The sequence below is a fragment of the Salvelinus sp. IW2-2015 genome, unplaced genomic scaffold (genome assembly GCF_002910315.2).
Source record: "Salvelinus sp. IW2-2015 unplaced genomic scaffold, ASM291031v2 Un_scaffold83, whole genome shotgun sequence".
NCBI lineage: Eukaryota > Metazoa > Chordata > Actinopteri > Salmoniformes > Salmonidae > Salvelinus > Salvelinus sp. IW2-2015.
Window position 1 is genome coordinate 2,008,558 of NW_019942514.1, and position 65,165 is coordinate 2,073,722.

Here is a 65,165-nt window from a genome sequence, read left to right on the forward strand (position 1 = left end):
AAATACATTCATTAGGCCTTAATCTATGGATTTCACATGACTGGGAATACAGATATGCATCTGTTGGTCACAGATACCWAAAAAAAAACAAGTAGGGGAGTGGATCAGAAAACCAGTCAGTATCTGGTGTGACCAGATGTTTGCCTCATGCAGCGCAACGATCTCCTTCGCATAAAGTTGATCAGGCTGTTGATTGTGGCCTGTGGAATGTTGTCCCACTCCTCTTCAATGGCTGTGCGAAGTTTCTGGATATTAGCGGGAACTGGAACATGCTGTCATACACATCGATCCAGAGCAACCCAAACATGATCAATGGGTGACATGTATGTTGAGCCTTCAGGCCATGGAAGAACTGGGACATTTTCAGCTTCCAGGAATTGTGTACAGATCCTTGCGACATGGGGCCGTGCATTATCATGCTGAAACATGAGTTGATGGCAGAGGATTTTTAAGCAGCAGCATTTTTTATATATATATTTTTTAACCTTTATTTAACTAGGCAAGTCAGTTAAGAACAAATTCTTATTTTCAATGACAGCCTAGGAACAGTGGGTTAACTGCCTTGTTCAGGGGCAGAATAACAGCTTTTTACCTTGTCAGATCAGGGATTTGATCTTGCAACCTTTCGGTTACAAGTCCAACGCTCTAACCACTAGGATACCTGCCCCCCCATAAATATAGCTGATACTAGCCTCCTTCTGGCTTCAAAAAAACCTTATTCCTAAAATAATTTTGCATTTAGGTTGTATAAAATAAAATAAATAACAATGAAACAAAAAATGCCATATTAGGCTATAGTCATTCTACAGTGCCTTTGAATTCACTTATTAAGGAGATCATGCGGTGAGCATTGCATGCCTAGTTTGTTAATTTAGCCTAGCAGATACTGTTATATTCCCATGCCCAAATCACAGTCAACACAAATCTATTTTGTAACAACAATATCATGGAATAAAAAGTTTCCCAAATATATTTTTTTTACAAGTGCATATAGGCCTACCTGATGATCAACGGCTGCTGTGTTAAAAAATGAATAGCTGTTTTTTTTCTCATTCATTTATGATTAGATACTTCAGTTGTAACTGGTTCTGTTGCGCTCAATTTTTACAGTTGGTAGACAAATTTAGCACTGTTCCTAACTATCCTCTTTTTTACCAATAGCCTGTATGCACCACTCGGGGGTGCTCCTGAGTGGTGCAGCGGTCTAAGGCACAGCATCTCAATGCAAGAAGTGTCACTGCAGTCCTGGTTTGAATCCAGGCTACATCACATTTGGCCATGATTGGGAGTCCCATAGGGCAGCACACAATTGACCCAGCGTTGTCCGGGATTGGCTGGGGTAGGCTGTCGTGTCGTTGTAAATAAGAATTTGTCCTTATTGACTTACCTAGTAAAATATTCAAATCAAAACGTCTCCTGTGCTGCAGCATGCACTCATTTGTTGTCATGCTCTGTTTTGAAAGGTTGATCATGTCTCATCAACACCATCATCCCGGAAACCCTAGACCCACTCMAATTCGCATACCGCCCGAACAGATCCACAGATGACACAATTTCAATTGCACTCCACACTGTCCTTTCCCACCTGGACAAAAGGAACACCTATATGAGAATTATATTATTTGACTACAGCTCAGAGTTCAACACCATAGTACCCTCAAAGCTCATCACCAAGCTAAGGACCCTGGGACTGAACACCTCCCTCCGCAACTGGATCCTGGACTTCCTGACGTGTCGCCCCCCCCCCCCAGGCGGTGAGAGTAGGCAACAACACATCTGCCACGCTGACCATCAACACAGATGCCCCTCAGGGGCGTGTGCTTAGTTTCCTCCTATAGTTCCTGTTCACCCGACTGCGTGGGTTGGCACGACTCCGACGCCATCATCAAGTTAGCTGATGACACTACGGTGGTAGAACTGATCAACGACGACGATGAAGTAGCCTACAGGGAGGAGGTCAGTGACCTGGCAGGAGAACAACCTCAACGTCAGCAAGACAAAGGAGCTGATTGTAGACTACAGGAAACAGAGGGACGAGCGCGCCCTATCCATATCGATAAGGCTGTAGTGGAGCAGGTCCAGAGCTTCAAGTTCCTTAGTGTCCACATCAGGAACTAACATGGTTCACACACACCCACACAGTTGTAAAGAGGGCACAACAACACCTCTTCCCCCTCAGGAGGTGGAAAAAATGTGGCATGGGCCCTCAGATCCTCAAAAAGTTCTACAGCTGCACCATTGAGAGCTGCTTAACTGGCTGCATCACCTCTTGGTACGGCAACTGCAAGGCACCCGACCACATGGCGCTGGGGCCGTGCTCCCTGCCATCCACGACTTCTATACCAGGCGGTGTCAGAGACACACTCATACACACATGCACTCACAAGTTGCTGCTACTGCTCAGTCTATTATCTTTCCTTTGTCTGGTCACTTTACCCCTGCCTATATGTACATAGCTACCTCAATTACCTCGTACCCCTGCAGACTTGTCACCTGACTCCAGCTGTAAATGCAGCATAGGTTGTAATCTTTATGCACCCACACAACTCACATAGCACAGGTGTTCAGTGGTTTAGCAGCAGACTGCTGTGAACGTGTTCGTGGGCCTGCCTGCTTGCCTGTGCGTGCATGCGTGGGTGTGTGCAGTGGTGTAAAATATTTAATATATATATATATATATATATATTTTATATTTACTACTTCTATGTTTCTGACATCTTTTACTTTTACTTCACTACATTCCTATAGGAAATAATGTACTTTTTACTCCATACATTTTTCCTGACACCCAAAAGTACTTGTTACATTTTGAATGTTTAGCAGGACAGGAAAATGTAGAATTCACGCACTTATCAAGAGAACACGTGGTCATCCCTACTGCCTCTGATCTGGCGGACTCACTAAACACAAATGCATTCTTTGTGAATTATGTTGGWGTGTGCCCCTGGCTATCCGTAAATGTTAAAAAACAAGAAAATGGTGCCGTCTGCTTTGCTTAATATAAGGAATTTGAAATTATTTATACTTTTACTTTTACTTTGGATACTTAAGTATAATTCAGCAATTACATTTACTTTTGATACTTAAGTATATTTAAAAAAKAAATACTTTAGACGTAAACTGAAGTGGTATTTTACTGGGTGACTTTCACTTTTAMTTGAGTCATTTTCTATTAAGGTATCTTTACTTTTACTCAAGTTTGACAATTGGGTACTTTTTTCACCACGTGTGTGTGTGTGTGGCGGCTTTACTGTAAGACTGTGGTGGTCTGTCTGTCTGTCTGTCTCACTATCTCATTCAGAAAGTCACTTTATGTGGCTTAGGTGACAGTACACCTCCCCCACAAGCCCTGGGCTCATTTTCAYAACTACAGTATACATTATTCGAAAAGAAATATCAGCAAAATACAGTAAAACACACATACATATACAGTGCATTCGGAAAGTATTCAGACCCCTTGACTTTTTCGACATTTTGTTACGTTACAGCCTTATCTTAAAATTGATTCAATTGTTTTTTTCCCCTCATCAATCGACACACAATACCCCATAACTACAGAGCAAGAACAGGTTTAACTTTTTTTTTGCAAATTGATAAAAAAAAAAAACTGATCACATTTACATAAGTAGTCAGACCCTTTACTCAGTACTTTGTTGAAGCAACTTTGGCAGCAATTACAGCATTGCGTCTTCTTGGGTATGGCGGTACAAGCCATACAAGCCAATTCTTCTCTACAGATCCTCTCAAGCTCTGTTAGGTTCGATGGGGAACGTCACTGCACAGCAATATTCAGGTCTCTCCAGAGATGTTAGATCGGGTTCAAGTCCGGTCCCTGGCTGGGCCACTCAAGGACATTCAGAGACTTGTTCCGAAGYCACTCCTGTGTGGTCTTGGCTGTGTGCTTAGGGTCATTGTCCTTTTGGAAGGTCAACTGTCACTCCAGTCTGAGGTCCTGAGCGCTCTGGAGCAGGATTTCATCAAAGATCTCTCTGTAGAGAGATCCTGACCTCGATCCTGACTTGTCTCCCAGTCCCTGCCACTGAAAAATATCCCCACAGAATGATGTTGGCTTCACCGTAGGGATGGTGCCAGGTTTCCTCCAGACATGGCGCTTGGCATTCAGGCCGAAGAGTTCAATCTTGGTTTCATCAGACCAGATAATGGTCTGAGTGTCTTTAGGTGCCTTTTGGCAAACTCCAAGYGGGCTGTCATGTGCCTTTTACTGAGGGGCTTCCGTCTGGCCACTACCATAAAAGCCTGATTGTTTGAGTGCTGCAGAGATGGTTGTCTTTCTGGAAGGTTCTCCCATCTCCACAGAGGAACTCTAGAGCTCTTTCAGAGTGACCATCGGATTCTTGGTCACCTCTGACCAAGGTCCATCTCCCCCGATTGCTCAGTTTGGCCAGGCGGCCAGCCCAAGGAAGAGTCTTGGTGGTTCAAAACTTCTTCCATTTAAGAATGATGGCGGCCACAGTGTTCTTAGGGACCTTCAATGTTGCAGAAATGTTTTGGTACCCTTCCCCAGATCTGTGCCTCAACACAATCCTTTCTCTGAGCTCTACAGACAATTMATTTGACCTAATGGCTTGGTTTTTGTTCTGACATGCACTGTCAACTRTGGGACCTTATATACTGTAGACAGGTGTGTGCCTTTCCAAATCATGTCCAATCAATTGAATTTACCACAGGTGGACTCCAATCAAGTTGTAGAAACATCTCACGGATGATCAATGCAAACAGGATGCACCTGAACTCAATTTCGAGTCTCATAGCAAAGGGTTTGAATGCTAATGTAAATACGTTTTTTATTTGATATAAATACGCACAAATTTCTCAACCTGTTTTCGCTTTGTCATTATGGGGTAATGTGGGTAGATTGATGAGGAAAAACATTTATTGTATACATTTTAGAATAAGGCTGTAACGTACAGGAACAAAATGTGGAAAAAGTCAAGGGGTCTGAATACTTTCCGAATGCACTGTACCTTACCTTCCTACCAAAATGGATCAGACCGGAAATAAATAAATAAAGGTTTTAATGAGTTCATGCCATTCTGATCACAGTGTTTGGCTTACGTTTTCATTTACATTTTTACTATATTTTATTATCTGGGGCTTTTTGTTTTGACAGGTAAGTCTTGTGACTTGCAAGCACACCCACGTCCACTCCCGTCATGACGACCATTGACCTACAATGGCCATGCAGAAATTCACCATTGGAAAAGTTATGTCAAAAATAGTGACATTTAATCATTGTAGATATGTCACTAATGCTGACATATTAGGTGTCACTGAAGCTGACATATTAGATATATGTCACTTTTGGTAACATACTACTTATGTCACTATCATCATTTATGAATATTTCAACAGCAAATAAGATCAACTCGAAAAATTACACTACGGTTAAGAGACAGGTAAAAGGAGGTAGATGAAAAACATTTGAGAGGGAAAGTCTCCAACCTGAACTTCTAACAGGAAGTTTGTGGGTAGACAGGATGTGCTGCACTGTTGTTGAAAAGAGCAAGCTATCTTTTTGATTAGAGCAGGCAAAAATAGTTAATCGACAGAAGTCGGTTTGTCCCTCAATAGACCTACCTGTGGCTTGAACTCACACAAGATTAGAACGATAGCAGGGTGATGGTGCAGGAGTTCTCTAAAAACTATCTTAGCTAAGGTGTTGCTATTTGATACTGATGGTAATAAATGTACGTTTTCGCTAAAAATACAAAATGTACGGAGCCATGAATAAGAGACATAGAAGTTGCTCTGTTATGGGTAAATGTTTCTGAGAAGTAAATTCTGTCAACAGGCTTTTTGTTCCCATGTGTTTCCAGTGAGATGACCCGAACCTCAAGATGTGTAGCATGCAGTTGACACTCAAACAGCTGTGACGTCACGTGTGTGTGTTCCTCTTATGCCCTCCCAGCTTCCCCTAACACCTGTGGTTACTTGAAGAGAAGGTAAGACGAATTACCATGACTATTACCACAGGACATCTGGACTGGGCACCACAGAAACAATCCAGTAGACATTACAGGAAGATGTGGTAGTGGAGAGCACCACATATACCCATCACACCACCCACTGATAGATGAGAAGCAGGGTAACGAAAACCTTTTTATATATAATGGGTTAGTCATTTCTTGCAAATGGCTGAAAAAGCCGTTGACAGAAACTCTGGACAGAAAATGAAACGCACCCAATTTTGTGTGACTACTAAGTATGGAAACAAACAAACACAAAATCAAACAGACAAACCACACAACGGTAGATGTAGGCTTACATCTGCACCGGAAACAAAGTGGTCGAGTCAATATTGTTTCCATGTTATTCCACCTTTTGTTATTACTGCAATGTAATCATGTTGCATCAAGATAGCTTTTTTTTTATTTAGCAGAAATTAATTGACATACATATGCAGTTCTCATCTTAATTGACCGTAGGTTTAAACCAAACACCGACAAAAACAACATGGTTTCAAGTTGTGGTTGATTGCAAATTGAATTTGCGTTAGTCAATCAATGAGACATTAATGATACTTTGTTTTACTCTGTCACAACATACTGTAAAGATCAATGTGCAATGAAATTGCAGGCTATCCTTCGACAATAAAAAATGTCTGACAAGATGTTTCCTAAAGCAATGACCTGTTTGCCATGCAAATATTCTAGCATGATTTCCCCACACCTGGTTATATCAGTAAATTGACTGGTAAGCATGCTCTGGTCTGTGCAAAGTTTTAGACTGATCCAATGAACCATTGCATTTCGGTATCAACATTTTGTATCAAGACTGCCCAAATGTGCCTAATTTGTTTATTAATAACTTTTCATGTTCAAAATTGTGCACTCTCTTCAAACAATAGCAATGGTATTCTTTCACTGTAATAGCTACTGAAAATTGGACAGTGCATTTAGATTAACAAGAATTTAAGCTTTCTACCAATGTCAGATATGTGTATGTCCTCGGAAATGTTCTTGTTACTTATATCCTCATGCTAATCGCATTAGCCTATGTTAGCTCAACAGTCCCGTGGAAGGGGACACGGATCCCGAAGTTAAGCAGAGGACAGAGTGACAGGCGTCCATCACCAGCCAGTGGCTTCAAGACATCCTACACACAGACACACAGACACACACACACACACACAGGTGAGCAGCCACACAGACACACACACACACACACACACTTCCTGTGGCTGAGATGGGATGAAAAAATTGATTGAAAGATAGACATCGAGATAGAGACAGAGCGAGAGAGAGAGAGAGAAAGACAGAGAGAGGAAGAAAGAGAGAGAGAAACAGAGAAAAGAAAGACTGTATACAGTATGAGAGTGAGATAAAGAGAAACATCTGGTGCATAGCCTCCTGTATGATATCAGTCTCCAAATTCTCAGTAAATCTCTGCTGTCTTTCTCCTCAGAATGAAGTTGTTGGTAGTTGTGGCTGCTGCTCTGGCAGTGGCGAGCGCAGCTAGCCTTTCATTGGAGGACCTGGAGTTCCATGCCTGGAAACTGAAGTTTGGTAAGAGATGCATCTCTAGCCTATTTCATTTCAGCCTCTTATCATTGACAATAATGGAGTGTGTGACTCTCTCCTCTTTTCTTCATGTTTATTATCTGTCAATCTGAACCTCTTCTTTCTCATTGTCCTGTTAAAGATGATGTAGAGCAGGGGTCGCCAACCTTTACTTTCATAAGAGCTACTTCATACAAATAAAACATTTATGGAGCTACTCTGTCACGCCCTGGCCTTAGTTATCTTTGTTTTCTTTATTATTTTAGTTAGGTCAGGGTGTGACATGGGGGATGTTTGTGTGTTTTTGTCTCGTCTAGGGTGTTTGTATTGTCTAGGGGGTGTTTGTAGAGTTCATGGGGTTGTGTTCATTGTAGGTGTTTATGTAAGTCTATGGTTGCCTAGATTGGTTCTCAATTAGAGACAGCTGTCTACTGTTGTCTCTGATTGGGAGCCATATTTAGGCAGCCATAGTCATTAGGTAGGGTGTGGGTGATTGTCTATGTGTAAGTTGCCAGTGGATGCACTTATTGTTTGTATAGCTTCACGTTTGTTGTTTTGTTTAGTTTAGTTTGTATAGTGTCTTTAGTTTCGTGTTCGTCTTCAATAAAAGAAGATGTATCATTATCACGCTGCGCCTTGGTCCTCCTCTCTTTCACCATACGACGATTGTGACATACTCACAGCCTGCATATCTTGTTATTGTAGGCGTATATTTAATAGAGGCACCCAGCGCTTAATTTGTATTATTATTATAGAAAGAGCAGAAATAAGAGCTCTCACCAGTTTAATGAAATTAGTTTTGTTGTTTATTAAACATGCCAATATTGATGTTCCCGAAAAGATTTCAGTTGGTTTTCCATTTTGTGGCTTAAGTGGGCTACTGTCTGTCTATTCTTCAAAGTGCAGATGCATCCTCGCCTGCTCTCTATAGGCCAGCATTCAGGTAAACGTGTCCCAAATGTCGCAAAGCCTATCAAGCGTATCTAGACCTAAGCATAACAGTAACCTACAATTCTATACGGGGAGAAATCTAACAAATGGGCATATTAGATCATTTAAAGTAAATGATGCAGTGCAACACTGGAGAGAGATAGAGAGAGAGTCGCAGGCTTATGTCTATCAGAGCAGAGGTAGGGAGATGGCTAGAAGCACAGTTCTCTCTCTCTGTCACCACAGCAAAGGCCACTTGTTGGTTTCAAAACATAGCCTACAAAGTTGCACAAACATAAGAACAGTCACGGCCCACACAAATCAATTCTGAAAATATCGGCAAGAGAATTAACAAGGAGTCAATCAGTATACTTGTAACAACTTAAGCATTACAGAACTTCTATTCTATCAAATAAACCATATAAGGGCCAATAAACCATTCCATTTTTGAGGGGCTAAATTCGAAACTCCTCGATTGGTGAGCAAAAGAAACTAACACCACCACCTGCTGGAGAAGGCAGAGTTTTGGCCGAGTTGAGTCTCTCGCTTCGCCTCTTCCTCTCTGGCTATATGGACACTGTCGTGGAAATTCAGTGCTGAGAGAGACTTGGTCATTTCCTCAAACAATCATCTCTATTTAATATCGATTAGTTATTGCAATAATGAGGCTGGTAGACCCCCCACCCTTGAGTGTTGGACCAGGTAACCTAACCTTTACATAAATGCAGAGTACTAAAAATAGCTGACACTAACAATGCTCAGCCATGGTTGGTTCAACCCCCTTCATGCAGACCAAGGAGCATCATAAGCCACTCTGGGTTCATCCTGTCGTTGTCTTAACCCCTTTCTGGCTTAGTTTCCCAGATGCAAGGATGATTTAGAGACAGTGAGGAATTCTTCTAAACTCCTCCTGGCTATCTCTATCTCGGTTACACCCACCTCATATTGTCTATGTAATGCAGTCTTTAACTCATTTGTCAGCTCAAGCCATCTCTGGTGACCATACGCCCATATTAGCTGCAGGGAACAAGAGTGGAGCCCATGAAAACACAGACACTAACAGGACAGAAATATCCTCCTATTTGTTCAGTATTAATTGCTAACTATTAATATCAAACAAATCAGGTAAATATGTAATTGTTCTATCACAGCACGCCTGGTGCCCAAATTAATAATGTACACTACATGACCAAAACTATGTGGACAGCTGCTCGTCGAACATCTGATTCCAAAATCTTGGGCATTAATACGGAGTTGGTCCCCCTTTTGCTGCTATAATAGTCTCCACTCTTCTGGGAAGGCCAACTACTAGATGTTGGAACATTGCTGCAGGGACTTGATTCCATTCAGCCACAAGAGCATTAGTGAGGTCGAGCACTGATGTTGGGCGATTAGGCCTGGCCCACAGTCGGCGTTCTAATTCATCCCAAAGGAGTTCGATGTGTTTGAGGTTAGGGCTCTGTCCAGGCCAGTCAAGTTCTTCCACACCGATCTCAACAAACAATTTCTGTATGGACCTCGCTTTGTGCATGGGGACATTGTTATGCTGAAACAGGAAAGGGGCTTCCCCAAACTGTTTCCACAAAGTTGGAAGCACAGAATCGTCTAGAATGTCATTGTATGCTGTAGCGTTAATATTTCCCTTCACTGGAACTATAGAGATTGTCTATGGAGATTGTATGGCTGTGTGCTCGGTTTTATACTCCTGTCAGCTAAGGGTGTGGCTGAAATAGCCAAATCCACTAATTTGAAGGGGTGTCCACATACTTGTGTATATATAGTGTATGTCTCACAGCTAAGCTTCGTTTGGATTAGGTTCAGTCAGTCTTCCTGATGAGCCATTCCCAGCTAAATGATTTATGGGGTAGCTGGCAACAACAGCAGCATGCGTTAGCTAATCATGGACTACAGGAAACGGAGGGCCGAACTCTGTTTGGTAGCCGACCGTAAGGCGCTAGAGGGTAATGCCATCCAGGACCTCTAGACAAGGCGGTGTCAGAGGAAGGCCCTAAAAATGTTCAAAGACTCCAGCCACCCAAGTCATAGACTGTTCTCTCTGCTACCGCACTGCAAGCGGTACAGGAGCGTTAAGTCTGGGACGTAAAGGCTCCTAAACAGCTTCTACCCCCAAGCCATAAGACTGCTAAATAGTTAACCAAATAGTTACTCAGACAATCTAGATTGAACTCTTTTTGACTATGCACACACACTGGACTCTACCCACACACTCACCCATACTTACACTGACACTCCAACACTTCCACACTCATCACATACGCTGCTACTACTGTCTATTATCTATCCTGTTGCCTAGTCACTTTACCCCTACCTATATGTACATACAGTATCTACCTCAATAGTATTGGTCACCATCTGGATGTCACCGTGACATGCCAATTAGCTACCTTAAAGACAAGCTGGTGCATTACCATTGTAACAGTGTTGTATCAAGGTGCCATGTAGTTGATTCTGAACACTCTCCCAAGTCCCAACTTCGGCAGATAAGTTTCAAAGGTTCTAGCCACAACAAGCATAAATTAGCTAGCTGGGAAGCGCTCATCAGGATGACTGACCGAATTGACTGAACCGAATCCGTTTGACTCCACTACACAATCTGCTGTGCACAACATACATCATCAATTTGGGCACCAGGCGTGTCCATATAGCCTCTCCCTCCAAAACTTAGCAGTACCGGATCCTGTTCTGGCAGGATCCTGCTCAAATTAAGAGCTGGAGGCACCATGTGAACGTCTGGTTTTGCTGTTTTCTACTGCTTCCTAACTGAGGGCCCAATTCAGACTTGAGATAAATAGACTTAACATGGACTTAAATCAATAAAATATATATATATATATTTTTACTGAAGTTCATGTTAAAGATAGTTGCTACATCCATTTTTGGACATATAAATGAATTATATATACCTATTGATTATAACTAATAAATGCCTCATAAGCTTAGTTCAACTGTCAAACCCCATCAGAACCTAAAATATAACCTTGTTTTACTCCAATGTTTGTAAACAATGTAAATGTAAACAAACACTGTATTGCCTCATGCATAGTTAAAACAATAATTTTGATATCATGGATGGTCAGTCCTTGCATCCATATGAATTTGAGAGTGGTTACATTTCTCCAGGCCTTATCCCTCAGCTTTTTACCAAAACAGAGGCGGGGAGCCCGCTTTATTACGGTTTCAATTCAGGTCTTTGGTCAACTTTTCTCATGTCTGAATAGAGCCCTGAATAAACTGACTTTGATTCCCTACAGGAAAGTCCTACAGCTCTCCAGTGGAGGAATCTCAGCGCAGGAGTTCCTGGATCTCCAACCGTAAACTGGTGCTGGTCCACAACATGCTGGCTGACCAGGGCATCAAGTCCTATCGCTTGGGCATGACTTACTTCGCTGACATGGTATGGCCCAGACACATGCCATTTTAATAGCACAGTGAAGAATAGTTAACATATGTGTAAAGATAAAGGATTAAATGAAGAATAGAAGGATCTATTTTCCGTCCCCCTTTTCAGAGTTACAGCATTGGTAGAAAATAAACACAATTCAACTTGAAAAACAGTCTGATAGTATGTAGGCTGCTGTACCTGTAGGCTACTGACTCTGTATCCTCTAGTCTACCTGGACTTAATAATTAGATACAACAGAATGATAGATTCCCCCCAAAACAAGGGAAATACATTTAGTCTTTCTGAAATAATTGTTTCCATTGATTATAAATAACAATTAGGTCTATCGAACAATTCAAACATTTAATTAAGCTAATTGCAGAATTTGCTTTGATTAATTACGATTCATCACATTATCCAAATCCTAAAAAAAAGGAATTTAAAGGGAAAATCCACTCAAAAATGATATTCTGGTATTTCTTCCATTAGTCCACTGTTGATACAGTCCAAAAAGGATTTGCATGTCAGCAATCAAGTTTTTTAAATATTGGACTTTCAAGAATCAAAGTGTCCCCAGCCATATCATCAATGTTTGTCTATGGAGATTGCATGGCTGTGTGCTCGATTTTACACACCTGTCAGGAATGGGTGTGGCTGAACTAGCCAAATCCACTAATAAACAAACATTGGCAGTAGAATGGCCTTACTGTAGAGCTCAGTGACCACCATGCGAAATGACAATTGTCTGCTGGAGTGGTGTAAAGCTCACTTCCATTGGACTGGAGCAGTGGAAACGTATTCTCAGAAGTAATGATTCACGCTTCACCATCACCCATCTGGCAGTCTGATGGATGAAACTGGGTTTGGCGGATGTCAGGAGAACCCTACCTGCCCGAATGCATAGTGCTAACTGTAAAGTTTGGTGGAGGAGGAATAATGGTTCGGGTTAGGCCCCTTACTTCCAATGACGGGACATCTTAACGCTACAGCATACAATTACACTAGCATTCAAAGGTTTGGGGTCACTTAGAAATGTCCTTGTTTTTGAAAGAAAAATCACATTTTTGGTCCATTAAAATAACATAAATACAGTGTAGACATTGTTAATGTTGTAAATTACTATTGTAGCTGTAAATGGTTGATTTTTAATGGAATATCTACATAGGCGTACAGAGGCTCATTATCAAATAAAATTGTATTTGTCACATACACATGGTTAGCAGATGTTAATTCGAGCGTAGCGAAATACTTGTGCTTCTAGTTCCGACAATGCAGTAATAACCAACGAGTAATCTAACCTAACAATTTCACAACAACTACCTTATACACACAAGTGTAAAGGGATGAAGAATATGTACATAAAAATATATGAATGAGTGATGGTACAGAACGGCATAGGCAAGATGCAGTAGATGGTATAGAGTACAGTATATACATATGGGATGAGTAATGTAGGGTATGTAAACATTATATTAAGTGGCATTGTTTAAAGTGGCTAGAGATACATTTTTTACATCAATTTTTCCATTATTGAAGAGGCTGGAGTTGAGTCAGTATGTTGGCAGCAGCCACTCAATGTTAGTGATGGCTGTTTAACAGTCTGATGGCCTTGAGATAGAAGCTGTTTTTCAGTCTCTCGGTCCCTGCATTGATGCACCTGTACTGACCTCGCCTTCTGGATGATAGCGGGGTGAACAGGCAGTGGCTCGGGTGGTTGTTGTCCTTGATGATCTTTATGGCCTTCCTGTGACATCGGGTGGAGTAGATCAAATCAAATATATTTATATAGCCCTTCTTACATCAGCTGAAATCTCAAAGTGCTGTACAGAAACCCAACCTAAAACCCCAAACAGCAAGCAACGCAGGTGTAGAAGCACGGTGGCTAGGAAAAACTCCCTAGAAAGGCCAAAACCTAGGAAGAAACCTAGAGAGGAACCAGGCTATGAGGGGTGGCCAGTCCTCTTCTGGCTGTGCCGGGTGGAGATTATAACAGAACATGGCCAAGATGTTCAAATGTTCATAAATGACCAGCATGGTCAAATAATAATAATCACAGTAGTTGAAAACAGTTGAAAACAGCAGGTCTGGGACAGGTAGCACGTCCGGTGAACAGGTCAGGGTTCCATAGCCGCAGGCAGAACAAACTATCTGCCCTCCAGGTGTCCTGGAGGGCAGGTAGTTTGCCCCCGGTGATGCGTTGTGCAGACCTCACTACCCTCTGGAGAGCCTTACGGTTGTGGGCGGAGCAAACATCACTCCTGTGTTCCAATGGCATGTTGTGTTAGCTAATCCAGGTTTATCATTTTCAAAGGCTAATTGATCATTATAAAACCCTTTTGCAATTATGTTAGCACAGCTGAAAACCGTTGTCCTGATTAGAGAAGCAATAAAACTGGCCTTTAGACTAGTTGAGTATCTGGAGCATCAGCATTTGTGGGTTCGATTACAGGCTCAAAATGGCCAGAAATAAATAACTTTCTTCTGAAACTCATCAGTCTATTCTTGTTCTGAGAAATGAAGGCTATTCCATGCGATAAATTGCCAAGAAACTGAAGCTCTCGTACAACGCTGTGTACTACTCCCTTCACAGAACAGAGCACACTGGCTCTAACCAGAATCAAAAGAGGAGTGGGAGGCCCCGGTGCACAACTGAGCAAGAGGACAAGTACATCATAGTGTCTAGTTTGAGAAACAGACGCTTCACGAGTCCTCTGCCTAGAAGGCCAGCATCTCGGAGTCGCCTCTTCACTGTGAGAGTCGCCTCTTCACTCCCTTTTGCCCTCACAACAGCCTCAATTCATTTGGGCATGGACTCTACAAGTTGTCGAAAGCGTTCCACAGGGATGCTGGCCCATGTTGACTCACAAGCTGTCGACAGTTGTGTCAAGGTGGCTGGATGTCTTTTGGGTGGTGGGCCATTCTTGATACACAGGAGAAACAGTTGACTGTGGAAAAACTCACTGGCGTTGCAGTTCTTGACACAAACCGGTGTGCCTGGCACCTACTACCACACCCCGTTCAAAGGCACTTACATCTTTTGTCTTGCCCATTCACCCCCTGAATGGCACACATACACAATCAATGTCTCAATTGTCTTAAGGCTCAAAAATCCTTCTTCAATCTGTCTCCTCCCCTTCATTTACACTGATTGCAGTGGATTAAACAAGTGACATCAATAAGGGATCATAGCATTCACCTGGATTCACCTGGACAGTTTATTTCATGGAAAGAGTAGGTATTACCTCATGTTTTCTACACTCAGTGCATGTCTATTGTTGTGCTACCACAGGAAAACGAGGAGTACAGACGCATCTCCCAGCGCTGCCTGGGCTCCTTCAATGCCTCCAAGCCCCCCGGCGGCTCTACCTTCTTACCCATGCTTGGGGACAATGATCTGCCCACCACCATGGACTGGAGGGACAAGGGCTATGTCACCTCCATCAAGGATCAGAAGGATTGTGGCTCCTGCTGGGCTTTCAGCACGGTAAGGGAGGAAGAGGGTTGGAAGTGTCATGTTTTGTCTTTGATCATGTCTTGTCCCTGTGCTTCCCTCTGCTGGTCTTATTAGGTTCTTTCTCTTTCTCTCTCTCTATCGTTCCGTTCATGCTCCCAGCTGTTTCTCATTCTCCCTACGACCTCATTTACTCTTTCACACCTGTCCCCTATTTTGCCCTCTGATTAGAGTCCCTATTTCTCCCTCTGTTTTCCGCTCCTGTCCTTGTCGGATTCTTGTTTGAGGTTTGCTGTTCCTGTGTCCTTGTTTCCGCCCTGTCGTGTTCTCTGCCTTCTTCAGATGCTGCGTGTGAGCAGGTGTCTATGTCAGCTACGGCCTGTGCCTTCCTGAAGCGACCTGCAGTCTGTGGTCGCGTCTCCAGTCGTTCCTCTCTATTGACGAGAGGATTTCAGTTTCCTGTTTTGGATTACCATTGATTATATCCAGGAGAATCATTATTTGTTTAATACTGGAATAAAGACTCTGTTACTATTACGTCGCTTTTGGGTCCTCATTCATCAGCATAACAGGAAGGGGTTATTAAGAGAGTGAGTTAACTACAGTATAGACTCTGCTCAACTTAGATGTAGAGTAATTGTTTGGCCTGTTCTACTCTTTTACCTTTGTATCATGTGGTGAGAGCGAAACAACAATGAGTGTGTGTTTGGGTGGTGTAACTCATATCGCCAGTCTGTACATGTTAAAATTTTTGTATTCGGCTGTTTTCCAAACATTGTGGGCTGTGGCCCTAAAACTATGCAAAGGTACATATATTTGAAGTAAAAATACTTTAACGTACTACCTCTTTGGGCTAACATTCTGTGAAATTGCAGAGCTCGAAATTCAAAATACAAAATTTGTGATATTAAACATTCATGAAAATATGTCTTACATCGTTGTCTTACATCGTTTAAAAGCTTAACTCCTTCTTAATCCAGATTTGTCAGATTTCAAAAAGGCTTTATGGCGAAAGCTCACCATGTGATTATCTGAGGACAGCAACCCGCGTACAAAAGCATTACAAACAGTTTCCAACCAAGCAGAGGCGTTACGAAAGTCAGAAATTGCGATAAAATAAATCACTTACCTTTGAAGATCTTCCTGCTTGCAATCCAAAGGGTCCCAGCTACATCACAAATGGTCCTTTTGTTCGATAAAGTCCTTCTTTATATCCCCAAAAAGTCAATTTAGTTGGCGCGCTTGACTCAGTAATCCACCGGTTTCCCTCGTTCAAAATGCAAACAAATGAATCCCGAAAGTTACCAATAAACTTCGTCCAAACAAGTCAAACAACGTTTCTAATCAATCCTCAGGTACCCTAATATGTAAATAAACGATAAAATTTAAGACGGAGAATAGTATGTTCATTACCAGAGATAAATAACGAAGTGTGCGCCCTCACCGACGTGCGCCACAACACTACAGCCAAAATGGGAGCCACTTACAAAAACTACAAATTCTAGCTCATTTTTCAAAAAACAAGCCTGAAACTCTTTCTAAAGACTGTTGACATCTGCTGGAAGCCCTAAGAACTGCAATCTGGGAGTTATTCCATTGATTTCCCCATAGACAGGCATTTTAAATGGTGTCACCCCCAAAAATAAATTTGCTATATCAGTTCTGTTATGCTCACAGACATTATTTTAACAGTTTTGGAAAGTTTAACAGTTTTGGAGTGTTTTCTATCCAATACTACCAATTATATGCATATCCTAGCTTCTTGGCCTGAGTAAGAGGCAATTTACTTTGGGCACCTCAATCATCCAAACTTCCAAATACTGCCCCCTATCCCTAAGGAGCTTTAGTCATTTTTTGTGGTATCAGAACTTTACTTTACTATTTATATTTTTTGACAACTTATTTTTACTCCACTACATTCTTAATAAAAAATAATGTACTTTTTTACTCCATACGTTTTCCCTGACACCCAGAAGTACTCGCTATATTTTGAATGCTTAGCAGAACAGGAAAATTGTCAAATTCACGCACTTATCAAGAGAACCGCCCTGGTCATCTCTACTGCCTCTGATCTGGCTTCATTTGTAAAAAATTAAAGAATTTAAAAAAATGTAACAAAATGAAAAATTGTGCCATCTGGTTTGCTTAATATAAGGAATTTGAAAGGATTTATACATTTACTTTAACTTTTGATACTTAATTATATTTGAGCAATTACATTTACTTTTGATACTTAAGTGTCACACCCTGATCTGTTTCACCTGTCAAGTGCTTGTCTCCACCTCCCTCCAGGTGTTGCCCATTTTCCCCATTTATCTCTATGCATTTATACAGTACCTGTGTTTTCTGTTTCTCTGTTGCCAGTTCATCTTGTCTCCTTCAAGCCTACCAGCGTGTTTTTCCTGTACTCCTGTTCTCTCTAGTCCCTGTTTTCTAGTTCTTCCGGCTCCGACCTATTCTGCCTGCCCTGACCCCAAGCCTGCCTGCCGTTCCTGTACCTATCTGACTCTGACCTGGTTTACGAACTTCTGCCTGTCCTGACCCTTAGGCTACCTGCCGCCCTGTACCTATCAGACTCGGACCTGGTTACGAACCTCTGCCTATCCTCGACCTGCCCTTTTCCTGCCTCTTGTGGTTTTAATAAACTTCTCTATATCTTGAACCTTCTGTCTCTCTCCTGTGTCTGCATCTGGGTCTTATACTGAGTCGTGTTAGTACGAACTGGCCATGACTGACCCAGCAGACTCGGACCAGCTCCGCAACGCTGTCTCCTCCCAAGGAGACACGAGGAGTTACTTCGTATATTTGCTGGACCAATCATTGTCTGTTAGGCAGCCAGCCATGACAGTAACCTCCCAGCCCCTCAGTAACCCCGCTTTCAGCAGCGCCTCTCGCCAGGCTACCACGGCTACCCGAGAACCCTGCTTACCGTCTCAGGAACCTGTCGGGAGTTTCTCTCCCAGTGCTCCCTCATCTTTGAGCTGCAGCCCTCGTCCTTTCCCTCGGACCGCTCGAAGATAGCGTACCTTATAACGCTGATGTGGGCTCTCGCCTGGGCTACGGTGGTGTGGGAACAACAAGCCGTGTGCTTCAGTCTGGAGGAGTTCGTGGCTGAGGTGAAAAAGTTTTTGGGAGAGAGGCTGCCCGAAAGGTACTCCATCTTCGTCAAGACTCCCGCAGTGTGGCAGACTATGCGGTTGATTTCCGCACATTGGCTACCGAGAGTGCCTGGAACCCAGAATCCCTATTTGACACGTTCCTTCACGAATTATCGGAGGAAGTAAAAGACGAGCTCGCAGCCCAGGAGCTGCCTACAGATCTTGACTCGCTCGTCGCCTTGACCATCCGGATCAATGGGCGGCTACGGGAAAGTAGGAGGGAGAGGAGGTCTGATTCCGGTCCCACTCCCTCGCCTAAGGATCCCACCGAGGAGTCCCCAGCGTCTACGTTCCCGAGAGAATCCGAGGTTACCCGATTTCCCCTGACAGTCTCCAAGGTCTGCCGACAAGTCTCTTACGGAGCCGATGCAACTCGGCAGAGTTGGTTGTCTCCAGCCGAACGTTTATGCAGACTTAACACTGTTAGGTTCTAACTTTCAGAGTAAATAACTCACGGACATTAGAGAAGCTTAACCAAGTTTAATTCTTCCCAAAGGGTCAATACAGCTGGATTCAGACAAACGACATGTCACACAAGCACTGATATTTAACCCTTTCTCCTAGGCTGAGTGTCCTCCCCCACATCTGAACAGCCAATGCATATCTGTTGCTAGACAGAACCTTAGTTATATCTGTTCTTCCTCTAACCTGACCTCTACTCCAAAGTGCTCACTCCTCCCCAACTCAAGGCTGTCATGGTTATTGATACCAGACGGTGTCTTTTCTCCTCCCAGAGGATCCCTGATGGCTAACAATAACATATCCTGACATAATGTAAACGTTATACATTACTCTCTCTCCCTCAGTGACATTGTTCGTTTCTCAGTGACATTGTCTGTCATGTCATTTTCCAAGGTAGCACTACCCTCTTCCCCGGATTACAATTAATTGGTCACGGCACTTAATACCTTGTATAAGAACCGTTACTATAGCATCTGCGAACCTATTACTGGAGAATACGGATGACTTAATGTCTTATTCCAGTATTTCCTCAAATATCACTATTATTGATAACCCATATTTCCACATAATCTCTCATGGTTCACCACCCCAACAGGGCATAAAACTAACCTCTCTTTCACACACACACTCACACCCTGCGCTCTCACGGCCACTGCAACTGTGCTTCCACCCTTCTTACAGGTCTGGCCAATACACCGTTAGACTAGGGTTTTACCCTCCACAGGACTACCCTGTTCAGGACTTCCCCCCTCTCTATGAGATTTGGCCCTCCACAGGCTTTCTGCTCGGGACTTTATCTATGAGATTTTACCCTCCACAGACCTATTCTGCTCGTGACTTACTCTTGAAATTTTTCCCTCCACAGGAACTCTCCTGCTCGGGACTTATGTGACTTACCCTCAACAGATCTATTCTGCTCAGGACTTACTCCAAATTTATAGCAGTCACATGAACTAACCCAATTGGGATTTACCCCCTAGGACTTACCCTACAGGTACTAGCCTGCTCGAGTTTACCTTCCGGGATTTACTCTATACTTTATAGTACTAGCAGGAACCAACCTACTAGGGATTTACCCCCTAGGACTTACCCTACAGGTACTAACCAGTTTGGGTTTACCTTCCGGGACTTACCATTTCACATTCTCAAAACCCAACAACACCAAGAGTTGTCTGTATTGTGGGACTACCGGTCATTACGTGTCTACCTGTCCATTAAAATACCAGGCTCATCAGTAGGTACAAGTACTCTGGTGGGCCATATGGAGAATTTTCTTTCTCCCCTTACTCGTACCCCTCTCCATGCCATCCTGCTGTGGGGCGAACAGTCAAAATCTCTCCGGGTACTCGTTGACTCTGGGGCCGATGAGAGTTTCATGGACACTACCCTGGTGTCAGAGCTGGGTATCCCCACTCAGCCCCTCTCCATTCCCATGGATGTCAGAGCGCTGGATGGGTGCTCGATAGGCAGAGTCACCCACAATACTACTCCTATCAACCTGCCAGTGTCAGGGAACCAAAATGAGTACATGCAGTTCATGCTCATCAAGTCTCCTCAGGTACCCGTGGTATTGGGGTTTTCATGGCTCCAGTGGCACAATCCTCTTATCGATTGGACTGCTGGTGCTATCATGGGCTGGAGCCCATTCTGCCATGCTCATTGCCTGAAGTCGGCGCAGCCTGCCCCGGGACATCTTCCTGTGGGCTCGGAAGAAACCTCGGACCTCTCCTCTGTTCCCGTGTCGAGTCTACGACTCCGTGATCGACCTTCTCTTCTGCTATGAGACTCAAAATTGACCTCAGGTACATCCTGTTTCTACAACTAGATTGGAGTCCACTTGTGGTAAATTAAGGTCCCCAAGAACACAGTGTCCTCCATCATTCTTGAATGGAATAAGTTTGGACTTGAACCAGATCAAACATCTCTGGAGAGATCAAATCAAAGTTTATTTGTCACGTGCGCCGAATACAACAGGTGTAGTAGACCTTACAGTTAAATGCTTACTTACAGGCTCTAATCAATAGTGCAAAAATGTATTAGGTGAACATTAGGTAGGTAATGAAATAAAAACAACAGTAAAAAAGACAGGCTATATACAGTAGCGAGAGTATAAAAGTAGCGAGGCTACATACAGACACAGGTTAGTCAGGCTGATTGAGGTAGTATGTACATGTAGATATGGTTAAAGTGACTATGCATATATGATGAACAGAGAGTAGCAGTAGCGTAAAAGAGGGGTTGGCGGGTGGCGGGTGGGACACAATGCAGATAGCCCGGTTAGCCAATGTGCGGGAGCAGTGGTTGGTCGGCCCAATTGAGGTAGTATGTACATGAGTGTATAGTTATAGTGACTATGCATATACAGTGGGGAGAACAAGTATTTGATACACTGCCGATTTTGCAGGTTTTCCTACTTACAAAGCATGTAGAGGTCTGTAATTTTTATCATAGGTACACTTCAACTATGAGAGACGGAATCTAAAACAAAAATCCAGAAAATCACATTGTATGATTTTTAAGTAATTAATTTGCATTTTATTGCATGACATAAGTATTTGATCACCTACCGACCAGTAAGAATTCCGGCTCTCACAGACCTGTTAGTTTTTCTTTAAGAAGCCCACCTGTTCTCCACTCATTACCTGTATTAACTGCACCTGTTTGAGCTCGTACCTGTATAAAAGACACCTGTCCACACACTCAATCAAACAGACTCCAACCTCTCCACAATGGCCAAGACCAGAGAGATGTGTAAGGACACAGGGGTAAATTGTAGACCTGCACAAGGCTGGGATGGGCTACAGGACAATAGGCAAGCAGCTTGGTGAGAAGGCAAAACTGTTGCGCAATTATTCGAAAATGGAAGAAGTTCAAGATGACGTCAATCACCCTCGGTCTGGGGCTCCATGCAAGATCTCACCTCGTGGGGCATCAATGATCATGAGGAAGGTGAGGGATCAGCCCAGAACTACACGGCAGGACCTGGTCAATGACCTGAAGAGAGCTGGGATCACAGTCTCAAAGAAAACCATTAGTAACACACTACGCCGTCATGGATTAAAATCCTGCAGTGCACGCAAGGTCCCCTTGCTCAAGCCAGCGCATGTCCAGGCCCGTCTGAAGTTTGCCAATGACCCTCTGGATGATCCAGAGGAGGAGTGGGAGAAGGTCATGTGGTTTGATGAGACAAAAATTGAGCTTTTTGGTCTAAACTCCACTCGCCGTGTTTGGAGGAAGAAGAAGGATGAGTACAACCCAAGAACACCATCCCAACCGTGAAGCATGGAGGTGGAAACATCATTCTTTGAGGATGCTTTTCTGCAAAGGGGACAGGACGACTGCACCGTATTGAGGGGAGGATGTATGGGGCCATGTATCGCGAGATCTTGGCCAACAACCTCCTTCCCTCAGTAAGAGCATTGAAGATGGGTCGTGGCTGGGTCTTCCAGCATGACAACGACCCGAAACACACAGCCAGGGCAACTAAGGAGTGGCTCCGTAAGAAGCATCTCAAGGTCCTGGAGTGGCCTAGCCAGTCTCCAGACCTGAACCCAATAGAAAATCTTTGGAGGGAGCTGAAAGTCCGTATTGCCCAGCAACAGCCCGAAACCTGAAGGATCTGGAGAAGGTCTGTATGGAGGAGTGGGCCAAAATCCCTGCTGCAGTGTGTGCAAAACCTGGTCAAGAACTACAGGAAACGTATGATCTCTGTTAATTGCAAACAAAGTTCTGTACCAAATATTAAGTTCTGCTTTTCTGATGTATCAAATACTTATGTCATGCAATAAAATGCAAATTAATTACTTAAAAATCATACAATGTGATTTTCTGGATTTTTGTTTTAGATTCCGTCTCCCACAGTTGAAGTGTACCTATGATAAAAATTACAGACCTCTACATGCTTTGTAAGTAGGAAAACTTGCAAAATCGGCAGTGTATCAAATACTTGTTCTCCCCACTGTATGATAAACAGAGAGTAGCAGCAGAGTAAAAAGAGGGGTTGCGGGGGGGGGCCTCACAGTGCAAATAGTCCGGGTAGCCATGTGATTACCTGTTCAGGAGTCTTATGGCTTGGGGGTAAAAACTGTTGAGAAGCCTTTTTGTCCTAGACTTGGCACTCCGGTACCGCTTGCCATGCGGTAGTAGAGAGAACAGTCTATGACTGGGGTGGCTGGGGTCTTTGACAATTTTTAGGGCCTTCCTCTGACACCGCTTGGTGTAGAGGTCCTGGATGGCAGGCAGCTTAGCCCCAGTGATGTACTGGGTCGAACGCACTACCCTTTGTAGTGCCTTGCGGTCAGAGGCCAAGCATTTGCCGTACCAGGCAGTGATGCAACCAGTCAGGATGCTCTTGATGTTGCAGCTGTAGAACCTTTTGAACCCATGCCAAATCTTTTTAGTTTCCTGAGGGGGAATAGGCTTTGTCGTGCCCTCTCACGACTGTCTTGGTGTGTTTGGACGATTCTAGTTTGTTGTTGATGTGGACACCAAAGAAATTGAAGCTCTCAACCTGCTCCACCACAGCCCCGTCGATGAGAATGGGGACGTGCTCGGTTCTCCTTTTCCTGTAGTCCACAATCATCTCCTTTGTCTTGGTTAAGTTGAGGGATAGGTTGTTATTTTGGCACCACCCGGCCAGGTCTCTGACCTCCTCCCTATAGGCTCTCTCGTCGTTGTCGGTGATCAGGCCACTGTTGTGTCGTCTGCAAACTTAATGATGGTGTTGGAGTCGTGCCCGGCAATGCAGTCATGGGTGAACAGGGAGTACAGGTGGGGACTGAGCATGCTCCCCTGGGGAGCTCCAGTGTTGAGGATCAGCATCGCAGATGTGTGCGCTACCTACCCTCACCACCTGGGGGCGGCCCGTCAAGAAGTCCAGGATCCAGTTGCAGAGGGAGGTGTTTAGTCCCAGGATCCTTAGCTTAGTGATGATCTTTGAGGGTACTATGGTGTTGAACGCTGAGCTGTAGTCAATGAATAGCATTCTCACATAAGTGTTCCTTTTGTCCAGGTGGGAAAGGGCAGTGTGGAGTGCAATAGAGATTGCATCATCTGTGGATCTGTGGGCGGTATGCAAATTGGAGTTGATCTAGGGTTTCTGGGATAATGGTGTTGATGTGAGCCATTACCAACCTTTCAAAGCACTTCATGGCCACGGACGTGAGTGCTACGGGTCTGTAGTCATTTGGGCAGGTTGCCTTTGTGTTCTTGGGCACAGGGACTATGGTGGTCTGCTTGAAACATGTCGGTATTACAGACTCAAATCAGGGACATGTTGAAAATGTCAGTGAAGACACCTGCCAGTTGGTCAGCACATGTCCAGAGCATTCGTTCTGGTAATTCATCTGGCCCCGCAGCCTTGTGTATGTTGACATGTTTAAAGGTCTTACTCACGTCAGCTACGAAGAGCGTGATCACACAGTCGTCCGGAACAGCTGATGCTCTCATGCATGCCTCGGTGTTGCTTGCCTCGAAGCGAGCATAGAAGTGATTTAGCTCATCTGGTAGGTTCGTGTCACTGGGCAGCTCGCGACTGTGCTTCCCTTTGTAGTCTGAAAATAGCTGTGCATCCAACCTGACAGAGCTTGAGAGGAACTGCAGAGAAGAATGGGAGAAACTACCGAAATACAGGTGTGCCAAGCGTGTAGCATCATAACAAGGAAGACTTGAGGCTGTAATCGCTGCCAAAGGTGCTTTAACCTCTTCGGGCTAGGTGGCAGTATTTTCACTTCCAGATGAAAAGCGTGCCCAAAGTAAACTGCCTGCTACTCAGGCCCAGAAGCTAGGATATGCATATAATTGGTAGATGTAGATAGGAAATACAGTTTCTAAAACGGTTTGAATAATGTCTGTGAGTATAACAGAACTGATATGGCAGGTGAAAACTTTATAAAACCCATCCAGAAAAAAAGAAAATTGAGGTCACTCTCTTTTCAATGGGGTTTCTATGTGGATCTAGATTTCTGTGGCACTTGCTTTCAGTTCCTATCGCTTCCACTGGATGTCAACAGTCTTTAGGAATTGGTTGATGTTTTTCCTTTGAGAAATGAATAAGTAGGGCTGTTCAGAATGAGGGTCGAGTCTAGTGTTCTGTTTGTTAGGGGGCGCGCGACCTCAAAGCTCGCTCCACTTTGTTTTTATCCGCTATTGAACGCAGTTTATCCCGTCTTAAATTTGATTGACTATTTACGTAAAAAATACCTAAAGTTGTATTAGGAAAGTTGTTAGAAATGTTTGCAACAGGTGCACAAATCAAATCAAATCTTATTTATCACATACACATGGTTAGCAGATGTTAATGCGAGTGTAGCGAAATGCTTGTGCTTCTAGTTCCGACAATGCAGTAATAACCAACGAGTAATCTAACCTAACAATTTCACAACAACTACATTATACACACAAGTGTAAAGGAATGAAGAATATGTACATAAAGATATATGAATGAGTGATGGTACAGAACGGCATAGGCAAGATGCAGTAGATGGTATCGAGTACAGTATATACATATGAGATGAGTAATGTAGGGTATGTAAACATTATATGAAGTGGCATTGTTTAAAGTGGCTAGTGATACATTTTTCATCAATTTTTACATCATTAAAGTTGTTGGAGTTGAGTCAGTATGTTGGCAGCTGCCACTCAATGTTAGTGGTGGCTGTTTAACAGTCTGTTGGCCTTGAGATAGAAGCTGTTTTTCAGACTCTCGGTCCCTGCTTTGATGCACCTGTACTGACCTCGCCTTCTGGATGATAGCGGGGTGAACAGGCAGTGGCTCGGGTGGTTGTTGTCCTTGATCTTTATGGCCTTCCTGTGACATCGGGTGGTGTAGGTGTCCTGGAGGGCAGGTAGTTTGCCCGTGGTGATGCGTTGTGCAGACCTCACTACCCTCTGGAGAGCCTTACGGTTGTGGGCGGAGCAGTTGCCGTACCAGGCGGTGATACAGCCCGACAGGATGCTCTCGATTGTGCATCTGTAAAAGTTTGTGAGTGCTTTTGGTAACAAGCCGAATTTCTTCAGCCTCCTGAGGTTGAAGAGGCGCTGCTGCGAGTGAGCCATGTTTCCGTGAAGCAAAGAACGTTAGTCTCTTATGTCTCTCTGGAATTCTACCCTTGCTCGGATTTCATCTACCTTGTTGTCAAGAGACTGGACATTGGCGAGTAGTATGCTCGGGAGCGGTGCGCGATGTGCCCGTCTCCAGAGCCTGGCCAGAAGACCGCTTCGTCTGCCCCTTTTACGGCATCGTTGTTTTGGTTCGCCGGCTGGGATCCGATCCAGGTAACTTATTAGATATTTTGTAGTCATGTTGCGCGAGTTGGAACCGGTGTTTTTCTGGATCAAACGCGCCAAATAAATGGATATTTTGGAGATATAACGACGGAATTTATCGAACAAAAGGACCGTTTGTGATGTTTATGGGACGTATTGGAGTGCCAACAAAAGAAGATCTTCAAAGGTAAGGCATGAATTATATCGCTATTTCTGCATTTCGTGTCGCGCCTGGCGGGTTGAAATATGAATGTCATGTGTTTGTTTGGTGGGGTGCTATCCTCAGATAATCGCATGGTTTGCTTTCGCCGTAAAGCCTTTTTGAAATCTGACACGTTGGCTGGATTAACAACAAGTGTAGCTTTAATTTGGTGTATTGCATGTGTGATTTCATGAAAGTTTAATATTTATAGTAATTTAATTTGAATTTGGCGCTCTGCCATTTCACCGGATGTTGTCGAGGGGTTCCACTAGCGCAACGTCTAGCCGTAACAGGTTTTTAACAACTTAAAGCAAAAGAAAATCTACAAAAACTGTTTTTTGCTTTGTAAATGTAATATATTACAGTTTTTAAAATATATTTTTTAAACATTTCTAAAAACCTGTTTTTGCTTTGTCATTGTGGGGTATTGTGTGTAGATGGATGAGGGGAAAAAACGATTTTATACATTTTAGAATAAGGCTGGAAAAAGTCAAAGCGTCTGAATACTTTCCGAATGCACTGGACCACACTGTATGTATAAAGATATTTAATAGAGACTACATTAAAAATAAGTGAGAATTTACAAAATTATCCAACGGATAATAATCATTTTCTAGGGGGAAAAGTATAGGTCCTAAAACACAAGTTTGCACCTCCTTTTTTCATTTAGGCCACGGCTCAGGCAGCCAAGTGGACACAAGGCTCTTTGGCTCATCTCAGTCACAAATAGGAATAACTTTGCATCTGTTTCTGATTAATAAGCAATGCCATGCTGGTGAGTGGTAACATTCAAATAAACCCATTCCTGAAACGAAACGTAGGGTGTCATATCACAGGAAAATATATCACATTCACACGGATTTGCACGAAGTTGGCAGTTTGGATTTGTCCCAAAACATCATACTTTGACTAAAACAATAACTTATTGACGTTGTGTAATATCATGGGTAAGCTCTGGCCATCGTCTCTCAGCTCGAAAAAGTAGATATCTACTGGTGTGGCCGTTTAAGTGTACTTTTTCTCCCCCCCACCTCCTTCCTTCCATCCCTCCCTCCCTCAGACTGGCTCTTTGGAAGGCCAGCACTACAGGAAGACCAATAAGCTGGTGTCCCTCAGTGAGCAGCAGCTGGTTGACTGCTCCGGTGAGTTCGGCAACATGGTCTGCATGGGCGGTCTCATGGACCAGGCCTTCGAGTACATCAAGTCCTTGGCCCCTGGAGGCCTGGACACTGAAGACTCCTATGCCTACCATGCTGAGGTGAGCATTGAACAGTGGGCAGGGTTGTGTTCATTAGGACCACACGTTTAAAAACATTTCAGTTCATTTTCTTCCATTTGGTACCTAATGAATACACCCCAGATCTTGATAGAAGTTGTCTTTAGGTACAGATTTGCATCAGATGGCTCTCCCTAAAGCCCAATGGTTAAGCATTAGAAATGAGAAATGCCAAACTGACCTTAGATCAGTGTATAGATAGGATCAAATTCATCCTTTCACGCCAGCCCACATCAGCCCCACACAGAGCATAAATTCTATTCTTGAATTTTAATTTAATTTGAATTGAAGTAATAAACAGGATACAAAATTGCAATTCGAATTTGAATGAAAGGAAATAGAATAGAAAAGTGAAATTCAATTCTAATTATTCTATTCCGTAATAGGTGTAGTCTATACAATCCTACATCTTGTACATAAATACATCAAACATGTTATTATATACATGCATATAAAATATTGTTGAAACAATTGATTATCAGGACAAACTTTTAAAATGTGAATGATCAAGGAAAACAAAACTTGTATGTGAATATTCTAAGTTGTTATATTTCATTAATCACTTAATGTTCTTAAAATATGGGGTAAAAACTACATTTCCCAGAATGCATTAGTTGAACCCTCAAGTTGACCCTGAGGCCTTCAAAAAGAAGCCAAACAAATAAAAATGGTTGGTGTAAATATATTTGGCTATAATAAACACTAAGGTTAAAAGAGTATGAACATTGTTTCCAGAGAAAGGTCATATATTCTTTGGTATCTGCAAGAATGAACTGTCAGATTCAATGAAATTCATGTTCTATGACTGAGTGGAATTTATTTTAATTGCACTGAATTCAATTCTACTTCCTGTCACTCAAATTCTAATTCTAGGTATTGTGGGGTGTGGCCATTTCGATTCTAATTTCAATTCATTAATTGAATTGGAGTCAATTCCAACATTCTGAATTGACCACCTCCTAACTCAAGGAAGAAGCACAACAGTGACATCTAGTGCAAATGCTTAGTGGTGCAGTATAATCAGACAAGGAGCAGACAGTTGAGAGCATTATTTTACAATGACACATTTAGGTGTGGATATAATATATGTGCTTACTTATACTAGTTCATGCTATTTTTGGCCAATTTTAAGAATACTTATTATTTTAACGTACAGTCAAAATAATGCTTTTCTACTGAACTTTTGCCATAAACAATTAGCAACTACATTTCTACAGTGTATATTTAACAATGTCTTTCTATGACAGGACAAGAAGTGCCACTACAAGCCAGACAGTCTGGGTGCCACCTGCACCGGGTATGTTGACATGACCAGCGGTGACGAGAGCGCCCTGCAGCAGGCCGTGGCCACCGTCGGACCTGTGTCTGTAGCCATTGTTGCTGCACACTCCTCCTTCCAGCTCTACAAATCAGGTGAGGTCTTTTTTAGACATGCCTCTTTCCAGATGAATAAGGTTAGGCCTTTTAAGACCCGGCTCTCTCTAGATCAATCAGGACCTACACTTGTCATCTTGGTCAAACTTTAAACAAACTATAACTTATAAAGCGTAATAAACCCTTCATAAACCCTTTATAAACCCTTTATAACCTTAGCCCTTTAGCTAGGTCATGACATCTGGTTCTTTAACAAATGTGGCATAGGTTTTATACCACCCTTTAATTAGTATGACATTTTCTCATGAATTATTTAAGGATTTATGTAGGTAGGCCTTTGTAAAGGGCTTATGAACGCTTCATTGAGACGCCATAAGTTATGGTTCATAACTGTGTACTGAATGATCTGTGACTTGTTATCATCTTTCTTAGATGTACAGTAACACTCCTTGTGTGTTTTGTAGATTGAAAGCAATGTATTGACTTGGGCGTCAACAGTCCTGATACATATCCTTTGCAAAATATTCAATATGTGACACATATAAACTGATACCAGGCTGATTGTGTGTACAGTATATTGAGAATAACCGAACGGTTGTTCATTCCCAGGTGTCTATGATGAGCCAGACTGCAGCAGCGATCAGCTGGATCATGGTGTGCTGGCTGTGGGCTATGGCACTAGTGATGATGGCCAGGACTACTGGCTGGTGAAGAACAGGTAAACAACATACTGTACGCTGTATGAAATCAAGCTAGGCCTATCTGATTGGTCAAGAGCAGCCATAAGCCAATGGTGTTGCAGTTGCATCTCCTAATCTCAGTACTGTCAGAGATGGGCTCTCTTATTAGTTAGAATGGGATCGAATGTGCCAAGAACAAACTATGATGCTTAAAACAGGTGGTTTAAGCGGTCCAACACACTAATATCAATGTTGCTATGCCATTGCTAAATGCTAAGTGTTTGCTTGATGTGTGTGTTCTAGCTGGGGCCTTGACTGGGGAGATAAGGGCTACATAATGATGTCCAGGAATAAGCACAACCAGTGTGGCATCGCCACGGCTTCCAGCTACCCCCTGGTCTAAGGGTGAGTCTTGCGGGCATCGGTGTCTATTACAACGACTGTATATCTATACTCGCTTACTATCTCATTAGTTACCATAGCATTAGATCACAACTATATCTATAGTTTAATAACCAAGGGCTCTATTCATTCCGTATCGTGGAAGTTCAGCTTGACTGAAATTTTAAGGCAATTTTCCTGTGTCAGCAGAGACTTCGTTCACTGCTTTAATTACCTTTACATTTCTATCGCGCAATCGGTAACGCTTCGGCGATACAGATTAAATAGACCCTACTAGCAGTGTCTATCCCAATTATTCAAATGGATAACATGACACAGCTTTACTGTGTGTTCTCCCTCTCAGACAGAAGGGCTTTTGTGTACTGAGTAAACATTCATACTGGATTGAAGCAGACCCAGAAGTAAACTAAACGTATATACTTTGCAAGGCCAAAAGTTAATTCCATTTGAAAATTCATCACACATTTTCCCACACAAACATATCAAATCAACTTAAAACCTGTTTGGGCTGCAATCCCCACACAGGTACACCTATGACAACTGCCATTTCAAGTGCAGGGCGCGAAATTCAAAATCTATTTTTTTTWAATATTTAACTTTCACACATTAACAAGTCCAATACAGCATATGAAAGGTAGACATCTTGTGAATCAAGCCAACATGTCCRATTTTTWWAATGTTTTACAGGGAAGACAAAATATGTAAATCTATTAGCTAACCACGTCAGCAAAAGAGAGCACTTTTCTAACTCCATCAGTTTTTTACTCCGTCACTAGCTATCACTAATTCGACCAAATAAAGTATATATAGCCACTAAGCAAGAAACCACTTCATAAGATGACAGTCTGATAACATATTAATTGTATAGCATATGTTTTTTTTGAAAAATTTGCATATTTATGGTATAAATCATAAATTACATTTCAGCTACAATCAGAAATTGCACCGAAAGCAGCCATAACATTTACAGACACCAACGTCAAATAACTAATTACTCATCATAAAACATATCTGAGAAATACATACTGTGCAGCAATTGAAAGACAGGATTCTTGTGATTCCAGACAATATTTCCGATTTATTAAATGTTTTAYAGCGAAAACAAAATGTAGCGCTAWRTTAGCATAGCCACRMYAGCCAGAMMCASYTGGGCGCSCRCGACCAGTTSACATGCACGACAGATATATGAAATAACATTATAAATTGGGTCTTACTTTGGCTGATCTTTCATCAGAATGTTGATCAGGGTGTCCTTTGTCCAGATGAGTCGTTGTTTGGAGTCAGGATGGCAACTGTCCCTTCTCACTTAGCATTGGCACTGGTCGACTGGCACGGATTTGTCCAACGTTAAAAAAGTCAGAGAACGGAACACGCAAAACTCCCGAAAAAAATTCAAATAATCTGATTAAACTATATTGAAAAAACATACATTACGATGATATGGTCTCATTTATCAAATAAAAACCCAGCCGGAGATTGTTCCCGTCCAAAACAGCAGCAAAACAGAACACAATATCACTCCCAAGACGCGCGCTTCAGACTTCCGGAAGTGGTCGGTCACGTCAAAGAAATAGCTCTTATTCAACCTCTGAACAAGATATTCACTAAATTTCTTCTCTCATACCCTCTTGACACCCAGAGCAAGGCGTACGGAGTGTACGTAGGGTCTTACGTATAATGACCATGTATAGGCATAACGTTGAAGCGAGCATAGATTTCTGACATTCTACTTCTTGGTCAGGGAAAGTGCTGCCAAATGACTTCTGTACCACTCAGAGAAAAAATTAGAACGGTTTTAGAAACTAGAGATTGTTTTCTATCCAATATTAATATTAATATGCATATTGTAAGAGCAAAAATTGATTAAGAGGCCGTTTGAAAATTGGCACATATTTTCCAGTTTTTCCAATACGCCCCCTGCAGCCATAACAGGTTTTAATTAATCGTTGTAATGCACAGTGATTCATGCACACTACAGATGTAGTATCTTAATTTAAGACAGTTTTCCACAGCATGAAAATAATCCTGCAGCAACAGGATATGTTAATATGTTAACTGCAACAGGGTGATCAAATGAAAGGGGAATTTCACCATGGGGAATTTGGGCATGTTTTCATCATTGCCCAGAAGCAAGGTGGGTCTGAGCTTTGCGCGCTGAATGATACACCCTATGACAGCTTCTGGTATATTATTGGGGGGGGGGTCTGAAAATAAATGTGGTCCTGCTCGGCTCTATGTGATACTGATCACACTCCAGACGTAGGATCTTAATTTGAGCCAGTTTGCTACAGCAGGAAAATTTTCTTGCAGCAACAGGAAATGTGAATTATTATATGGATTATAATTAATGCCATTTTTTTGTAGAGATTGATACATTTTACATTAGGGCAAATCAAGTCTGACATTTTTAAGTGGAAATTACAAACTTTAGAAACTTTTTAAACCTTGAATACACTACAAGTTTGCATTTCCTGCTATGCAGGAAAATTCTCATCAACAAAACAGTGTTCAAATTAAGATCCTACATCTGTTTACATTTTTGTGCATGTAGATATCGTTGATCTTGTTCGATAGAGCCATTGGACGTCTTTCTGTGATGTTCCTATTGGCGGATGAATTGCTAAATTAACAAGCTGACACATTTTTTTTCTAGTCTCTGAAAGACTACAACTCGTGTGGGGTGGTGCCTTGTGCTCTGGGCACCATCTCTCACCCAAGGCAGGCTTTTTTGAAAGGGAGGCAGACACTAACAGCACAATCCTTTGGGCAAAACTGAAAGAACTGACCAGACTGCAATGACTTCAAGTGATTCCTCTCATCAACACAAATTTGACAATGGAGCATTTTTTTTAATGTTAATTTAGCTCCATGGTGACATTCAACCATAGATATTTCAACCGGAAGAGGTTTCAAAACAAATAGTTGGATTTAGCTAGAAGCTGAGCTACAACTGATGCCGGCAGCAAAAGGGCAGATGCCAAATACGGTGGCTAACTAAGTAAGTTATTCTTACTGCAAGCCACCTAGCTAGCTAACTTTAGATTATCTACTAAAACCCATATTGTGTATTGCTGACTAACGTTAACATACTACTATGTTACAGTAGGGGGAAATTATTATTATTAGTAAAATCTCTTCTCTTTTTAGTCGTAGATACAGTGCATTTGGAAAGTAGTTAGACCCTTTGACTTTTTCCACATTTTGTTATGTTACAGCCTTATTCTAAAATTGATTAAATTCATTTTTTTCTTCATCAATCTACACACAATACCCCAGAATGACAAAGTGAAAACAGGTTTAAGGAATTTTAGTAAATATATAAAAAATACATAAATACCTTATTTACATAAGTATTCAGACCCTTTGGTATGAGACTCGAAATTGAGCTCAGGTGCATCCTGTTTCCATTGATCATCCTTGGGATGTTTCTACAACTTGATTGGAGTCCACCTGTGGTAAATTCAATTGATTGGACATGATTTGGAAAGGCACACAGCTGTCTACATAAGGTCCCACAGTTGACAGTGCAAAAACCAAGCCATGAGGTGGAAGGAATTGTCTGTAGAGCTCCGAGACAGGATTGTGTCGAGGCACAGATCTAGGGAAGGGTACAAAAAAATGTCTGCAGCATTGATAGTCCCCAAGAACACAGTGACCTCTATCATTCTTAAATGGAAGAATTTTGGAACGACCAAGACTCTTCCTAATGCTGACCGCTCGGCCAAGGTGAGCAATCAGGGGAGAAGGGCCTTGTTCAGTGAGGTGACCAAGAAATGGATGGTCCCTCTGACAGAGCTCTAGAGTTTCTCTGTGGAGATGGGAGAACCTTCCAGAAGGACAACCATCTCTGCAGCACTCCACCAATCAGGCCTTTACAGTACAGTAGAGTGGTCAGACGGAAGACACTCCTCAGTAAAGGCACATGACTTGAACTTTGCCAAAAGGCACCTAAAGGACTCTTAGACCCTGAGATTCGCTGGTCTGATGAAGCCAAGATCGAACTCTTTGGCCAAGCGTCACGTCTGGACGGGACGGTGAAGCATGGTGGCAGCATCATGCTGTGGGGATGTTTTTCAGCGACAGGGACTGGGAGACTAGTCAGGATCGAGGGAAAGGTGAACGGAGCAAAGTACAGAGATCCTTGATGAAAACCTGCTCCAAAGCACTCAGGACTTGGGGCAAACGTTCGCCTTCCAACAGGACAACGACCCTAAACACACAGCCAAGACAACACAGGTGTCTCGGAATGTCCTTGAGTGGCCCAGCCAGAGCCCGGACATGAACATGATCGAACATATCTGGAGAGACCTGAAAATATCTGTGCAGCGACGCTTCCATTCAACCTGACAGAGCTTGAGAGGATCTGCAGAGAAGAATTGGAGAAACTCCCCAAATACAGGTCTGCCAAGCTTGTACCGTCATACCCAAGAAGACTCGAGACTGTAATCACTGCCAAAGGTGCTTCAACAAAGTACTGAGCAAAGTGTCTGAATACATTTACATTTACATTTAAGTCATTTAGCAGACGCTCTTATCCAGAGCGACTTACAAATTGGTGCATTCACCTTATGATATCCAGTGAATACTTAAGTAACTGTGATTTATTTTAAATACATTTGCAAAAACTAAAAAAATATATGTTTTTGCTTTGTCATTATGGGGTATTGTGTGTAGATTGATGAGGGGAGAATTTAAAATAAATCCATTTTAGCATAAGGCTGTAACGTAACAGAATGTGGAAAAAGCCAAGGGATCTAAATCATTTCTGAATGCACTGTATGTTTACTAAACAGCAAGCTACAATGTTACAACCAAGTGCTGGAACCCAAATAATTTTTAATCGTTTTGTTCCACTGTTCCGACCAGCAAATTAAAGTTCAGAACCGGTTCAAACCCCCAAAAAGAGTGGTTTATATCTTTCCTTTCTGCTCCTTTTTAAACCTGTGTAATCAACATTACATCACTTCACCAATGTATAGAGCAGCTTGCTATGTGCATGCATTGGACAGACAAGTGTAGTGTAGGGTGCGACATGCGACTGACATTTTGCATGTGAGGAGAGTGCTGGGCATCTTGTTCTTATGAGATGTATTATCTGAATTAGGCCCATGGAATTATACCTACGGAGGAGCGGCTTCTTTGAATGTCTTTGAACTTCAGAGAGTTGCCTTAACTAATGTTGGACGAGAGCTAACCCTTGATCAGGACTCACATTTCCATTACATTACACATAATGCCACCTAGAGTTTTTGAGAACTAGACCAGAGCTACCATAGCTAGCTAACAAGCTAGCTAACAAGCTTGTGTGTGCAGAGCGGCACCAGAATTAAAATGAAAACACATCTTGCCTTTTTGTAGTTAATACATCCAATGTGAAATGAGATAACTAATAGTATCCTTAACTAGCATTGAAAATGTTTATCCATTCTCGAATAAAAAAATTATCTCCCTTATTTCTGAATCACGCCTGTAATGTCAGTAGCTACAGTAGACTATGCATGCTTCGGAGGGAGGGGGAGATAGCAGATAGCCTACACGCTCATCTAATAACTTAGACTCACACCAACTATGGAAGTCTGTTCGGGTCGTTGCGTGTCAAAAACATACAGGTTAAATAACCCTATTTGACCCTTCAAATAACACTGGACTGAGTGACAGTGAGGGCTTTGCATTGGCACTTTGTTGCATTTTTTTGTGGGACTGGGAAAAAAATGCCCTGATTGTAAAAGAAAGTTATTATCTGGTTCCTTGCTGTTAAAATAACGGTTATGTTCTGGAACCGTATAGATCACTTTCATTCTTGGTTCTGGTTTTGTTGCTCAAAAAATGTAGTTATTTTCCGGTTTTACTTTCTGTTCCCTGAACCAGTTACAACTCCTGGTTACCACCAGCCACCTAAAGCTAGGTTTACCAGCAAATGTTAGCACATGACTGGAGTTATCTAGCTAGTTAGCCTGGTGCCTGCTAACTTGTTATTGTTTTCTTTCTATTAGGCTAGATATTGTTCTAAATGTAATCTCTGTACCTGTGCACATGTATGCATGTTCAATTAGTCTACGCTAATGTTGATGTTAAGCTGGTACAGTTCAACTGCCATTCAAATTGTACAATAGACTATCATTTATCTTTTTTTGTCTTACAGACAATACCATTTGGTGCCTGGGATTCTTCCTGAAGATGGAAAGTAACAGAATTGATTTGTCTGCGTGTGTTATTGTATCAGAACCGTATCCCGTGAACTATATCCCTCTTGATGGATTGGACATTATGCTGGATTTGAAGCAGAAGATGACTCAAGAGGAGCTGAATGGCAGTTTGATCATGACAACACTCCTCCCACAGGCTGTGCAAGTATTCCCTGAACTTTACATACGGTATCTTACTGTATGTTTCTTTGTGAATTGCAATTTCATCATGAGCACCTCTCCCATCATTTGCTGATCACCAGTTCTCTTGGCTACAAATTGTTACACCAGAAAGTAATTTAACCAAAGATTTTTGGTATCCGTTACTGGGAGTTACAGGATAGTTACTGTTTGGTGTAGTAGCACAGATCATTTTTGACCAACCTTAGCGATGCTGTCTTCATCCTCGACTTGTGGGAACAGGAGTCTCATAAAATGTCTGTGACCAGTTGTCGGGAGTCAGTTTGAATTCAGAAAATTCTCAGTTATCTCATTGATCGACACGGATGTCTGTCATCATGACATGCGGCACTTTGGGGTAGACACCCAGCTGTGCTACACCAAACAGTACCTATCCTGTAACTACCAGTAAATTATACCAAAAATCTTTGGTTAAATCACATTATCTAGTGTAACAATCTGTATCTACAGTTCTCTGTACTACACTGTTCATGCTGTATTTTCTGTATGTTACTTTTACTGTATAACATTATTGTTGAATACCAAGTTCTCTTTTTGAGTTAGTATTAAATATTGTACACTCCCCTGTATTTTAGATCTTGACAAATAAACATTATTTGGATATATCTGAATGTCTAACGTGTGTGATGCTTCAGAGCCCTGTACAGCTTATAATAAATATATTCTGTGTATCCATAAAGGCAGACAAATGTCGAGGATTGATAGAAAATAGTTATATTTATTTTATGGGGGTTCTACATGTTCTTATGCTGAGACACACTGTCCTTTCTCCACCTTCAGCACATTAGCAATGTTGTTTGGCATGGTAGGCTGTAACGGTGGTCCTCCTCCTCTTCAACCGAAAAGGAGGAGTATTGAGGGAACCAAGGCGCAGCGGGTTGTGAACACATAATATTTATTAAATAAACAAAACAGACAAAGACGAAAACGATCTATACTTGAATAAACTACAAAACAAATAAACGATGAAAACAGACCTGGACACGAACTTACATATAACGTGAAGAACGCACGAACAGGTACACGACTACAAACAAACGCTACAGTCCCGTGTGGCACGAACATACATACAGACACAGGAGACAACCACCCACAACGAACACTGTGAAACAACCTACCTAAATATGACTCTCAATTAGAGGAACGCCAAACACCTGCCTCTAATTGAGAGCCATACCAGGCAACCCTTAAACCAACATAGAAACAGACAACATAGAATGCCCACCCAAACTCACGTCCTGACCAACTAACACATACAACAAACTAACAGAAATAGGTCAGGAACGTGACATAACCCCCCCTTAAGGTGAGAACTCCGGGCGCACCAGCACAAAGTCTAGGGGAGGGGTCTGGGTGGGCATCTGACCACGGTGGTGGCTCAGGCTCCGGACGCTGTCCCACACCACCATAGTCACTCCCCGCCTCTGTATCCCCCTCCCAATGACCACCCTCCAACTAAACCCACCTAGATGAAGGGGCAGCATCTCCGGGAATAAGGGCAGCAGCTCCGGGCTGAGGGACTCCGCAGGTCCGGGCTGAGGGACTCCGGCAGGTCCGGCTGAGGGACTCCGGCAGGTCCGGGCTGAGGGACTCCGGCAGGTCGCGGGCTGAGGGACTCCGGCAGGTCCGGGCTGAGGACTCCGGCAGGTCGGGCTGAGGGACTCCGGCAGGTCCGGCTGAGGGACTCCGGCAGGTCCTGGCTGAGGGACTCCGGCAGGTCCTGGCTGAGGACTCCGGCAGGTCCTGGCTGAGGACTCCGGCAGGTCCTGGCTGAGGACTCCGGCTGATCCGGTCTGGCGGAAGGCTCTGGCTGATCCGGTCTGGCGGAAGGCTCTGGCTGATCCGGTCTGGCGGAAGGCTCTGGCTGATCCGGTCTGGCGGAAGGCTCTGGCTGATCGGTCTGGCGGACGGCTCTGGCGGCTCTGTCTGGCGGACGGCTCTAGCGGCTCCTGTCTGGCGGACGGCTCTGTAGGTTCATGGCAGACGGGCGGCTTTGCAGGCTCATGGCAGACGGGCGGCTTTGCAGGCTCATGGCAGACGGGCAGTTCAGGCGCCGTTGGGCAGACTGGCAGTTCAGGCGCCGCTGGGCAGACGGGCAGTTCAGGCGCCGCTGGGCAGACGGGCAGTTCAGGCGCCGCTGGGCAGACGGGCATTTCAGGCGCCGCTGGGCAGACGGGCACACCTGTAGGGAGGAGACGGAGAGACAGCCTGGTGCGTGGGGCTGCCACAGGACCACCAGGCTGGAGAGACCTACAGGAGGTTGATGTTAAGAGGCACCTGAAGGACCGGGCTGTGGGGGAGTACTGGAGCTCTGGTGCGCAGCCTTGGCACACTCCCCCAGGCTGGAATACTACACCAGCCCGTACCCTCCAGAGTGCAGGCACAGGTTGAACCGGGCTAGTGGATGAGCACTGGAGATCTAGTGCCTACTACGCGCACTTCTCTCTTAGGCTCCACTACCCCATTTGCCCGGTACGAGCGGAGCGTAGGCATAGGACGCACTGCACTCCCAGCGCTCCGGAGAACCAGCACGCAGAGCCGGCGCAGGATACCCTGGACCGAAACTGCGTACCGGAGACCAGACGCGCTGAGCAGGCACAATACGCCCCGGCTGGATGCCCACACTCACATGACACTTTCGGGGGGCTGCTCTATAGCGCACCGGGCTATGGGCACGCACTGGCGACAACCGTGCGCTTAACCGCATAACACGGTGCCTGACCAGTGACGCGTTGCTTATAATAAGCACGAGGAGTGCGCTCAGGTCTGCTACCTGGCTTAGCCACACTCCTCTCTAGCCCCCCCAAAGAAATTTCTGGGGTTGCCTCTCGTACCTGTCCCGCTGCCGTGCTGCCTCCTCATATCGCCGCCGTTCAGCTTTCGCTTTCTCCAGCTCAGCTTTGGGGCGGCGATACTCCCCAGCCTGTGCCCAGGGTCCTTCTCCGTTCAAGATCTCCTCCCATGTCCATGAATCCTGGGATCTCTGCGGTTGCTGTCGCTGCCCTTTTCCCCGCTGCTTGGTTCTGGTAATTTGGTGGTGGTTCTGTAACGGTGGTCCTCCTCCTCTTCAACGAAAAGGAGGAGTATTGAGGGAACCAAGGCGCAGCGGGTTGTGAACACATAATATTTATAAATAAACAAAACAGACAAAGACGAAAAACGATCTATACTTGAATAAACTACAAAACAAATAAACGATGAAAACAGACCTGGACACGACTTACATATAACGTGAAGAACGCACGAACAGGTACACGACTACAAACAAACGCTACAGTCCCGTGTGGCACGAACATACATACAGCACAGGAGACAACCACCCACAACGAACACTGTGAAACAACCTACCTAAATATGACTCTCAATTAGAGGAACGCCAAACACCTGCCTCTAATTGAGAGCCATACCAGGCAACCCTTAAACGCAACATAGAAACAGACAACATAGAATGCCCACCCAAACTCACGTCCTGACCAACTAACACATACAACAAACTAACAGAAATAGGTCAGGAACGTGACATAGGCTGAGGAAGCTGAGACTCTGTGCTTGTGGCGAATGGTCTTGTCCCGTCTGTGGTGTACGGTCAGCTGGACAAACCTCTGTCAGAAGTGGTGTAGGGCTCGTAGATCTTAAACACCAATTGTTTGTACCTCTTGCAGATTTGCTGCTACTGCACATCTCCTGGAAAGACATGGTTGTGGTGTTGCCATTTTACACTTTTTGTGGAAGGGACTTAGGGCAACACACCTTTGTTGGTAAAGGTGTTAACCAGTTGAGACCTAAGTATTTGGAGAAGGACAATGAGTGACATTGGGAGCTGCTTTTGAGAGGAAAGATCAGTCAAGAAAGTGAATGGGCTGGGGGGCTGCAGAAGGTGTGAAAAGTTTTATGAGGGCAGTTCTTACACATTATGTACTGTTGTGTATGGAAGATTGGTGAGAAACGGCACCTTTCAATTGTTTTCATACACAACAATACATGTACTGTCTATAAGCACAACAGTGTGTAACAGTTTAACTTTAGTCCGTCGCCCCGACCCGGGCGCAAACCAGGGACCCTCTGCACACATCAACAACAGTCACCCACGAAGCATCGTTACCCATCGCTCCACAAAAGCCGCGGCCCTTGCAGAGCAAGGGGAACCACTACTTCAAGGTCTCAGAGCAAGTGATGTCACTGATTGAAAGGCTATTAGCGCGCACCACCGCTAACTAGCTAGCCATTTCACATCCGTTACACTCACCCCCCTTTCAACCTCCTCCTTTTCGCAGCAACCAGTGATCCGGGTCAACAGCATCAATGTAACAGTTTAACTTTGATCCGTCCCCTCACCCCGACCCGGGCGCGAACCAGCGACCCTCTGCACACATCAACAACAGTCACCCACGAAGCATCGTTACCCATCGCTCCACAAAAGCCAAGGCCCTTGCAGAGCAAGGGGAACCACTACTTCAAGGTCTCAGAGCAAGTGACGTCACCGACTGAAAGGCTATTAGCACGCACCACCGCTAACTAGCTAGCCATTTCACATCCGTTACAAGTGCACAACCAAATACCCCTTCCTCATCTCAAAGACCTATCTGTAAACCTCCCCCAGCCCATTGACTTTGACATATCATTCTTGTCAGTAGTAGCCCTTGACAGGGGATTTCTGTAGATGTGACTTTGTTTTGTGTTTGGAGAATCTGCAGAGAGAAGAATAAGGTGGTTGTCATCTGGCAGGTACTCTGTGATCCTCAGGCTACCTCTAACCACATGTAACCCCACGAACACAAACAAAAACCCATACAAACACTACCTAATTCATGTTTATGCCATGCATACTGTAAGTTGAGCTATCTTAGCAGTTAACTTGTGAATATTTTTGCCAACTTACCTTCACCTTGTGCAGAGCTAGGGGTTCGAAGCACATGCTGGTGGAATAAGATTCTGTACCACCAACAAAACACACAACAATACACAATTTAACCACCTCACTAATTGTATTAGACTGGCTAGCTTAGCACACCAAACACTAACATTTCAATAGTGTCAGCTTGCTGTTAGCTAGCTAGCGTCACTAAATTGGCAGCGTGATTGCTAGCCAGCTGAGAACCAACAAACCAACCATAGATGCATACACATTTATCATTGCTACCAAAACACAGAGAGTGAGTTAGCTATATCAACAATTCTATTTTTAGTAACAGAGTTTTTTCCAGACAAGGTTGGAACAGATGGCTCCCTGATTGAGTTACTCTTACTTGCTAAAGTTAGCTCGATTATATAAGCTAACTTTAGTCAAAGAACAAACAAATAAACATGTTTACTCTGCTGAAGGTAGCTACCAGTCTAGCAGTGACATCCATGGCATAGGTGAAATAGACTTTCAAGTGTGTATCCAAAAGATAGCAAGCTAGCTATATGTGACCGACCGGCTCGATTCGGTCTTATGTACATTGGATAAAAGTAGCTAGAGCTAGAAAATGGTTTATCATACACTACAGGCACAATGGGAAAGTAATTCTGCTTTGAAAGATGATAAACTTGTCACCAGTTTCTTTGCCTACACCCATTCAGCATTGTTCACACCCTCTTAAGCCAGCCCCACCCATCTCTTTAAGGATTCACATGTGAGGTCATGTGCTAAACAGTGAGTAGTGTAGTAAAGATTAAGACTAAAATGGGTAAAAGTAGTAGCCTACAATAAGGAAAAATTCCAGGTAAACAGTGTCCAGATAAAAATATTTTATAAATATTAGATGACGCTTACCCAGACACACTTGTCTAAATTGATGGGTCATGTGAAAGAAATGCTATAACCAAGCAACTATTAAAGCAGGAAGCACCAGTGACTCGGTCTATAAAAAAGTGGTCAGATGAAGCAGATGCGAAACTACAGGACTGTTTTGCTAGCGCAGACTGCAATATGTTCCGGGATTCTTCCAATGGCATTGAGGAGTACACGACATTAGTCACTGGCTTCATCAATAAGTGCATCGATGTCGTCGTCCCCACTGTGACTGTACGTACAGTGGCTTGCGAAAGTATTCACCCCCTTGGCGTTTTTCCTATTTTGATGCCTTATAACCTGGATTTTTTTTTTTTTTTTACATTTTAAAGATTTTTTGGGGGGTTTGTATCATTTGATTTACACAACATGTCTACCACTTTGACGATGCAAAATATTTTCTAATTGTGAAACAAACAAGAAATAAGACAAAAAAACAGAAAACTTGAGCGTGCATAACTATTCACCCCCCCAAAGTCAATACTTTGTAGAGCCACCTTTTGCAGCAATTACAGCTGAAAGTCTCTTGGAGTATGTCTCCGTAAGCTTGGCACATCTAGCCACTGGGATTTTTGCCCATTCTTCAAGGCAAAACTGCTCCAGCTCCTTCAAGTTGGATGGGTTCTGCTGGTGTACTGTAATCTTTAAGTCATACCACAGATTCTCAATTGGATTGAGGTCTGGGCTTTGAATAGGCCATTCCAAGACATTTAAATGTTTCCCCTTAAACCACTCGAGTGTTGCTTTAGCAGTATGCTTAGGGTCATTGTCCTGCTGGAAGGTGAACCTCCCTCACAGTCTCAAATCTCTAGAAGACTGAAACAGGTTTCCCTCAAGAATTTCCCTGTATTTAGCGCAGTACATCATTCCTTCAATTCTGACCAGTTTCCTAGTCCCTGTCACTGAAAAACATCCCCACAGTGGCAGGTAGCCTAGTGGTTAGCGTGTTGGACTAGTAACCAAAAGATTGCAAGATCAAATCCCTGAGCTGACAAGGTAAAAATCTGTTGTTCTGCCCCTGAACAAGGCAGTTAACCCACTGTTCCTAGGCCTTCACTGAAAATAAGAATTTGTTCTTAACTGACTTGCCTAGTTAAATAAAGGTTAAAATAAATTATGGTATTCTCAGAGTGATGAGAGGTGTTGGGTTTGTGCCAGACATAGTGTTTTCCTTGATGGCCAAAAAGCTCAATTTTATTCTCATCTGACCAGAGTATCTTCTTCCAAATGTTTGGGGAGTCTCCCACATGCCTTTTGGCGAACACAAAACGTGTTTCCTTATTTCTTTCTTTAAGCAATGGCTTTTTTCTGGCCACTCTTCCATAAAGCCCAGCTCTGTGGAGTGTACGGCTAAAAATGGTCCTATTGACAGATACTACATTCTCAACTGTGGAGCTTTGCAGCTCCGTCAGGGTTATCTTTGGTCTCTTTGTTGCCTCTCTGATTAATGCCCTCCTTGCCTGGTCCGTGAGTTTTGGTTGGCGGCCCTCTCATGGCAGGTTTGTTGTGGTGCCATATTCCTTCCATTTAAAAAAGAAAATGGATTTAATGGTGCTCTGTGGGATGTTCAAAGTTTCAGATCTTTTTTAATAACCCAACCCTGATCTGTACATCTCCACAACTTTGTCCCCGACCTGTTTGGAGAGCTCCTTGGTCTTCATGGTGCAGCTTGCTTGGTGGTGCCCCTTGCTTAGTGGTGTTGGAGACTCTGGGGCCTTTCAGAACAGGTGTATACATACTGAGAACATGTGGCACTTAGATAGTTAAATAAAGTCCACCTGTGTGCAATTTATGTGACTTCTGATTTTTTTTGTGAATTTTGGGGAAAAATATACATTTTCATTTCACTTAACCAATTGGGACTATTTTGTGTACGTCCATTCCATGGTGATGAATACTTTTGGCAAATCTGACCATGACCATCTTGTTGCTCCTCTCCTATAGGGAGAAACTATAACAGGAAGCTCCCGTGCTTATGGTCTAGCCAACACTGTTCTAACCAATCGGATTCCACGCTTCAAGATTGCTTCGATCACGTGGACTGGGATATGTTCCGGCTAGCCTCAGATAATAACATTGACGTATACGTTGATTCGTTGAGCGCGTTTATAAGGAAGTGTATAGGAGATGTTGTACCCACCGTGACTATTAAAACCTTCCCTAACCAGAAACCGTGGATTGATGGCAGCATCCGCGCAAAACTTAAAGCACGTACTACTGCATTTAAACATGCCAAGGTGACTGGAAATATGGCCGAATACAAACAGTGTAGTTATTCCCTCCGTAAGGCAATCAAACAAGCAAAGTGTCAGTATAGAGACAAAGTAGAGTCGCAATTCAACGGCTCAAACACGAGACGTATGTGGCAGGGTCTACAGACAATCACCGATTACAAAAAGAAAACCAGCCCCGTCTTGCTTCAGACAAATAAAAAAAAATCTTTGCATGCTTTGAGGACAATACAGTGCCACCAACGCAGCCCGCTACCAAAGACTGTGGGCTCTCCTTCTCCGTGGCCGATGTGAGTAAAACGTTTAAACATGTTAACCCTCGCAAGGCTGCCAACCCAGATGGCTTCCCTAGCTGCGTCCTCAGAGCATGCACAGACCAGCTGGTTGGTGTGTTTACGGACATATTCAATCAATCCTTATCCCAGTCTGCTGTCCCCACATGCTTCAAGATAGCCACCATTGTTCCTGTTCCCAAGAAAGCTAAGGTAACTGAACTAAATGACTATCGCCCTGTAGCACTCACTTCTTTCATCATGAAGTGCTTTGAGAGACTAGTTAAGGATCATATCACCTCCACCCTACCTGTCACCCTAGACCCACTTAAATTTGCTTACCAAACTCATCATTAAGCTTGAGACCCTGGGTCTCGACCCCGCCCTGTGCAACTGGGTCCTGGACTTCCTGACAGGCCACCCCCAGGTGGTGAAGGTAGTAAAGAATATCTCCACTCCGCTGATCCTCAACACTGGGGCCCCACAAGGGTGTGTTCTCAGCCCCCTCCTGTACTCCCTGTTCACCCACGACTGCGCGGCCATGCACACCTCCAACTCAATCATCAAGTTTGCAGACGACACAAAATTGGTAGGCTTGATTACCAACAATGACGAGGCAGCCTACAGGGAAGAGGTGAGGGCCCTCGGAGTGTGGTGTCAGGGAAATAATCTCTCACTCAATGTCAGCAAAACAAAAGAGATGAGCGTAGACTTCAGGAAACAGCGAAGGGAGCACCTATCCACATTGACGGGACAGCAGTGGAGAAGGTGGAACGTTTTAAGTTCCTCAGTGTACATATCACCGACAAACTGACATGGTCCACGCACACAGACAGTGTGGTGAAGAAGGCGCAACAGCGCCTCTTCAACCTCAGGAGGCAGAAAAAATGTGTCTTGTCACCGAAATCCCTCACTAACTTTTACATGTGCACTATTGAGAGTATCCAGTCGGGCTGTATACTCGCCTGGTACGGCAACTGCACCGCCCACAACCACAAGGCTCTCTAGAGGGTCTGCGTAACGCATCACCGGGGGCAAACTACCTCCAGGACACCTACAACACCCTCCAGGACACCTACAACAAGGCAAAAAAGATAATCAAGGACAATAACCACCCGAGCCACTACCTGTTCACCGCGCTTCCATCAAGAAAGCGAGGTCAGTACAGGTGCATCAAAGCTGGAACAGAGAGATTGAAAAGCAGCTTCTATCTCAAGGCCATCAGATTGTTAAACAGCCACCACTAGCACAGAGAGGAAGCTGCCTACCTACATACTTGATACATTGGCCACTTTTATAAATGGAACACTAGTCACTTTAATAATGCCACTTTAAGAATTTACACACCGTATCTCGCATTACTCATCTCATACAGTTGAAGTCGGAAGTTTACATACACTTAGGTTGGAGTCATTAAAACTCATCCGTTTTGTCACCAAAGCCCCATATACTACCCACCACTGCGACCTGTACACTCTCGTTGGCTGGCCCTCGCTTCATACTCGTCGCCAAACCCACTGGCTCCAGGTCATCTACAAGACCCTGCTAGGTAAAGTCCCCCCTTATCTCAGCTCGCTGGTCACCATAGCAGCACCCACCTGTAGCACGCGCTCCAGCAGGTATATCTCTCTGGTCACCCCCAAAACCAATTCTTCCTTTGGCTGCTGCCAATGACTGGAATGAACTACAAAAATCTCTGAAACTGGAAACACTTATCTCTCTCACTAGCTTTAAGCACCAGCTGTCAGAGCAGCTCACAGATTACTGCACCTGTACATAGCCCATCTATAATTTAGCCCAAACAACTACCTCTCCCCCTACTGTATTTATTTATTTAGCTCCTTTGCACCCCATTATTTCTATCTTTACTTTGCACATTCTTCCACTGCAAATCTACCATTCCAGTGTTTTACTTGCTATATTGTATTTACTTCGCCACCATGGCCTTTTTTTTGCCTTTACCTCCCTTATCTCACCTCATTTGCTCACATTGTATACACTTATTTTTTCTACTGTATTATCGACTGTATGTTTATTTTACTCCATGCGTAACTCTGTGCTGTTGTATGTGTCGAACTGCTTTGCTTTATCTTGGCCAGGTCGCAATTGTAAATGAGAACTTGTTCTCAACTTGCCTACCTGGTTAAATAAAGGTGGAAAAAAAAAAAAATTACAAGTAAGTAAGCCAAAGTTAAATATGAAGTTGTCACTCAACAGCAAGCAGGTAACCCTGTAGCTAACGTAACTGTTCGAACAGTTACTACTTCTAGTCCTACTATAGCACGTACTGTAGCTAGCTAAAGGCACGGCAGGCAGCAGGCTGCAGATCTGTTTTCAAAGATGTAACATTACGATGAAAAAGTTGTGATCATTTTAAGGAAAACAAAAACGACTTACATTTGAACACCACTGCAGAAGATTCGCTTTTTGCCATCTTTCAAGTTGTTTTGTTATTTACTTGAAGAGATCTAGGCATTTAAAGTATGCTTGATTTTTCGAAATGTCACATACTATTAAACCAATTTGTTTTCGAATACTCAAACAGCACATTATTTAGGATGCAAGTATGGGTATTTATTTGGACACGGACAGTGTGTGAGAGAAAGATAGGAGGAGAGAAGCAAATTATTTGATTTGGTTAAATCCTCCTTTAACAGTCGAAGGCTATGTGGTCTCACAAAATACTATTACCGGCAATCAATTTAAATATGTTAGAACCCTTCCCACGGAAACCAATTAGGGCATTTAATTTGCCCTTTTGATTCCAAGCATAACCAACCAGAGAGGGTGTCCAATCTACATTGTGCAGAATGGAACTGGTGAAAACATCAGGAGGTATTGTTGGAAGCAAAGTAACCAAGCTTATTGATCCATCAATTTAGACAGCACAGCAAATGATGCTGTATTAACGAATGTGGTATTTCATAGATGGGAAAACAACAAGAAACGGAAGGATCCCACAGTAGCCATTTTGAATCAGCCAGTCAAAAAGGGTACTTTTGAGATATTCATATGAATAATTTTTATGTTGAATAAATTAATGTGATTCGTTTTTTTCTTCAGAATCTATACATACTCAATATTTTAGAGCACACTATAAGGAGTATAATGACACCAATATGTTCTGATCTGTATCATTCTTCACCATTTTCCAAAAATGTAAATGTCAAAAGAATGTCAAAACATCCTTCCTCTCAATGAAGTTTCTCTGTGAGAATTGCCGAAATAATCGTATTTTTTTAGGGCACGCTGTGATGGAATCGCGCTACGTATACATAGTCCTTGCTCATTAGAAAGGCTTTATAATCTGATTGTATCCGTGTATCAAGTGCTGTTGTTCACAGCCAACTTCTGATATTTTGCCCAGTTATTGCCAAATGCTCTAATTTGTCATAAGACCAATATTGGCAAACGATCAGAATTGAGCTGCCTGTGTAAATGCAGCCATACAACCCTACACTGAGAAGTTTGGCTTTAGGGCCTTATGTTGTATTTACATGATAGAGCTCAATTTTAAATCTCTGAGAAATTATACCTTGTAATGTAAAGTGCACTGTCTGTGTTCAGTAGATTAGAAACAGTTTGGCGTTTAAGTACATCTATGTTCAAGAAGCTAAATGAAATATCCTTTACATGTAAACTGCATCATCTTTTGCCATTCAATGCTAGATACTACAAGCTACTCACCAGTACCAATAAGTGAGGTGGTCACAGGATGTGACTGACACATTACTGACTCACGAGAGCAGCAACTAGAGCAGAAATATGCAGGTCGCCATTTCCACCAAAAGATGGCAGCAACTGAATGCTTATGAGACACTCCCAGCACTACCGTCAACAGCTAACTACCATCCACAGCTACAACAGCCCACCTCACCTCCACGAGCAACAAAGAGCCATCACTGACATCAGTAATAGTAGAGCAGTGACAACGCACGCACGAGCGCGCACGCACACACACACACACACACACACACACAGAGCAACATACAGTACTAGGTGGAGCTCAGAACTTTCTGACACCACATGTCCACCACATTCCCACCGCGATGAATCAGCCAAGACATTGTCTCATGTCAACAAGCAGCACATGTCGCGCACCGAAACGTCTGGTCGGCCTAATAAAGAGTGTCACAATGCATTTCTGCCCCCTTTGACGTTGCCCTTCACTCGGGATGGAATCAGGTGCCAGTCAAGCATTTCAGCCATTAAGGTGCGTGGCGGTGGCAGCCGCTGCCGCTCTTCTGGGTCCCCAGATGGGACTGTATCATGTATGCGCTGCTCGGCGACGGCGGGATATCAACTTCCCATCATCCATTTGGTGTTGCGTGTGGGGAAATGGGATGTCAAGTGTGTTTGTCACATTAATGGGAAACATGTGCAATTGTGACAGACAGGAGGTCTCTATAGTGCGCTCCACTGGCTCGCACACACACACACACACACACACACACACACACACACACACACACACACACACACACACACACACACACACACACACACACACACACACACACACACACAAATACACAGAGGGAGCGAGGAAGGGAGGAAAGAGAGGAAGAAAAGAGGTGGGGAAAGGCATTCCAGCTAAGAAAGCATCCAATATTGGCCAATAGAAATCAAAACCACAAAAGAAGCCAAGAAAACCCTCCCTTAATCTTCTTCTCCTCCTCCCAGCTGCATTTCTTGGATGGAAACTCTGTCGGCTTTCTTTGAGTACTGAAATAATGATATAAATGCTTCACAAATAATCCTGGCAATCCCAGTTTGACACTCTTATAGATCGCTATGTTACTGTTGCAAATGTATGTTTTGATTTTTTAAATGCATTTTATTATCTGCATGACATCATCTTACAAATAAACTGTAGTCTCTCGCGCTCTCTCTCAAACACGCACACACACACTACACAATTCAATAAGAACAACCTGTTCGTTAGTCTTACAGCACTCTCCCTTTCAGTTCCACCCACGTTGTGGGGTGAGTGATGTTGAAAGGACCTATCTAGGGCTGGCTGGTAGAGATGTAGAGAGGTATAGAGGTAGAGAGCTGTGTGTGTGTGTGTGTGTGCGTGCGTGCGAGCGAGTGAGTGAGGAGAGGTTAAAGGGAGGTACATTACTGTATCATCTCTGCTAGAAAAGAGGGAGTTCCCCACATGAAAACTTCACTCCGACTCCCATCCTCCCACTGCGCATGCAGCATGTACACTATGACGCTATGATAGCACCCCACAGATACAATGGAAAGAAAATGACGAGATTTGTTTGTTATTTTATTCGGATCCACATTAGCTGTTGCTATTGCAGAAGCACTCTTCCTGGGGTCCACACAAAACATAAAACATAACCTAATACACAATATTAACAGACAAGAACATCTCAAGGACAGAACTTAATACATTTTAAATAAGAAAACATATTTTACCTGTACTGACAAAACACTAAGAAAACAGAGACCTATGCTCTATGCCTGCACTTAGCAGCATCTATCAATTAGACCTTCAAAAGAAGACATCTTTCATTGAAAACGTACAAAAGAGAGATCAAAATAAAGTGGGGATTACTTGGTCTCTCATGGCTGGATGGCACAGCTGGAGCTGTTAGCTCACGTTCACACAGGGAACTGCATGAATAGGGTGGAACGTAGCCTAGCGGTTAGAGCATTGGGCCAGTAACAACAAAGGTTGCTCGTTTGAATCCCAGAGCTGACAAGGCTGACAAATCAGTTGATGTGCCCTTGAGCAAGGCACTTAACCCTAATTGCTCCAGGGTCGCCGTTGATAATGGCTGACCCTGGCTGTGACCCCACTCTCTGAGGGTGTGTCAAGGAGAGTTGGAATTAGCTAAATAACAGGACAAATATAAGCACCCACCAACCAATTTTATTATTATTACTACTACTACACACTATTGGTGTACGTTGAGCCCAACTGACAGTTATGCAACCGGGTCAAACATCTAGTGTCATGCCCTCACTAGTGTACACGGGCTGATTTTTTCCTACTCACCCATCAATTGGATCATCATTATACATCTCCGAAAGAGGCAGATAGGCTTAACAGGCTTATAGGTCGAGCGAGAGAGGAGTGCAGGATGCGCTGAGTGTTATCGTCTCCGTAAATATATGATTTATAATTAGTACAGAGTGAAGAACATACAAACATAATACAAATACTGGCAGAAATGCTGCAAAAAAAACCAGCAAACACAGTTGGAGACACAGGACCGAGATTATCTGGTGCACTACATGGGCCTAAAAATGTGAGGCGAGAAACACGACACGTGCAAAGCGCTCACCGACACAAAGATCCATACCACAACAGCCATTGACAGGTACCTACAGGCGACGCCGTGGCGATTACCGAGAATAATCACGGTCAGTGACAATGAGAGTTGCTTATAATTATGCAGAGGAGTGCAAGCGTACGAAGGTCTGCACACCGAATTTAGAGCTTAGGGCCAACTCCTCTCTAGCCCCCGCAAAGAAATTTCTGGGGTTGCCTCTCGTACTGTCCGCTGCGTGGTGCCTCCGTGCATAACATGAGCCGTTCAGGCTTTTCGCATTTTCTCCAAGCATCAGACTTTGGGGCGGCCGATTTCTCCCCCAGCCTAGTGCCCAGAGGTCCTCTCTCGTCCTGATATTGCTTCAGATAACCTCATGTCCTGTCCTGGACTGCTCTCGGATTGCTGTCGCGCCTTTTTTCCCGCTGCTTGGTCCGGGTATTTGGGTGGGGTGGTTCTGTAACGGCTGTCCCTCCTCTCCATCTTTTCAACCCGAAGAGGAGTATTGAGGGGAAACCAAGGGCGCAGGCGGGTTGTGAACACATAATATTTACTTAAATAAACAAAAACAGAGCAAAGACGAAAACGATATAGTACTTGGAATTAAATACAAACAATAAACGATGAAACAGACCTGGACACAGAACCTTACGATATACGTGAAGAACGCACGACAGGTACAAACGACTACAACAAACGCTACAGTCCCGGGCCGGCTTTAGGACGTGTGGCACGAACATACATACGAACAGGAGAATCAACCAGCCACAAAGAACACTTGTGAAACAAACACTACTTTAAATATGATCTCAATTAGAGGAACGCACAACAGCCTGCCTCTAAAATGTGAGAGCCATACCAGGCAACCTCTTAAACCAACAATAGAAAAACAACCATAGAATTGCCCACCGCAACTCACGGTCCTGACCAACTAAACACATACAACAACTACACAGAGAAAGGTTCACAGGAAACCGTGACATAGGCTGAGGCAAGCTGAGACTCTGTGCTTGTGGCGAATGGGTCTTGTCTCCGGTCTGTTGGTGTCGGTAGCTGGAACACCTTCTTGTCAGAAGTGGTGTAGGGCTCTTACGTAGATCTTAACACTCATTGCTTTTGTTAACTCTTTGCAGATTTGCTTGCTATGGTAGTTCTTATGCATCATTCTAACTGGAAAGAGCATGGTTGTGGTGGTTTGCCATTTTACACTTTTTATTTGTGGAAGGGACTTCCAGGGCATTCACAACCTTTGTTGGTAAAGGTGGTTAACCAGTTTGAGACTAAGTATTATGGAGAAGGAAATGAGTGACATTGGAGAGCTGCTTTTGAGAGGAACAGAAAATCAGTCAAGAAAGTGAACTGGGCTGGGGGCTGCAGAGGTCGTAGAAAGTTTTATGAGGCGCAGTTCTTACAACATTAATGTCCTGTTGTGTATCGGAAGATTGGTGAGGCACAAAGGCACATTTTCAATTGTTTTCATACACAAAAATACATGTAGCTGTCTATAAGCACATATATATCCAAGACAGTGTGTAACAGTTTTAACGTTTAGGTCCGTCGCCCGACCGGGCGCAAACCAGTGGAGGGCCCTCTGCCACAATGCAACAACAGTCAACTCCACGAAGCATCGTTACCGTGATATCATCGCTCAGCATCAAAAGCCGGCGGCCCTTGCAGAAGCAAGGGGGACCACTGACTTCCAAGGGTCTCAGAGCAGTGATCGTCAATGATTGGAAAGGCTATTAGACGCCGCACGGTAACCGCTAACTAGCTAGCATTTCAACATCCGTTCCTCGACCCCCTTTCAGACCTCCTAGTCCTTTTTCGCAGAGCGCAACCCAGTGATCCGGGTCAACAGCATCCAATGTACTCATACAGTTTAACCTTTGATCCGTCCCCATTTCCACCCCGATAAAATTCCACGGGGCGAACCAGGAACCCTCTGGCACAATCAACAACAGTCCACACACACGAAGCAAATCGATTAGCCCATTCGTTTTCCAAAAAGCCAGGCCCTTGCAGAGCAGGGGAACCACCTACTTCAAGGTCTCAAGCAAGTGGACGGTCACGACATGAAAAGGCTATTAGCACGGCTATCATAGCCACCTAGCTAACTAGTAGCCATTTCAACCATCCAGTTACATTACAGAGTGGCAAACAAATACACCCCGTTCCTCAATAACTCAAAGACCTATCTGTAAACCATCCAGGCCATGGTGGTTAGTTACGGCAATCCCAGCCCATTGACTTTGACTATCATATCTTGTCAGTAGTAGCACTCTGACAGCGGGATTTCTGTAGATGTGACTTTGTTTTGTGTTTGGAGAATCTGCAGAGAGAAGAATAAGGTGGTTGTCCATCTGCAGGTACTCTGTGATCCTCAGAGCTACCTCTACACATTTGTAACCCGCCCCACGAACAACAAATAACCCATTACAACACTAACCGAACTAATTCATGTTTAGCCATGCAGTCTGTAAAGTTGAGCTATCCTTTAGCAAGTTAACTTGTGAATATTTTTTGCCAACTTACTTCACCTTGTGCAGAGCTAGGAGGTTCGAAAAGCTTACATGCTGGTAAGGAATAAGATTCTGTACAAACAAAACACAGGCACAACAATATCCATTTAAACCAACCTCACTATTGTAATTCCAGAATGGCTAGCTAGACACACAAGACACTACCAACATTTCAATAAGTGATCAGCAATGCTGTTAGCTAGAACTAGCGTCACTCAATTGGCAGCGTGATTGCTAGCCAGCTGAAGAAACAACAAACGCAACCATAGATGCCATACACATTTATCATTGCTACCACAAAAACACAGCAAGGGAGAAGTGAGTTAGCTTATATGCAAAACAATTCTAATTTATTATGTAACAAGAGTTTTTTCCCAGACAAGGTGGACAGATGGCTCCCTGATTGAAGTTACTCTTACTTGCTAAAGTTTAGCTCGATATATATAAGCTAACTATTTTAGTCAAAGAAAAACAAATAATAACATGTTGTACTCTGCTGAAGTAGCTTACAAAGTCTAGCAGTGACATCCATCGGCATATCGGTTCGAAATACAGACTTTTCAAGTGTGTATCCAAAACGATGCAGCTAGCTATCATGTGACCCGAACAAGGGTCGTATTCGGTCTTAATGTACATTGATAAAAGTATGCTAGAGCACTCAGAAACAGATGGTTTCTCATACACTATCAGGCACAAATGGGAAAGTATTCCTGGCTTTGAAACGTGATAAAATTTTGTCCACCAGTTTCTTTGTTCCTAACACCTCATTCAGCATTGTTTCCCCACCCTCTTCAGGCCACCACAACCCCATCTCTTTAACGGATTCCATGTGAGGTATGTGCTAAGAAGTGAGATAGTGTAGTAAAGGATTAAAGGCACTAAATGGGTAAAGTAGTGCTCTACAAAAAATAAGGACAAAATTCCAGCTAAACAAGTGGTCCAGATAAAAATAATTTTACTTAAATATTAGATGACGCTTGACCCAGAACAACCTGTCCTAAATTGATGGGTCATGATGAAAGAAAATGACCTAATAACCAAGCAACTATTAAGCAGGAAGGCACAAAGTGACCTCGGTTATAAAAAGTGGTGCCAGATGAAAGCAGAATGCGAAACTACAGGACTGTTTTGCCTAGCGCAGACTGGCAATATGTTCCGGGATTCTTCCAATGGCATTAGGAGTACAAAACGACATTAGTCACTGGCTTCATCAATAAGTGCATCGATGCTCGTCGTCCCACTGTGACTGTACGTTTACAGTGGCTTGCGAAAGATATTCAAGCGACCCCTTGGCGTTTTTCCTATTTTGAATGCTTATAACCTGGATTTTTTTTTTTTTTTTTAACATTTTAAAAGATTTACTTTTGGGGGGTTTGTATCTATTTGATAATTTAACACATAGCAGATGTCTACCACTATAATGACGATCCGCAAATATTTTCTAATTGGTTGAACGTCACACAAGAATAAAGACAAAAAAAACGAACATAGCCTTGAGCGTGGCATAACTATTCAATCCGGGCCAAAGTCATACTTTGTGCAGCCAGCCCTTTTGCAGCAATTACAGTGAAAGTCTCTTGGAGTATGTTCCGTTAAGCTTGGCACATCTAGGCCACTGGGATTTTTGCCCATCTATCAAGGCAAAAACTGCTCCAGCTCCTTCAAGTTGGATGGGTTTCTGCTGGCTGTGTAACTGTAAATCCTTTAAGGTCATACCAACAGATTCCTCAATTGGATTGAGGTCTGAGGCTTTGAATAGGCCATTCCAAAGACATTTAAAGTTTTCCTTAAACCACTCAGATGTGTTGCTTTAGCAGTATGCTTAGGTCATTTGTCCTTAGTGAAGGGTGAACCTCCCCTCACAGTCTCAAATGCTCTAGAAGAACTGTAAACAGGTCTTCCTGCAAGAATTTCCCTGTATTTAGCGCAGATCATTCCTTCACTCTGGGGGGAAGAACTCAAAAACTAAAAGTTTCCTAGTCCCATGAATGCACTGAAAACATGCCACGAGTGGCAGGTAACCTAGTGGTTAGCGTGTTGGACTAGTAACCTAAGATTAGCATAGCTCAAATTCCCTGAGCGACAGGTAAAAATCTGTTTGTTCTGCCACTGAAAAGGCAGTTAACCGGCACTGTTCCATTAGGCCTTCACTGAAATAGATTATGTTCTTAACTGACTTGCCTAGTTAAATAAAGGTTAAGAATTAAATTATGGTATTCTCAGAGTGAGAGAGGTGTTGGGTTATGTGCCAACATAGTGGTTCTTCCTTGATGGCCAAAAGAACTCATAATTTTATTCTCATTGACAAGAGTATTTCTTCCACAATGTTTGGGGGAGTCTCCACAATGCCTTTTGCGGCGAACCAAATAACGTGTTTCCTTATTTCTATTCTTTAAGGCATATGGCTTTTTTTTGGCCACTCTTCTAAAGCCAGCGTCTGTGGGTGTACGGCTAAAAATGGTCCTATTGACACAGATACATACATTCTCAACTGGTGGAGCTCTTGCGCTCGCGTCAGGGTTATCTTTGGTCTCTTTGTTGCCTCTCTGATTAATGACCTCTTGCCTTGGTCCGTTGAGTTTTGCGTCGCCTCCATGGCAGGTTTGTTGTAGGTGCCATATTCCTTCCATTTAAAAAGAAATGGACTTAATGGTGCTCTGTGGGATGTTCAAAGAGTTTCAGATCTTTTTTAAATACACCACACCATCTGATCTGTACATGCTCCACACTTTGTCCCGACACTGTTTGGAGCTCCCTTGGTCCTTCAATGGTGACAGCTTGCTTGGTCGTGCCCGTTGCTTAGATGGTGTTGGAGACTCGGGGCCTATTCCAGAACAGTGATACATACTGGACGAACTGTGCAGCTATAGATAAGTTAACTAAAGTCCACCTGTGTGCAATTATGTGACTTCTGATTTTTTTTGTGAAATTTGGGGGAAAATATATACGCATTTTCACTTTCACTTAACCAATTGAATATTTGTGTACGTCCATTTCCATGGATGATACTTTTGCAAATTGAACCTATGACATCTTGTTGCTCCTCTCCTAATATCGACGAAAATATAACGGAAGCTCCGTTTTAGGTCTAGCCAACATGTTCTAACAATCGTTCCACGCTTCAAGATTGCTCTTCGTCAGTGGACTGGGATATGTTTCGGGCTTAGCCTCACGATAAAAATTTGACGTATAGACTTTGATTCGAGATGCGGATTTATAAGGAAGTGATATAGAGATGTTGTACCCACCAGTGCTATTAAACCTTCCTCGACCAAAACCGTGGATTGATGCAGGCAATCCCGCGCAAAATCTTAAAGCCCGTTATACGGCGAATTAAACCATGCCAAGGTGATCTGGAAATATGGCGAATCACAAACAGTGTAGTATGTCCTGTAAGGCAATCAAACAAAGCAGAAAGTGTTCAAGTATGAGACAAGGTAGAGTCGCATTCAATCGCTCAAACACAGAGACGTATGTGCTAGGTGTCTTACAGACAATCCCGATTACAAAAGAAAACCAGCCCCGTCCTTGCTTTTCAGACAAATAAAAAAAAAATCTATTGCATGCTTTGAGGAGCAATACAGTGCACACGGCGCCCGCTACGCAAAAGCAGAGTGGGCTTCCTTCTCCGTGGCTCGATGTGAAGTAAACGTTTTAAACATGTTTAACCCTGCGCAAGGCTGCAAACCCAGATGGCTTCCTAGCTCGTCCTCAGAGCATGCACAGACCAGCTGGTTGGTGTGTTTAACGGACATGATTCAATTCAATCCTATCCCAGTCTGCTGTCCCAAATGCTTCAAGATAGCAAACCTTGTTTCTTTTCCCAAGAAAGCTAAGGTAACTGAACTAAATGACTATCGCCTGTAGCACTCACTTCTTTCATCATGAAGTGCTTTGAAGAGCTAGTTAAGGATCATATCACCTCACCTACCTGTCACCCTAGACCCACTTAAATTTGCTTACCAAACTCATCATTAGCTTGAGACCCTGGGTCTCGACCCCGCCCTGTGCAACTGGGTCCTGAGCTTCCTGACAGGCCACCCCCAGGTGGTGAAGGTAGTAAAGAATATCTCCACTCCGCTGATCCTCAACACTGGGGCCCACAAGGGTGTGTTTCCAGCCCCTCCTGTACTCCCTGTTCACCCACGACTGCGCGCCATGCACCTCCAACTCAATCATCAAGTTTGCAGACGACACAAAATTGGTAGGCTTGATTACCAACAATGACGAGGCAGCCTACAGGGAAGAGGTGAGGGCCCTCGGAGTGTGGTGTCAGGGAAATAATCTCTCACTCAATGTCAGCAAAACAAAAGAGATGAGCGTAGACTTCAGGAAAAGAGCGAAGGGAGCACCTATCCACATTGACGGGACAGCAGTGGAGAAGGTGGAACGTTTTAAGTTCCTCAGTGTACATATCACCGACAAACTGACATGGTCCACGCACACAGACAGTGTGGTGAAGAAGGCGCAACAGCGCCTCTTCAACCTCAGGAGGCAGAAAAAATGTGTCTTGTCACCGAAATCCCTCACTAACTTTTACATGTGCACTATTGAGAGTATCCAGTCGGGCTGTATACTCGCCTGGTACGGAACTGCACCGCCACAACCACAAGGCTCTCTAGAGGGTCTGCGTAACGCATCACCGGGGCAAACTACCTCCAGGACACTAACACCCTCCAGGACACCTACAACAAGGCAAAAAAGATAATCAAGGACAATAACCACCCGAGCCACTACCTGTTCACCGCGCTTCCATCAAGAAAGCGAGGTCAGTACAGGTGCATCAAAGCTGGAACAGAGAGATTGAAAGCAGCTTCTATCTCAAGCCATCAGATTGTTAAACAGACCACCATCAGCAGCCAGAGAGGAAGCTGCCTACTAACATACTTCGATATACATTGCCACTTTTATAAATGGAAACATAGTCACTTTAATAATGCAACTTTAAGAATTTACACACCGTAGTCTCGCATATACTACATCTCATACAGTTGAAGTCGGAGTTTACATACACTTAGGTTGGAGTCATTAAAACTCATCCGTTTTGTTCAACCGCAAGAGCCACGGCATCACCTTACTTACTCCCATGGTGTGTGGAGAGCTGTACATTCGGCTCTGGGGTCTGGCTGTGCCCTGCTGGGTCTTATAAACCTCGTCCCGCTCAACATTCGACTCGACCTTGGTCAGTCGGAATCTCTACAAAGACCCTGATGCTAGCTTAACCATATTCGTTCTCCTCTATACTCAGCCTTTTGAGCTCGAGCTCCACTGCATTCATCTAACAACCCCTCACCTGTAGCTACTTGCGCCTCTCTGGAGCAGGTGTGGATAAAGTCTCTCCGTGACAAAGTACGACTGGTGTCTTCTGGGCGCTTTGGCTGCTGCCTTGACTTGGATGACACTACTCAGTCCTTAGGATCTCATTGAACCTGATTTCACTTTATCTCTCTTCTTAAGCTGTTGGGCCTTGATTATAGCGGCAGTTAGACAGGCGGCATTCGAGTATTACCTGCTGGGCACTGTGAGATTAGGCTCGGCTCAATTGTCTAGTAGTATTTAGGCCAGAGAGACGATAAGTACCTTTGTCTCACCCTACGGTGATAGTTCTCGGGATTAATCGGGTCTTAGGACCTTCCTTCTATTAGCACGCCTCTTATTTATGTTCTTATTCGTTTGTAGCTGTGCATCGTCATCGTTCCTACTTTGGCCAAAATCTATCCATTCAGTGTTTTTACTTGCGTTAATACAAGGGCGAGTTATGTTATCAATTGACCGTATCGTCGGAATATCCACTTCATAGTCGCCAATTTGTTTGGGGCACCACCTTTGTACCTTTCCATTATAACTGCACTTCTATCTAGAATGGCTGGAGCATTGTAATACCTTTAGGGTTTGGTATCTAAACTGGATACCCATTAATCGATTTCTGTCATGTTTTTTATTCTTTTACGCCTCCATGGATAGTTGCTATAAGGTATAGCGTCGCTTGTTCGGTCGTGTCCGCTATTTCTGCTTACTCGAAGCTTATATCTTGGCCAGGCTTGCGAGTTGTAAATGTAGAACTTGTGTTGTTCGGTGCACACTTGCCACTTTCCTTGGTTAAAGGATTAGTGGATGGATAAACAAAAGAAGATTAGGCAAGCTAAGTAAGTGTGACACTCGCAGAAGTTAATACTTGAAAATATGTCAGTCATCAAGCAGCGGTACTTCCTCGTCACGCCTACTTGGTAACTCGTGTCGAACAGCTTACTACCTTCTGAGTCCTAATTATAGGAGCACGTACGCGTTGTCTTAGCTACTCACAGTGTCACGGCTAGGGCATGCATTCCTGAGGCTCTTAGCACGACTTCTGATATTTTTCTAATTAGTGATATGTACTAGTACTGTAGAAAAAGTTGGATGATATGCATTTTAGGAGAACTACATAATCGTATATCTTTACATCTCTGAACAACCATACAGCTAAGAAGATCCGTACGACTGTGTTTGCTATCATTTCAATGTTGTTTTCTCGCTGTATATTTTGGGTTGTAGGAGATCTGAGGCATTTGAAAGTGTCATGTGTTATATTTTCGACATGGGTCACATCAACCTATTAATTTTACTCATTATTGTGGTTCTTATGGTCTGACCAATACTCAATACGCAGATTGAATTTTGGGATATTGCTAGTTTGAGAGGTTATGTTGCATGTTGGACACGGCGAGGCAGTGATGGTGAGACGGAATGGAGATAGAAGTTTGAGAGAAAGAAATCATATTTGAATGTGGTGGTGAGAATCTCCGTATTAAAAGTCCGGAGGCTACTGTGGGTCTGCCACATGAGATGACCTATTCACCAGTTGTTTTGGCAGATCGCGATCAGCATTGGTAAAGTGTATGTTTTAGAACCCTTCCCACGGAAACCAATTAGGCATTTAAGTTTGCCCTTTTGTGCTTAAGCATAACCAACCAGAGAGGGTGTCCATCTACATTGTGCAGAATGGAGATGGTGAAAACATCAGGAGGTATTGTTGAAGCAAGTAACAAGCTTATTGACTCCATCAATTTAGACAGCACAGCAAATGATGCTGTATTAACGAATGGTGGTATGTTCATAGATAGGGATAAAACACAAGACTAACGAAAGGCATCTCCACCAGTAGATCATCCTTTGAAGTCAGCAGTCAAATAGGGTACTTATTGGAAGATTATTCATATGAAAATATCTTCTAGTTGAAGTAAATAATGTGATTCGTGTCCTCCATTTTCTCATCAGAATCTATACATACCTCAATATTTTAGAGGCACGGATCATAAAAAAGAGTAGTTATAATGTCAGTCTCAGGAGTTGGATGCTGTCGTGATTTTGGTTTATCAGTTCATTGCATTGCCAATTTTTCCAAGGAATTGACCACTGTATTAATGATATTGAATGTAGCATTAACATCCTTCTTCCTCCTCAATGAAGAGCTCTTACTCTGTGAGACACAATTGACCGAGTGGATCGTCTTTGGGCTTCCTTGTGGGCGAACTGCAGTGTGGTTACTGATTTGAATTGCGACTATTATCCGGTTCTATATTTTTAACCCAATAGTCCATTGTCTTTTCATTTAAGAATATGTTCGCTTTATGTAGGATGGGCACTGGATGGGTAACTACCATGGGTGGGTGTATATTCTTGAAGTAGGCTGGCTATTTGTTCAGGAGCGCACCTTACGCTGATAAGTTTTACTGGAGAATTTATTGCCAAAATGCGCTAATTGATTTGAAGTACTTCAAGTACAACACATACTCTCGGCCACAAACAGATCGTAATGGGTGAGGTCGTGCCTGATGTAGAATGCAGCATCACTGCATGACACTGAGAAGTTGCTTGTGAGCGATTTCACGGGCACTTTTATTGCTGGTGTGTTGGGATGGGTAATGATACGACGCTGCAGATTATTATCATCTGTATTGATTAAATTATACTGTTTCCTTCGCTCCAATCGTCACAGTGCACTATCGATGTTCAACACCAGTCAGAGTATGTAATAGAGTTGTTGGCTGTTGTGACCAGTGAAGGCACTGGTCACGTGTTTCGAGATGAGAAGCTACAATGGAGAGCCTGTTATTGTTCTCAATTGTCTGCAAAAACAATGTAGAAAACTGCATCATCTTTTTTTGCCTTTTCTTTATTGTTTACAGATTACTTTAGCAGGAGCTTCAAGCACTAGCACACAGGAATCACGAGGATAAGGTGAGGTGCGGGTCGGGCAGGATGTGACTTGTATCTATATTTTTATTGTTATCGGTGACGGTCACGTACGTAGGATAAGCAAACATAGGAGCAAAATATGTGAGGTCCGCCAATATTTTACGGTTCCGGGTCGAATCTTAAGAAAGGGACGACTGGCTTACGAACTGAAATGTTAGTCGCAGGACACTTCCCAGCATCCCGTCAACCAGCCTTAACCTACCTATTTCCACTAGGTCTACTCAAACATGTCCGACAACCTCTATCCAGCTGAGCATATCTAAAGAGCTTGCACTTGTACCGAGTCAGGGTAAATAAGATTTAGAGTCAGTGGGACTCAACGTCACTGGCTACGAGCAGCGCTACGCGCACACACTCACACATCACACACATACCAGTCCACAGAGCAACATTACGTAGACTAGGTGGAGTCTCAGAACTGTCTGACACGATATCACCACAGTTCCACCGCGATGAATCAGCTCAAGACATTGGTCCATCGATAAAGCGCACAAGATCGCCGCGCACCGAAACGTCTGGTCGGCTATAAAGAGTGTCTACAATGCATTTCTGCCCCTTGACGTTGCCCTTCACTCGGGATGGAATCAGGTGCCGGTCAAGCCATTTCAGCATTAAGGTGCGTGGCGGTGGCAGCGCTTGCCGCTCTTCTGGGTCCCCAGATGGGACTGTTCTAGTATGCGTCCTGCTCGGCGATCGGCGGGATCATAACTTCCCATCATCCATTTGGGTTGTCGTGTGGGGAAATGGATGTCAAGTGTGTTTGTCACATTAATGGAAACATGTGCAATTGTGACAGACAGGAGGTCTCTATAGTGCGCTCAGCCTGCCAACCACACACACACACACCACACACACACACACACACCACACCACACACCACACACACACACACACACACACACACAAGCCACAACTACTTACACTCAGGCACAGCAAACGACACACGCACACTTATCGCAGCACACATCACCGAAATGATGGTTCAGAAGGAACAGATGCTCTGGACGTTTGGCAGGCCCCGGAATAGAAGAGGAGAAAGAGGTTTGGGAAAGGCATTCCAGTCTAGAAATCTCCAAATATTGGCCAACTACGAGAAGCTTCTCCATAGTAACTTACAATAAAGAAAGCTCAAGATTAATCACCCTCTTCACATCTTATACTTCTGTCCTCTCGCAGGCAGGGGCAGGATGCAATCTCTATGATTGTGATGGATAACCTCATAGTCGGCTTTCTTTGGTACTGTTAAGATATATGATATTGGACCAAAAATGGACATTTCTCACAAATATCTGGACACTACTCCACGTTTTGGACACTGGTGACTGATAAGTTCAGACTTTATAGGTTTTACCCTAATTTGGTTAAGGTGAAAATGTGTAAAATGTGTATTTGGTATTTTTTATAATTTGCATTTTCCTGGACTCATTATCTGACTAATGAACTATCTACTACCAAATACAATAAATTTCAGAAAGTTACATTTACTAGTATGTTGCATACACACGTGGCATGCGCCTCTTAAACTTTCAACTCATTAAGTGCGCACCACGAGTAGGTCTTATCGTATGAGATCTATGCGCTGTCTCTGAATTAAGGCCGCCAAGAGGGTCTCGGACAAACCACCACCTAAGGCAAGGGGCACCACAGCAATGCTGGGCACCATACTGAAGACCAAAAGGAGCTTCTCCAGATGACAGGTTTCCGGGGACCAAAGTCGCTGTGCACAGACATCGCTACACCAATGACAATAGCAAGCAACCTGTTCGTAGTCTTACCAGTCGAGATCGCTCTCTACTTTAGAATATGCACACTCCACTCGTGAGTAGCGTGGTGATGTGCAATAAGCTTAGTACAGGACCTAAGTGCTAGGCGCTGAAGCTGGTAAGCATACCTGTAGTAGAGGTATTCCGAATTGTAGAGAGCTGTGTGTGTTGATAAAGTGTGATGTACAGCGTGCTGTAGACGAGCGAAGTGAGGTGGAAGGCGAGGTTAGAAGAGAGAAGACTAACAATCTACTGCTACTCATTGTCTCGCCATTTAGGAGAAAGAGGGAGTATCGCCCCAACACTGCAAAACTTGGCACATGCCGACTCCCATCCTCCGCACTGCCAAAGCGCCAATACAGCAATTGCTTTCAAGCTATAGACGGCCTATAGAGGATAGGGACGCCGAAAAAGTATTACAATGGAAAAAAATGACGAGATAGTTGTTGTTCAATTTATTATATCGGACCACACATTATGCTGAACTTTGCCTATTGACAACGGCACTCATTGCCTGGGGGATCGCACACAAAACACTTAAAACATAGAACCTAATGGAACTGATAGTATTACAGCAGACACATCTCTAAGGGACAGATACTTATACATTTATAATATTAGTAAAAAATTTTTTAGTTCGGGCTCACTAGCTCACAGCTATGTTAATAGAGACGAGCATATATGAAATCAGAGACTATGCTCTGAATGCACTGATGGCTCTAGCAGCCATACTATCAAGTCTAGACCTTACAGAGAAGACAATCTTTCATTAAGAAGAAGAGTTAATAGAAGAGGATAACACAGTAATAATGTGTTTGGTGTTTCGGCAAAAATGGCATAAGTGGGAGACTCCCCTTGAAAACTCTGGTCTCTTCTATGGTTGGATGGAAGCACATAGCTGGAGCTGGTGGTCAAGGACTGAGAATAAAATTATATTCGAGGACTTCTTGTGGGTGCCAACATACAGGCAACTGCAGGAAGATAAAACCACTCTGTGCTGGTGCGACAGTAGCCTACACGGCGGTTTGTCTCATAACATCTAGCAATTAGGACCTATTGTATAACTTAATTATATATTATAGGATCGTTACTCATGTACTCTGTGGTATAATAACTTATGATGTTCCTCTGTAGACCGAATGGCTGACTAATTTCTAGGTGGCGCCTCGAGTATTCATATGGGTCAACAGTTGAAGACGGTCTCTAACAGGCTGCCAGGGCTCGCGGGAGGTCGAAAGGCACTGTCCATTTTGTGGGTTAGTGACTCTCTTGTATGTCTTTAGGTGTTCCATCTGTCATTGTAGGTGCTGTGTTTCATATGGAGCAGTACTGGATTATTATTGGGCTTATATGCTTACAGCATAGTGAGTCACTTTTTATTTATAAGCCTCCCGTAGGTACTTTTTAATCACCATTTATTATTATTTGACTACTTTATCTATCACACTATTAGGTTGTACGTTGGCCCAACCTGATCAGTTTATGCAACCGGGTCAATACATCTATCGTATGTGTGGGGTGAGTGGAGGGGTGTGAGTGTGTGTTTTTTATTTAGTGGTGTTGTGTGGGGGG

The 65,165-nt window shown here is 43.5% G+C and overlaps 1 protein-coding gene across 1 annotated transcript; it reads left to right on the forward strand.

Moving 5' to 3' along the window:
* Nucleotides 1–7,259: 7,259 nt before the first annotated feature.
* ctsl.1 (cathepsin L.1) lies at nucleotides 7,260–37,087 on the forward strand. Its single transcript, XM_024135090.2, has 8 exons — nucleotides 7,260–7,526; nucleotides 11,723–11,865; nucleotides 15,143–15,337; nucleotides 27,453–27,650; nucleotides 28,916–29,081; nucleotides 29,652–29,760; nucleotides 30,026–30,127; nucleotides 36,267–37,087. The coding sequence occupies exons 1-7, from the start codon at nucleotides 7,427–7,429 to the stop codon at nucleotides 30,123–30,125; spliced, it is 1,011 nt and encodes a 336-aa protein (XP_023990858.1). The 5' UTR covers nucleotides 7,260–7,426; the 3' UTR covers nucleotides 30,126–30,127; nucleotides 36,267–37,087.
* Nucleotides 37,088–65,165: the final 28,078 nt, after the last annotated feature.

Excerpts from the sequence above, each read along its gene's own strand:
- ctsl.1 (XM_024135090.2), top strand. The coding sequence starts at position 7,427 with ATGAAGTTGTTGGTAGTTGTGGCTGCTGCTCTGGCAGTGGCGAGCGCA. Across the intron at positions 7,527-11,722 it reads TGCCTGGAAACTGAAGTTTG|GAAAGTCCTACAGCTCTCCA; the intron begins GTAAGAGATGCA and ends GATTCCCTACAG. Across the intron at positions 29,761-30,025 it reads TACTGGCTGGTGAAGAACAG|CTGGGGCCTTGACTGGGGAG; the intron begins GTAAACAACATA and ends TGTGTGTTCTAG.